This window comes from Rutidosis leptorrhynchoides, unplaced genomic scaffold (genome assembly GCF_046630445.1).
Source record: "Rutidosis leptorrhynchoides isolate AG116_Rl617_1_P2 unplaced genomic scaffold, CSIRO_AGI_Rlap_v1 contig17, whole genome shotgun sequence".
In the NCBI taxonomy this organism is placed as follows: Eukaryota; Viridiplantae; Streptophyta; class Magnoliopsida; order Asterales; family Asteraceae; genus Rutidosis; species Rutidosis leptorrhynchoides.
The window spans coordinates 33976-105094 of NW_027266418.1; the positions used below are offsets into that span (position 1 = coordinate 33976).

At 36.3% G+C, this 71119-nt stretch overlaps 8 protein-coding genes and 3 pseudogenes across 8 annotated transcripts in view; 7 read left to right on the forward strand and 4 right to left on the reverse strand.

Annotated features, from left to right (window-relative positions):
• LOC139881529 (retinoblastoma-related protein-like) overlaps window positions 1-5144 on the forward strand; it is a 5218-nt gene extending 74 nt beyond the window's left edge. The window contains 21 exon segments of the mRNA XM_071865983.1: window positions 83-184; window positions 295-434; window positions 528-617; window positions 735-788; window positions 996-1194; window positions 1447-1513; window positions 1629-1808; window positions 1911-2107; window positions 2207-2389; window positions 2391-2460; window positions 2463-3062; window positions 3279-3413; window positions 3416-3440; window positions 3522-3533; window positions 3535-3592; window positions 3842-4018; window positions 4105-4224; window positions 4315-4459; window positions 4559-4671; window positions 4803-4918; window positions 5018-5144. Of these exon segments, the coding sequence (XP_071722084.1) occupies window positions 83-184; window positions 295-434; window positions 528-617; window positions 735-788; window positions 996-1194; window positions 1447-1513; window positions 1629-1808; window positions 1911-2107; window positions 2207-2389; window positions 2391-2460; window positions 2463-3062; window positions 3279-3413; window positions 3416-3440; window positions 3522-3533; window positions 3535-3592; window positions 3842-4018; window positions 4105-4224; window positions 4315-4459; window positions 4559-4671; window positions 4803-4918; window positions 5018-5144 (2910 nt within the window).
• A 1045-nt stretch (window positions 5145-6189) lies between these two features.
• On the reverse strand, window positions 6190-7578 carry LOC139881530 (uncharacterized). The gene is given in 8 exon segments (XM_071865985.1): window positions 6190-6267; window positions 6269-6478; window positions 6480-6550; window positions 6553-6617; window positions 6712-6887; window positions 7099-7220; window positions 7223-7470; window positions 7472-7578. Coding segments are annotated over 8 exon segments (1077 nt in total).
• A 5233-nt stretch (window positions 7579-12811) lies between these two features.
• Window positions 12812-21418, forward strand: LOC139881531 (DNA-directed RNA polymerase I subunit 2-like). Its single transcript, XM_071865986.1, is given in 30 exon segments — window positions 12812-12971; window positions 12974-13006; window positions 13206-13250; window positions 13253-13287; window positions 13408-13530; window positions 13627-13703; window positions 14163-14226; window positions 14438-14508; window positions 14959-15036; window positions 15127-15172; window positions 15395-15575; window positions 15654-15706; window positions 15820-15893; window positions 15965-16082; window positions 16216-16303; window positions 16417-16532; window positions 16915-17042; window positions 17167-17246; window positions 17938-18123; window positions 18126-18178; window positions 18260-18424; window positions 18509-18673; window positions 19048-19122; window positions 19408-19511; window positions 19594-19669; window positions 19874-20002; window positions 20094-20234; window positions 20337-20549; window positions 20636-20890; window positions 21005-21418. Coding segments are annotated over 30 exon segments (3546 nt in total).
• Window positions 21419-23855: 2437 nt separating this feature from the next.
• LOC139881532 (probable protein arginine N-methyltransferase 3) lies at window positions 23856-26781 on the reverse strand. The gene is made up of 7 exons (XM_071865987.1): window positions 26488-26781; window positions 25493-26017; window positions 25251-25348; window positions 24978-25056; window positions 24628-24888; window positions 24381-24552; window positions 23856-24295 (listed from the first exon to the last, which is right to left on the reverse strand). Exons 1-7 carry the CDS (start codon window positions 26779-26781, stop codon window positions 23856-23858), a joined length of 1869 nt encoding a protein of 622 aa, XP_071722088.1.
• Window positions 26782-27605: 824 nt separating this feature from the next.
• LOC139881533 (protein unc-13 homolog) lies at window positions 27606-33994 on the forward strand. Its single transcript, XM_071865988.1, is given in 22 exon segments — window positions 27606-27653; window positions 28302-28366; window positions 28456-28631; window positions 28732-28796; window positions 29048-29393; window positions 29564-29630; window positions 29776-29929; window positions 30094-30261; window positions 30388-30498; window positions 30725-30760; window positions 30762-30935; window positions 31143-31244; window positions 31355-31651; window positions 31736-31816; window positions 31908-32090; window positions 32194-32349; window positions 32434-32526; window positions 32705-32723; window positions 32726-32775; window positions 32901-33353; window positions 33355-33388; window positions 33468-33994. Coding segments are annotated over 22 exon segments (3405 nt in total).
• A 636-nt stretch (window positions 33995-34630) lies between these two features.
• On the forward strand, window positions 34631-36177 carry LOC139881534 (receptor-like protein 40). Its single transcript, XM_071865989.1, has 3 exons — window positions 34631-34871; window positions 34956-35259; window positions 35301-36177. Exons 1-3 carry the CDS (start codon window positions 34631-34633, stop codon window positions 36175-36177), a joined length of 1422 nt encoding a protein of 473 aa, XP_071722090.1.
• A 321-nt stretch (window positions 36178-36498) lies between these two features.
• LOC139881535 (receptor-like protein 48) lies at window positions 36499-37098 on the forward strand. The gene has a single exon (XM_071865990.1). It carries the CDS (start codon window positions 36499-36501, stop codon window positions 37096-37098), a length of 600 nt encoding a protein of 199 aa, XP_071722091.1.
• Window positions 37099-39082: 1984 nt separating this feature from the next.
• LOC139881536 (F-box protein CPR1-like) lies at window positions 39083-40111 on the reverse strand. Its single transcript, XM_071865991.1, has one exon. The coding sequence runs from the start codon at window positions 40109-40111 to the stop codon at window positions 39083-39085; it is 1029 nt and encodes a 342-aa protein (XP_071722092.1).
• Window positions 40112-41904: 1793 nt separating this feature from the next.
• LOC139881523 (cysteine proteinase inhibitor 6-like) lies at window positions 41905-45590 on the forward strand (annotated as a pseudogene).
• Window positions 45591-46576: 986 nt separating this feature from the next.
• Window positions 46577-48475, reverse strand: LOC139881522 (uncharacterized; annotated as a pseudogene).
• A 22572-nt stretch (window positions 48476-71047) lies between these two features.
• The window catches only part of LOC139881538 (uncharacterized), a 6768-nt pseudogene continuing 6696 nt past the window's right edge, over window positions 71048-71119 (forward strand).

The window sequence follows — 71119 nt, forward strand, 5'->3', positions numbered from 1 at the left end:
ACGCCTCCCCCAAATTTATCTTTAATTTCCTTTTGATGTTAAATTTATGCCTCTTATATTGATAGCCAAGTTTTTATTGCAGAGATTATCAATGGATGACAATAAGATGACACTAGCGATGAAACTACTCAAAGAAACCAAGGACGCTCTGTTGGAAACCCTCACTGGTTTTGGAAATGGAACTGTAGGCTATTTACAGCTTTTACTTTTTTACTTTTATTCTTGTTATCTGAGGCATAGGAAACTTTAAAGTTTCTTTCCATGATGTTCTCTGATTACATTTCCCTGCAACAGTCGGACGAGGCAGAACAGTATTGGTTTGCTGGTATTTTATTCACAATGACCAAGTTAGAGAAGAGTGCAGGCAGCTCATCACAAGGATCTAACAGTCACACCTTGAGTTTGTGCCAAATATTGAGAGTTGCAAACTTGAGGTATGAGCATTCCAAGAAACACAACAAACTCGATACATTTTATTTCTAGTTCCAAGTGAGATTAACATTGTTTTCATTCTGTACCGTTTACAGCATTGGGAACTTTTTTAAGGAGCTGCCACATTTTATGGCAAAGGCCTGTCCATTCTTCAGTGGGTTTTATGGTACCGATTGGCAAAAAAACTAGAGGTATGGCACAAAAGAGATAATGCTCATATTTAGAGGGCTGAGTCCTGGTAGCTGCACTTATCTACATAAGCATGTTTTCTTTTGTATGCATTTCACCGTGATTTGTTGCTTCTTTCAGGTTGATCAACTCTCGGCCAATTATGTGCATATGTGCTGCTTGAGCCAGTGAGTATTGCATCCTTTCCTTTTCTACATGCGTTCTAACTAGTTTTATGGCGTTTCATGTTGCATGGGCTAAAAGTGTCATTCTTTTGCTGTCATAAAAATTAACTACATCTAGTTTTCCAGAGCAGCTTCAGTTTCATGTGGTTAGGAGGGCATACAATAAGCGATTTCCTAATTGTGACATTATATTGTATTTCTTGTTACAAGGACATACAAACGTGGATATAAAGAACTATTCCTGACAAGTGGTTCCAAAGAGGAAAAGGAGTCAGCTTTTGCCAACACCAGCAGTCATGTTTCTGAATACCAACGATTTGGATGGCTATTGTTTTTGGTGCTGCGTGTACACGCATTCAATAGTTTCAGAGATCTTATCTCCAGCACCAATGGTGTTGTTTCTGTACTGGTCAGTTTATCTTTCTCTGGTTGTTGATTCCTGCAGTTTATCCGACTCATTTATTGTTTCTGTGTACTTTTTGGTTAAAAAGCTATATGTAATACAATGTCTGAACAGAAACTGTAATTGAGTATCCTTCTTTATACACTTATACTGTACCAAGCTCTTGTATGTGATATTAAATTTGTCGCCGCCTCTTCAACATCATGTAGTAATGAGATATAGAATTATGATTGCTTATCTACAATGATTTTGTGACAGGCTATTTTGATCATACATGTTCCTACGCACTTCCGAAATTTCAACATCAGCGACTCTCAGCGCTTTGGTAATTACGTGATTTGTCCGTGTTTTATTTTTTTCCTAGTTGAGGGGGTTGTATTTCTCACTCGTTGCTTAGCGGTTTTTGTATTCACACCAGTTACTTTCTTGTTGTGGTCCAGTTAAGAATGGAGAAAAAGGTGTAGACTTGATTGGCTCACTGTGTGGCATCTACAATACTGCAGAAGATGATTTGAGGTTAACACTGGAGAAGGCCAACAGTTTAGTAGTTAATTTTTTAAAGAAAAAGCCAGGCAAAGCATCTGACTGTAAAGTTGAAACCCTTCAGAACATTGACACCGGTTAGTCTGCCAGTTTTCCGTATATTTAGTTTACGTTTCACACCAATTGAATTTTCTTCCTTCCCATTTTTGAGCTCCGGTCCTGAACCCTCTCTTATGCAGATGGTTTGACCTATTTTGAAGAACTGATGGAGGAATCATCTCTAATAACCAGTTTGAGTATCTTAGACAAAATTTATGATGATGCTGTTGGCAACCAGGTAGAACTAGATGAAAGGTTATTTATCAATGAGGGTGATAGCTTACTTGCATCAGGAGCCAGTATGGGTGTGCCCCTATTAATACTGTTGTCAAGGTATGTTTCAGTGTGCTATGCATTTCGAAGAACTAGTAGTTCCTTTGATTGATCAGTTTCCTGATTAGTGAAAACAAGACTTATAGTAACTTATTTTCTGTAGAGAAAGTTTGATTCAATATCTTCACCAACAAAGACGATGAATATTTCGCTCTCTCCCCATCGATCACCTGCATCCCATGCAAATGGCCTGGGTGGTGTTAATTCAAAGATGGCAGCTACACCAGTGAGCATGGCGATGACTACTGCAAAGTGGCTTCGAACTGTCATTGCGCCACTTCCGTCAGAAACCTTCACCAGATTTAGAGTCCTTCTTGGCAGCCTGTGATAAGGATGAGAGCAATGAAGTGAAACGCAGGCACGGATAATTTTAGCGGCTATATTTCCGAATATTTATCTGGGCGAACGGTCTGGGACAGGCTTACAGAATGCAAACCTAATGGACAACATTTGGGCTACACAGCGGAGATCGGAAACACTTAAGTTATATTACAGAGTTTTGGAATCCCTGTGCAAAGCAGAGGCTCAATTATTACAGGGAAATAATTTGACCTCAATATTAACTAATGAGAGGTTCCATAGGTGTATGCTCGCCTGTTCTGCTGAGATAGTTTTGGCAACACATAAGACTGTCACGATGTTGTTTCCTACAGTTTTGGAGAGAACTGGAATCACAGCCTTTGATCTTAGCAAGGTGATTGAGACTTTCATCCGACATGAGGATACTCTTCCTAGAGAATTAAGGCGTCATCTGAATTCTTTAGAGGAGCGACTTTTGGAGAGCATGGTTTGGGAAAAGGGATCCTCAATGTACAATTCTTTGACAGTAGCAAGACAAGCCTTGTCTACAGAGATAAACCGTCTTGGGTTGTTAGCTGAGCCTATGCTATCTTTGGATGCAATCGCTGTCCTTAATGATTCTTCTGCAACATCTTTACAGAAGAATGACACTTTGGCAGGTTAGTGGACATCTTTCCCTAACTTTTATGCCTCAGATGTACCCCATCAGTTGACTTGTTCAGTATGTCAGACCCTGATATTGAAAATGAAAGGTTTATGTTGCATTCAAGTGTAAATGTAGCAAGTGATAGGATTTCCTTTTATCTTTTCTGATAATGATTTGTCGAGAATCCTATGGAATGTAACTGGAAATCTTTATTCTTTTTGATTTCCAGGTCAGAATGCGGAGATCAGATCTCCAAAGAGACCTTGCAACGACTATAGGAGTGTATTGGGTGAACGGAATTCATTTACATCACCAGTGAAAGACCGGTCACTTGCCTTCAATAACCTCAAGTCAAAGCTTCAACCGCCCCTTTGCAATCTGCATTTGCCAGGTACTAATCTAGTGGCTTGATGTGGCAAGTACATTTGTCATTTGTAATCACGGTTTTGAGTTTGATTTGGTTTTTTGGCAGTCCGACAAGGCCAATCAGGTGGCGGAGGGGAAACTTGTGCAGAAACTGCAATTGCTATATTCTTTAGTAAGGTACTAAATGTATTACAATTGAAATTGAGACCTTCCCTCATCTGCTCAGTAACTACTTCAAAAGTGTCATGTTGCCAGATCTATTTGTGTATTAGTGAATCAGCTGATTGTGGCCATCTAATTATAGATCAATCGAGTATTTCTAATAGTGACTTCCCCAGCTGGATTCATTTCCAATTTTATTGTGATTTTCCTTCTCACTTCGCTTGGATAAACTCTAAAATGTTGTGTGATTTTGACTTGTTTCAGATAAACAAGTTAGCTGCCGTCAGAATTAATGGCATGGTTGAAAGACTTCAATTGTCACAGCAGATGAGGGAGAGCATTTATCGTCTTTTCAGAAAATACTTAGTCAGCGGACGTCGCTGTTTCTTTAATCGCAACATTGACCAAATAATTCTGTGTTGTTTCTATGGCGTGGCCAAGGTATATACCCTTCAATGGATTATTGTTCAATGGTTTTGCATTTTTAATCCCTTCCCTCCATGCGCTGAATATAAAGCGGTCTGCAGATATCTCAAGTGACCCTGACTTTCAAAGATATAATTTACAATTACCGTAGGCAACCGCACTGTAAGACGCAAGTTTTCCGCAGTGTGTTTGTGGATAGTTCATCGCCACGGCGGAATGGGGTATGTTTTTCTTTTCTGCTTCTTTTTTCCGTTCAGCTGGTAGTTTTGGCTGGGATGAGTAACCCTTCGAAATGGTCAAATTATTGACAGCAGACAGGGAAGCAGCATGTGGATATCATCACATTCTACAATAAGATTTTTATTCCTTCCGTAAAGCCGTTGCTTGTAGAGATTGGCCCTGTTGCAACAATGGCAACAGCTAATCAGGCACCTGAAGTCAACCATAACACGGATGGTATAATATTTTAGTTTTGCATATTTATCTCGTTCTCTATTTGTAGAGTATTTTCTAAGATGCACTTTCCTCCCCTCTTTGGTTGTCCAGTCCAAACAGCTCAATGTATGGGATCGCCTAAAGTATCCACCTTTCCAAGCCTCCCTGATATGTCTCCAAAAAAAGTATCTGCAACACACAATGTATATGTTTCTCCCTTGCGGACATCCAAGGTAGCTTTCTATGCTTCTGAATCTCCTGTCAAGTCAACATTCCGATTTGACCAGTCTGTAGCAAGTTTTTTGCTTTATGAGTTGTTTGACATCCGGCTATTTTCATCTGGATATGTAATGTAATTTGACAGATGGATGTGTTGATCTCACCTACCTCGAAGAGCTACTATGCATGTGTCGGAGAAAGCACCCGAGCTTATCAAAGCCCTTCTAAAGACCTCTCAGCCATCAATAACCGTTTGAATGGGTATGATTCTGTTAATGTTCAAAGTTTTAGCTTCCTTGTCCACTCCATATTTTACAATAAAATAAACATGGGTCTCCATGTTTTATTTGTTTCCAACAGGGCTCGGAAAGTTAGAGGTAGTCTTAACTTTGATGATGTTGATGTGGGCTTGGTAAGCGATTCAATGATTGGCAACAGCCTCTGCTTACAGAATGGACCTCTAAAATCTGAGCAGCCTGACTCGTGATTGACTCGTTCATTACCTTTTTCTTGTAAATTCTGGTCCCTACCATTTCTAGTTATATGATGAACGGACTGTCGTTTGTCCATTCAGATATAGTTATTTTGATAGTATGACGTTGTAGGATGGGTTACTGTATGAGCGGTGATTATTGTAGAATAGTAGCCGCCACTAGCCATCTTCTGCTTTGTACGCTAGGCTAGTTTCTGACTGAAGTTGATTTGCCTTGACCAATTCAATAAATCTTTTGTTCTTCTTTAGTTGTTAGTCATTGCTGGCAAATAGATGGTAATTAGTCAGAAAGTATGAGACGATTGCTTTCGATTACTGTTAATTTAGTTATCGAACTCGGTAATTCTCTACAATTTTGATTGAAATTCAGACAGATCTCATGTTTGACTGATTCTAATTCAATTTCAGTTCAAAACTAATGCTGATGGGGTTCCATGTGAAACTAGTTTACTAATGCAAACTCTTAAAACATGATCACATGCGTCATCTAACCTTGAGAGGAAGACCAATATGAAATATGGAGTAACTAGTTGACTTGTCGACGAAGGCAATCATCAATCGTCTATTGTTGCTGGTAAACAAACAAGCATTCCAGATGAGCCATTCTTTTCATAGGACATGTATAAATTTAGTTATAAAGAGAGAGAAGATAGGAATTGGATGGAAGCAAATTTACTAACACCCATATAAAAGAAAAAAGAGCATAGGAAAGCAAATTGTCTCTATCCAGAGACTGATTGTTTGAGATTAACTTAACATGTCTGAGAGAGCATGCATGCGAAAGCATCATCCTAACACTACTACCCAAATCCACACATTCCCAATATGAAGTCAACTTTACAGGTCGGAGCTCCTAACCACCTTGAATGTTTTTAACAACACATTCTCACCAGAAACCTCGCCAAGGGATGCTTTGCTTCCACTAGGAGACACGATAACTCACTTTTTTTCTTTTCTTTTTTAAAGTTATTATTATTTTTTATAATTTTTTTTACATAGCACATCTCGACCAAGTCCAAGATGTCATTGACAGAGAAATTCAGGGAGATGCCCACTCAAAGTAATGGCAACATGCACCTCTGGTGACAGTCCAATTACCACAGCCGAAGAAAGCACTTTCCCTGTTTCGGGCCAGGCTTCCGAACCATTCCTTTGCTGCTCTTCACTCCACAGAAACAGCAAGGCAAATACTGGAGAACTGGCAGAGGAGTCGGTGGAGAAAACGGAAACTTCTTCTCAGGGGACTGCCTCCAACCATCCGGAGTCTGCCACGTCAGCGAGTTAGTAATGGCGAACCTGAAGCCTTTACGCATGAGAAGAGCAAGGAGGGCGCGCCGTATTCTTGGCATCGTCAAGACCACAGTGAGCACGACCCTGCCATGCAAGCCCTGACATTTCCCTGCTTCCTTTAGGTTACACCGAGCGCCACCATAAACCTCTTGGAATGGAACTTTTAAGTTAATCCATCTAGAAATCAAGAAAAAAAAATGATTTATGTCATATTATAGTATTGATTTCACAAAACAAGATGGGAAGGACAAAAGAAGAAAAATTCAGTTACCTGTTAAAATAAGGAGGCTTTCGTATCTTTTTGAATCTGCATTCCGATTCCAGCATCACACGACAATCCCAGTTCGACCATGTCACCACAGCAAAGTTGGAGTTCTTTATTCCTTTCTTCTCCAGCCATTTGTCATGCCTTAGGAGTGCCTCACTTAATGTAACACCTCTGTCCACCTATATCATACCGGACCAAGAATCAAATAAATAACCCAGCAATCAAACAAAAACATAGTGAATTGATAAAAGAACAATCTATATTCTCAAACAACCAATGCCAGTAGCAGAATTCATCAATATTCAAGCATCCAAAATTCTTAATACACGAGATCAGTCCGCTATTAGAACATAAAGCTCTTAAAATGCTGAAAGAGAAAGATAAGCTGACCTGAATTTGCTGGATGCCAGTCAGATCCCTACAAAAGTCGCTGAGATGCTGATTGCAAGTGGGACGCACATATGTTTGGAAACATGCCTCCAGTTGGCCAGTCATGCTATTCACTATGACAGAGGAAACTCAATTATCTCCTGCGGATGGGGATTCTTCTCTTTGTCACAAGTAGCCTCAAAGTCTATTACCACAAAATACTGGAAATTTTGAAACGGGAAGTCATAGGGATAAAATTGAGGAAACATGTTGAATGGCCCAAACTGAAATCGATTCTCCATAGGAAAGGGGTAACATTGGCTGTCAAAAGAATTAATTTGGTACTGCTGCAACTTTTGAGAATCAGGATGATAGGTTGACCATGAGCTAAATCACATGGGTATAAGGCTTATTGTGAAGTTGAAGGGGATTTTCAAGATACTCGCTACCTAATGGGTTACTGGTTCCACAACATCCCGCCTGAATTAATATTAACGTCATCTTTGAGTTCCGGACAGCCTTTCACAGGATTCCCAGTCAAGTTGACTGGGAATCCATTGTTCTGGAGGCATTGCAAGGATGCCTCGCAGTTTCTTTGCATAATTTCTGTAAGAAGGAAATGTTGCACTTCAGAAAATAATCAACTTATAAATTTGTTACGCTAGAATCACCATGAACGAACCCATGCAAATCACTGAAAAAGTATGGTATGCCTAGAATATGATAGCGACAATGTTGAGAATACAGCAAGAAAATGGATAGTACATCTATCATGCTTATCTATGATCAAGTAATATATATACTATTATACGTCAAAGATCTGTTGCAGAATAAATAACACATATAAAGTCTCTAGCCAATATCTTTAACTTCTAGCTTAGACTTGGCTACTTGGCCGTTTTCTATTCCCACGTAAGATATCCAGAATTATGGTATGACAACCCCAATAGACTCTTGATTACGATGATGGGCTTCAACCTCAGAGCACAAAGCCAACAACAGATTACAAAAGTAATAAGTTTCAAAAGACCAGACAAATGCACCCAGAGTTCAGAGCAGCTCAATATGGTTAGCGATAAGATTAACAAATCAGCAAATTATGTTTATGGGATCTAAAAACAACAATGCAGCATGTGATGATGAACTTACCTAAATTACTAATCATCCCGAGCATAAAACCACATTAACCTCAAACCGATATCAAAAATTTCCACCTAGTATTTACCCCAGACTACCAAAATACATCCACACACATAAAACAGCATTCAATTACTATATAATCGATCGACCCCGGCTGCATTCAAATCACAACATTATACGAAAATTGCCAATAATTTTCTTTACAGAAGAAAAATAAAACATAACGGCCACTGATGGATCAAAAAGATTGAAGCTTCAAACTAGAACTTTTTTATTTAAATAGATATAAAACAAACCTTTATGTTCAAGGGCCATTGTGATCATGAGTAAAATTAAGATCTACCACCAGCTTGTACATGAGATCTTACCCTTGTAATCCCCAACTGCAATCATAAAAAAAAAAAAAAAAACAAAAAAACAAAACAAAACAAAACAAATTAATCACTCATAGAACTCCAAAACACAAATTGGGCAAATTGAATTATATCAGGTTAAACAGCAAAGTGGTGCATCAATTAGAATGAGAAGGAGCTAGATAGAGAAAGAGAGAGACCTGGTGTTTGTGTGTAATTTAGAGAAGAGAAGACGAAGAGAATGAGCAGTTTATACAGAATTTATATAACTGGTAAACAAAAATAAAAATTAAATCCCTTTTTTTTTCCTTTTTAATAAAAATAATAAAAAATTAAATACTTTTTCCTGTTTTCCTCTCCGCAGTTACTTCACACAAAGGAAAGTAATGGGGAGCAACCCACAGAAAACTATTCTTTGTGTTTTTTTTTTATTAAATTATATATCGGATTTAATGATGATAATAAATTACATGCGAAATTAAAGTATTTTGATATAGAAATCTATATTTAAATGATGAATCTATACAGAAACTAGGTTTGTTTATGGTTCGGTTTTGGTCAAAAAAATTCATTTTGGTTTAATCATTTAACTCCTTTTTTACTATAGTATTTAGGAAAAAAAATCTTTAATATTTCAGGGAAGGAAAATCATATTAAGATCATTATCACAAGGAAAATTCCTCTGCTTTTTTAAATCAAAAATTTATATTTTATTAATAAATTTCGTTAAATAATCATAGCGTCCAACGTTAGTCTGTTAAATGATACAATTTTTCGTTAACTCATTTTACGTGACATTTGAAATGAATCATAAGATCACATGTATATTATGACATGAAATTAATTACCACGTGTGATTGACCATGCCACATCATATCTCATATGCATAAAATATTAACAAGTTTTATGCCACATAGTAAGTTTAATTCCAAAAAATAAAATAATTATTCATTAACTTAACTTAATTATTTCTAGAAATAATTATTTGTAATGACTATTATTATTATTTAAAATAAATATAAAAATGTTAATATTATAAAACAATAATGTTTTAAGTTTATTTTAACAGAACACATTAATTGTGACAAGATTTTATACTTAATGGATATGATGCGGCATTGTGACTTTGTGAGTTACATGTGGCAAAAAATTTCCATGTTATAGCATATGTACCGTGTTTCGGCTTCAGAGGCCAGGTAAAAACGAGTTAATAGAAAATGGTATTATTTGACACTTTTTAACGGTTGGATGGTATGATTGTTTAACGAAATTCATTAAAATACATATAATTTTTTATTTAAGAAATAGGGCTATTTTTCTGTCAAATGATCTAGCGGGGATAAGAAATACAATATTCCCTATTTTAATTTATTTTCCAAAGTAACTCTCACATATTTTATCAGTGTTAGCTAATTTTAAATTCTTATAAATGAGGTAGTGATTGACCTGAGTTAGAAAAAAAAATTGAGATAGTGCTACCGAAGTGTCCATGATTGGTAATTAAGTTTAATAAACTTTGAATTAATATGTCACTATTGTTAAATGAATTTTGTTTGGGATATCTATAAGTCATGCATGCTATTTAAACGAAATTTTGAAGTATACGTGCTTTGTACAAAAAACACTTTCATGAATCATGCTTGACAAATATTATGCATCCTGTCCAACTATTCTCGTTGTTAGATCTTTTATCATATATATGCTTCAATAGCTTATACCCTGTGACTTGATGTGTTTTCGTGCCTACTAAGATTTTGTTTATCATCCGTGAACATCCCTTCATTCATCCGTGAAGTGAGGGATTCGAGTGATAAATATAATTAATAAAAAAAAGTCTACTATCGATGCTAAAAATAATGAAACAGAAATATGTTAAATCTGTATTTTCTTTTAAATAAATTTGGTCTCAACCTTGATATAAAAGCCTCATATCATCATTAATAAATAAATGGCAAAAGTAACTATTTGGTCCCTGTTTCAAACATAGTTGAACTACATCGTCCTTCTAAATATAAAATGAATTAAATGGTCCCTCAAACGTTAATTTTTGAACTATTTGGTCCATCGGCCGTCAGTGCCGTTAAATTTTGCTTACGTGTCAATTTTTGCCAATCAGAAATCGACACGTGTACATGACGTGTTAAAAATGACACGTAGACTTATCGAACCGATTGAACCGATTTAAAACGAATTGATTTGATTTAAAACAGATTGAACCGAATTAAACGAACCGAACCGATTTGAACCGATGAACAGTGTCATCTTCTTCCTCACAACTTTCTCTCTCCTCCAGTTTCTCTCTACTGCTCAAATTCCGTTCTCACTATCCGGCCACCTCCAGCCACGTTCTTGGTACCAAAAGATTGCTCTCTCCGTCACGAACACGATGGTACCAATTAATGACTCTAACTCGCTCTAAATTTTCCGAATTCTCGAGTCAAAGTTTCGGTCAAATTTTTTTAAGTGAAGTGAAGTACATGACTACAACGTGCTAAAAGCTTTTCATGTGATGATGGAACGTTTTCATGATCCCAATCAAATCTGTTTCAGAATTTTGAAGCCTGAAAGTTTGGAAACTCAATTTCAAATTAAAATCGACTCAGACCGAATCGCTACCTTTCTGTGAATGTGGATATGTTGCCATCAACTCCCTTCCCTGTCCGATAGTCAAGGTTTTAAGATAAAAAACAATTTACCAGTAATAATATAATACTGTATGTATTAATTAATTTGTACTACAAACATGACCCGTGTTTCGTTTTCTCGTTTTTCTGTTATAGCATATATATATATATGCTGCTGATGAAGCTTCATTAACTCTTTCGCACATGGATTTCAAATTTCATTATAGCCAAAACACCCTTGAACCGATCGATACATTAATTACAAAGTCAACAAATTAAACTCAGCTTTAGCTAGAACGAGAACGTTTTATAATTAAGTAAGAAACTGAAATTTAAATCCAAGTTAAATACTCTACTTACCATGCATTCCATTTGTTGCGTAATTGAAATACAAATTGAATTGAAAAAAAATTGACCGAAACTTTGATTCGAGAATTCGGAAAATTTAGAGCGAGTTAGAGTCATTAATTGGTACCATCGTGTTCGTGACGGAGAGAGCAATCTTTTGGTACCAAGAACGTGGCCGGAGGTGGCCGGAATAGTGAGACGGAATTTGAGCAGTAGAGAGAGAAACTGGAGGAGAGAGAAAGTTGTGAGGAAGAAGATGACACTGTTCATCGGTTCAAATCGGTTCGATTTGTTTAATTCGGTTCAATCTGTTTTAAATCAAATCAATTCGTTTTAAATCGGTTCGATAAGTCTACGTGTCATTTTTAACACGTCATGTACACGTGTCGCTTTCTGATTGGCTAAAATTGACACGTAAGCAAAATTTAAAGGCACTGACGGCCGAGGGACCAAATAGTTCAAAAGTTAACGTTTGAGGGACCATTTAGTTCATTTTATGTTTGGAGGGACGATGTAGTTCAACTATGTTTGAAACAGGGACCAATAGTTATTTTTACCATAAATAAATTAGATGTGAGTAAAATGTGTGTTTTATCTGAAAGATCGGAAATGTAACGCATAAATTTTATTGTTACGTTTGAAGAATAAACTTTATAATTATGCGTTACATGTCTTTATTGAATATACGTTAAATATGAGTTTCAAACTAGAAAGAAGTGGTATATTATGTGTTTAAAATTAATAATAAAGCATTCGCTATATAACCGATAAGCTTTTATTCAAGTTCAAAAAGAGAAAGAAGAAAAACCTATTTCAATGATGTAAAGACCATGATGAATATATTTTGATTCCCTTTTACTAGGAAGTTAGATATATGTTTCGTACTTTAAAACATAATTTTTGAGAAATTGACATGTAAAATATCTTAACCTAAGTTGAAACATGCTACATTTTTTTTATGTTGAAACATGCTATATGTAGAGTCCCTCTCATTTTTTATTTATTTTTTAATGAAAATATAATCTTATCCAAAAATAAAATAAAATAAAATAAAAATGGGCCTAAGTATTGGGCCTGATGGTCCAATTATCCTTAAACCCTTATAAGTTTAATTGCTAAACCCTACACTTTCTTCTTCCCCCTTTGCTAAATTTTTGGAGCGAAAGGCTGACAGATTAACAGAGGTGTCGTAATTTCGGCCGGAAAAATTTGGCACTGAATCGATATTTTGAGGAAGAAGAAGAAGAAGAACAGTTTAAAGGTCTAGCTATGGAGGATACTAAGCCGACCGAATTGTCGAAATTACCCAGACACAAGAGGCTGCCGGATTTCACTGAGTTGCAGGAGCTCGTGAAGCCGCTTATCGAGTCCTTTGATTACATGTATGAACGCGGACTCGATGAGATGTTTCGTCACGTAAAGCCAGTTGAAGTTTTGATTCTTTCTCCAATACGAAGCTGAGAAATATCCTTTTTTCATTATCTCATATTAACTTAGAATTGTTAATCTAACTCACTTTATGCATGAATTTCCAGCTGGGTTTTATTGTTGATAGTGTCAAATGCTATTTTTTTTTTTTTTATTCCTGCTGTCTTACTGAGTTGGTACTTTGAGTGAATAATGGATGATGAAAGCCATGTTAAGCCTTGACTTGGTCTCTCACTATTTTTTGACAAGCCGTTGATACACAAGCCCATGAAGGAGAGTAGTGCAAGAGAATGGTCCACACTTTGTTTCCATATGAAGTAAGTGTTTCTCGTGCATTTGCTTTCTTTCGTTTTATGTTGCTGCTTTTGTTTTTCTCCTATTGTTTGTTTCGAGTGCCTTGTCATTTATGTTGATTCTTCATTTTTGGTATGAGTCAGTGTCGACAGGCGAAGATTTCATACACAGGAAAGTTCACGGCTGGACTTTCCATTCAATATGACGGAGGTAACCCTATTAGAGAGGAAGTTAGTCTTGGTCCGTTCCCTGTTATGTAAAGGTTGGTTCTAGTTCTTTTCTCTACTAAGCTGGTAAGTTGGTGAAAATTTTGTCATACAGTAACAGTCTTGACCATTGATGAGTTTATTGTATTCATACAGTCAAAACTTTGTCACTTGCGTGATGCCAGTCATAAAAAATTGATTTCGTGCAAAGAAGAGGCATCAGAAATGGGTGGGTAAGTAGCCCTGTATCCCAGCAATTATAGAAGCTGTAATTTCATATTCTGAGTATCACTCTAGGTCTCTATTGGTGTGACAACGATAAATTGATGCTTGTGAGGGGTTAGTTTGGTTTACTATTTCTGAATGAATAGGTTTGCAGTTCATTGTTTACCCCTCTCCTTTTCCCTTTCTTGTGTATGTACAAACCATATCATTTTGTATTTCCTATTATATAGGCACAGATATGAGATTATTTTTTCTTTTTAAAAAAAATTTATGTAGCCCCACAGATTTAAAAGAAAAAACAATGTAAATAGATATTTAAACTGTATTACTGTACTGGGTACTGCATTGTGGTATTAGCAGTTTGTATGAATGCATTCAGTTATTTGTATTGAATATATTTCTAATGTTTCACTGATACCTTCTTGACGACTATTTTTTTTTTCTTCTTTTTCCTTCATGTTTTGAAGTTACTTCGTCTTGAATGGACTTGAGAGAGTTGTTCGGCTCTTGATATTGCCAAAGTCAAATTACGTGAGTAAAATATTTATGTTTTACACCTATATGTAGTACGAGTTTACGGATGAAAGTATAACTGGTGCGCTGGCTTGGACCACCTCTGGAAAACTCTTAAATTCACTTAATACATTCTTGCAAAGCATACTGAGATAATTCTATCTAATTTTCAAATCTTCTTTCCTTTTGTATTTTCTCTCATCAATGTTTTTTTTCTTTTATTTTCCAGCCCATGAGTATGGTGCGAAATTCATTTCGTGAACGGCGGGAAGGATATACTGATAAAGCTGTTGTCATAAGGTTCTATATTTACGAACAGCCATGATCTTGTTATGAACGTGTGCTCTTTTTTTATTTATTTATTGATGCGATGGAGGAGTGTGATGCTGAATTGTTGATTGGAGAAAGGTTTTGTTCATAAATTCTATCCATCTGCATCTGAGTTAGAATAAATGAAGAAACCAATGAAATATTGAAAAGAAGTGAAATTAATAAGAATAGGATGAGAAAAATCACATTGAGATTGTTATTGAATTTTAACCCAATTTTTGGAATTCAATGTATTATGTTAAGAACTCTCTACTCTATTTCGCCGAGAGTTTACTGGATACTGAATTAGCTGTCAAATTTGATTTTCTAAACTTCTAAGAATGTCGATGGATCTCATAGTTTGTGATTCTTTTGCATGAATTGCATACTTGTCATTAGTGTTCTTGCTCATGATTGCTTTAAGCTTACCATCTCATTCAGGTGTGTAAGAGGAGATCAATCTTCAGTATCAGTGAAACTGTATTACCTTCGAAATGGAAGTGCAAGACTTGGATTTTGGTGAGCCATTCTGGTGACTGGTATTTTGGGATATATGCTGTCCAATTGTGTTATTACTGAAATCTCGGATTTTTTGTTCTCTCATTGCAGGATGCAAGGCAGAGAATACTTGCTTCCTGTGGGCATTGTTCTAAAGGTATTTCTTATTGAACCTTTCTAAAATTCGACTTCAAGTGTCATAGAAGAATGTGTTTGCTCTTACACTATTAATGCCTGAGCTTCATGGAAAAATTTGGAGTATGTAAGTTAGCCTTTTTGGTTGTAATCTCTTGGAATTGTATGCTCCAGATTTTACTTTGCTGCTTTTTGTTTAATACACGGATTAGATGGTTACCTTCTTATTTCATTCTTGCACCAGGCCCTTGTTGACTCTACTGACCGTGAAATATATGCAAATTTGACCTGCTGCTATAGTGAGAAATATAAGAAGGGAAAGGGAGTTGTTGGTACTCATCTAATTGGTGAAAGGGCCAAGATTATTCTTGATGAAGTTAGAGATTTGGGCCTCTTCACTCATCTTCAATGCCTACAGCATATTGGTACTTCCAGTGATTTTCAATTTAATTGTTTGAGTTGATTTTTTTCTATCCTTACTTATTCCTTTTTTCATGATTTAGGGGAGCACTTCCAACCTGTTATGGAGGGATTTGAAAAGGATAGCTATATTGTTGTAAGTGATATTAGCAATGTGATACTGCTAGTCTTCTTTCCGATAAATTGCTCGGCAAACTGATGTTTCTTAGACGTTTGTGTTTCTTACGAACTTCTTTTTTCTGGTGACAGGTTGCAGAAGCTGTTCTTCAGAACTTCATATTTGTTCACCTAGATAGCAGCTATGACAAATTCAATCTGCTAATGTTAGTCCCCCACTCTGATTTTTTCCCACTCCTTCATGCATTCAGATATGTTTTTGATCCCTCTGCTTCAGCTTTATGGTGCAGAGACTTTTTTCTCTTGTGGATCAGACTTCTGTTCCAGACAACCCGGATGCCTTACAAAACCAAGAAGTTTTGTTGCCTGGCCACTTGATTACCATCTATCTCAAGGCAAGAAATTGAAAATTGAATTTTACCTCGTCAATTTTTATTTTTCTCATCGATAGCAAGAGTTTTGAATTTCATGATATATTATGAATTATTCTCTGTGTGATTGATAATATCTTTGTATTGTGATTTCTAGGAAAAGCTGGAAGATTGGCTGCGCAAGGCCAAAAAGCTTCTCGAAGAAGAGTTAGAGAAGCCAGATTCAAAATTTGATATCAGTGATGGTACATCTTGAAACTACTTTTCCTAAGCTTACTCTTTTAGTGTTGATGACTATATGCATTTGATATCTTGATCAGTGCTCACTTTTCTATTGTTGTTGCCTGTAATAATGCAGTGAAAGCTCTAAGGAAGATCGTGGAGAAAAATCCACTTTCTCAAATCAGTCTAGCTATAGAAAATTTGTTAAAGACTGGAAGAATGGTTACACAATCAGGTCTTGATATGCAGCAGGTACCGATTTACCATACCCTATTTTCGTTCAAGATCGTTTACACAGAATAGTCATTATTTGTTGACTTCCTGCCAATCTCCTCGTCTGTATTCAAAAAACTATTAATGCAACATATTTTTTGGTAACTAGTTCTCCAACTTCTAATATGGGACATGGCTAATACAGTTGTTAGTTTTTCTAGAAAGTTGAGTACTATAAGCACTATACAATACACCCTAATTCTAGTTTTTTATTTTTATTTTTTTAAGTTATTTATATTTTAACTTCAAATTTAAAAAGAGACAGCTTGATTATATTACTCTCTGAGTACTTCTCATCATCTGTTCTTAACCGCACAGTTTTGTTCTAATGATATTTGATGCATTTTTATTGTTTCCTTAGAGAGCTGGTTACACAGTTCAGGCAGAGAGGCTTAATTTTCTCCGTTTCCTTTCATTTTTCCGATCGGTTCATCGAGGAGCGTCATTTGCTGGACTTCGTACAACTAGTGTTCGGAAGTTGCTACCTGAGTAAGCATCTATCTATCAACTTAACGTGGCAATTAAAGTTTTGACTTGTTCTTGATTCTTCCTGAGGAGATCTCATTTTCTTAATACTGAATTGTAAGTCTTTCACACGATAAATGTTTTACAGATCTTGGGGGTTCCTTTGTCCTGTGCACACTCCTGATGGGGAGCCCTGTGGATTGCTGAACCATATGACTTGTACTTGTCGTAAGTTTATTTTCTTACTGGAATATTCTTCTCTTACCATGTATTGGGTTACTTATTGAATGTAAAAGTCCCAATAAAGTAAAATCCTTCCTTTATAATTTAACGTTCATTGCATTTTCCTTCTCTATTTTTGTTGTTAAAATGTGTCTGCATGTTTGTATTCTGCAGAGTCGAACCTTATCTTCGACTCTTAAGAAACATGGCTTCTCGAGCACAAATATGAGAGAGGTCTTAATATATAAAAATTTTACAAAAATAGAATTTCCAAAATAACATGTCTTTGCTACTATAAATGAAAATTTCCAAGTTTTTAGTTAGGATTTCAAGTGTGAGGCTGAGGATACGTGCCATGGCTCCAGTGGGGCGAGTGCCTTTCTAAGACGATTATGTTCCTTTCATCCTTAGATTTTGTATTTTTGGAACATTGACAGTCAAGGTACATCGTTGCTATTGGGTACATATAATGATAACCGAGCAGAGTGCCGTCTTAGTTCTCGCATGCATTTGTGTACTGTCTTCGGGCTTCAAAAGTATCACGCTTCACACTGCATAATGTTTCTATGTTAACTTTGATGATAAGGGTTAGTGGGTTACCGATGTGCATTCGACTTTCATCTAGAAATGTCTCTTATTCAGTAGCATGGTTCTTTTAGATTTGCCATCTGATTTATTTCCCTCTTCTTTCTTAAAGGAGTAACATCATTCTATGAATCCGGCGGAAAAATTCGAGACTTCCTTACAATTAGAACATCTATTTTAAATGTTCTGATTGCACTTGGCATGACATCTTCATTGCCAAAGCTTGTTCTTGCTGGTCCTCCTGCAGTTATTTCTGTCCTTCTAGATGGCCGTGTTGTTGGTGCTGTCCATGCCAGTGAAGTGAGAAAATTGTTGCTCATTTGCGGAGATTGAAAGTGTCTGCGGCTTCATTGGTCAGTTTTTGTTGGGGTTTCAGAGGTTTTAGTTTTATTGAGTTGTTTTATAAATCTCACTGTGGAATTGATTTATAGCAGATTCCCGATGATCTGGAAGTGGGATATGTACCTCTGAGCATGGGTGGGGCATATCCCGGTTTGTACTTGTCCACTGCCCCTTCAAGATTTATTCGGCCAGTTAAAAATATTTCTCTTCCCCTTGAAGAAAGTCAAAATATTGAACTAATCGGTCCCTTTGAACAGGTGTGAGCAAGATTTAGTATACTTTATATTTTAATAGGTTCGAGTATTCAGAGGTAAAAATATTCAGCTGATTTGTCATGTCAGGTTTTCATGGAAATAAAATGTCCCGACGGTGGAGCTGGAGGAAGAAATAATGATTTCCCTGCAAGTCATGAAGAAATTCATCCTACTGGAATGCTGAGCGTTGTTGCTAATCTTACACCTTGGTCTGATCATAATCAGAGTCCTCGAAATATGTACCAGTGCCAGGTATTACTTGCATGTGCCATTTTGATTATTTAATTCATGGTGACAGAATGTAATAAGGGGTACTTGACCTAGAATGTAAGTTTATTTATTTGGTAACGTTTTTGAGATTCAAAAAACAAGTTCTATTAAATTTCACAGATGCTGGGTATAGAGGCACATCTTGTTTATGTTGTGGGGAGTAGAAGTTTTTTGTGTAACTTTTTGAACAAGGAACTTAGAATTACTAAAACTATAAGCTTTGACCTTATTTTACGCTTTTTTGCGTTATGCTTCTTCAATTTGGGGTATGCTGCCTGCCATTCAGTTTACTCGTTCATTATAACACAATGATCTGACTTGGTGATTTGTGTTTACACTTCGTTTATAAATTGTAGATGGGAAAGCAAACAATGGCCTTCGCTTCTCAAGCTATTCATTGCCGTGCTGATCAAAAGCTATATCATCTTCAGGTGTGTTCACATTACTGTCCCCTTTCCTTTTTTTTCTTTATTCTCTCTTTGATGACTATGAAAAAAAGTTAAGATGGGCATGAACAAAACAGGGGAAAAGAAAAATATCATGGTTTTTCTTTCTATGTTTACTTCTATGTTTCTTCTTTTTAAAGCAAGGATCTTAATTATCTGTTCTTTAAATGTGGAAAAACTTATTGTTGTGTCATTTCTTTTTCCAATTGAAATCATTTGATGTGCTTTCTCCTGCAATGACTTACAATATACAATGTGGTTCATTCACAGACTCCTCAAAAGCCTATTGTACATACAAGCGCCTGGGACAAGTACTGCATTGATGAATTTCCAACAGGCACTAATGCAATTGTTGCGGTGCTGGCATATACAGGGTAATATTCTTTTCTAATAAAGGGCCAGTATGAAGATTGTGTTTGCTTCAGCTTTCTAATTCACGTTACTTCTCATCACCAGATATGACATGGAGGATGCTATGATTCTAAACAAGTCGTCGGCGGAGCGTGGGATGTTTCACGGACAAATATATCAGGTATAGTATTTGTGGATATATAATGATCAAGTTTTCAATAAAAATACCTGAATTTGTAGTCTAAATGAATATTTTCTAGGTGTTTGGCTTTTGCTGTTTATCTTCCCCTTTTGAATTTATCTATTGACCCATATAATAATCCCTTGATGTGACTTTTATTTGACATTTTTCTTCCATTCGACTATATGGTTCTTTTCTGAACAGACGGAAACTATTGACTTGGCTGATGAGAAGAGGTCAGATCGAGGGTCAAGAATGTTTAAGAGAAAAAACACTGAGGACAAGTCGCTGAGTTCTTTCATTGATGCAGATGGACTTCCATATGTTGGTCAGGTTAGGCTCTTTATTTGTTATTTTACATTTCAACGTTTCCTAATTTGTTCATCTAACTAACAAATTTCGTATGAACTATGTATATATATAGATGTTACGACCAAACGACCCTTATTGTAGTGTCTACAATGAGGTGACGAACAGTGCCTTCATAAGCAAGAAAAAAGGTACAGAGCAGGTTTATGTTGATTACGTTGCTGTTGACATGAAAAGCAAGAAACATCCTCAGAAGGTGAGGCCGATATTTTATCCTATGGTTCCATGGATTTTTCATTTGACAGAAGCAAAATGCTTTTGGAAACTAATGTTCTTAAATGTTGATTTGATTGAATAGGTGAATATTCGTTTTCGACATCCTAGAAACCCTATCATCGGTGATAAATTTAGTAGCAGGCATGGGCAGAAAGGTGTCTGCTCCCAGTTGTGGCCAGACATTGATATGCCTTTCTCTGGGGTTACGGGCATGCGACCAGATTTGATTATCAATCCTCATGCATTTCCTTCTCGAATGACTATTGGAATGCTCTTAGAATCCGTCGCTGCCAAGGTATTACTCAGTATCCAAGACTTGGTATGTTACTGTTGGATTATTTTGCTGAGTACTTATAAATATGACTGGGTCGTGTCCTCCAGGGTGGTAGCTTGGAAGGAAAGTTTGTGAATGCAACGCCCTTCTCTAGTTCAGTCAAGTTCAGTAACGGAAAAACAGGGTCAGAATCTAAATCACGCGTTGACGAACTTGGAGAGATTTTGAGGAAGAAAGGATTTAATTATCATGGTGTTGAGGTACTATACAGTGGAGTGTATGGGACGGAACTTACATGTGAAATTTTTATTGGGCCTGTATATTACCAGCGACTCCGGCACATGGTTTCAGATAAATTTCAGGTAAGAACTGGTTTATCTAGAGTCAGTCCATGTATTTTAGCCAAAACCCAAAATTAGTCCCTTCCTTCCATGAAATACTTATTTATTTATTTTTCGGGTTGAATTGGATTTCAGGTTCGATCAACCGGTAGGGTGGACCAGCTTACCCGACAACCGATAAAGGGAAGAAAGTTTGGTGGAGGTATTCGATTCGGTGAAATGGAAAGAGATTCCATGCTTGCCCATGGAGCAGCATATTTGTTACATGACAGACTTCACACATGTTCCGATCATCACATTGCTGACGTGTGTTCACTCTGTGGAAGTGTTCTGAGCACGTCATTTGTACAGCCACCAAAAAGGGCTGTTCGAGAGATTGGTGGGTTACCTCCAGCGAGAGCTCCCAAAAAGGTCAGTTGCCATTCTTGTGGGACAAGTAAAGGGATGGAAACTGTTGCTATGCCTTATGTTTTCAGATATTTGGCCGCCGAACTGGCAGCCATGAACATAAAAATGACATCGAAGCTTAATAACAATGTTGATTCCTAGTCATTACTGAAATATCCTTCAGTGTGGCGGAGCTAGTATAGGATCAGCGAGGTCGTTTGACTGACCTCGCAAGTTTCAGATTTCTAAAAATCAATGTTTGTGTTGTTATTTATAATCAATTTATCGCCATAGATATTTTACTCATGATTATAATTTTGTTTATGTATGAATGAATACCAAGTTATTTATCCGATTAATATCTTCCATTCACTTGACCGTATCGTATCTTACATGCATCACGTAGCAAGGCAAGTGATCTCAAATACTAATTGAAGATAGATACATGTGAGAAAACCTGTTGAGCATGATAATCGGAAGATTATAATTCTAACAGAGTTTATTATCGGGGGGCACGTGCTTCAGGGACTACAAAAGATAAAGGAGCTGTTATTGTGGATTTAATTGACGTATCCTAGAGTTTAGGGTCCAAAGTGTTAAAATTTAAAGTAGGGCAGAATTTCCACGCGATCGCTAAAACAAAAAAATTTGTGTCACGCGAGGCCGCGCGAGACTCTCCAGTTTTGCTCTACTATATTTTTTAACAGTTTGATCCCTATATTCTAATATCGATCATTTCAATCCTGAATTAAACCCTTACTCATCTAGACTCTACAGCTGTCATTATGGATTTAATTGAACGATTCTAGAGTTTAGGTGCAAACTGTAAAAGTTTTAAGTAAGGCAGAATTTCAACCCGATCGGAGAGAAAATAGTGATTTTATGCGATCGGGCAAAAAAATGATTTGGAGAGGCGAGAGCGCGAGACCCAAATTCTGCTCTACCATTATGTAGTAGTTTGTAACAGCTTGATTTTCATCCCTATTTTCTAAAGCCGATCAATGCAATAATGACTTCAACCTTTACTCGTCCAGAGCTGTTATCATAGATTTAATTGAACGATTCTAGAGTTTAGGGTCCAAACTGTTAAATTTTAAAGCAGGTCAGAATTTCCAATTCCACCCGATCGCGAAAAAGAAAATGATTTAACGTGACGCACCGATCAACGCAATCCAGCCCCCCTTAACTCATATAGAGCTGTTATTGTGGATTGATTAAATGATTCTAGAGTTTAGGGGTCAAACAGTTAATATATAAAGTAGGGCAGAATTTCTATCCGATCGGAAGAAAAATTATATTACGTGACGCACGAGGCTCAAATTCTGCTCTAGCGTCTGTCTAGCCTCTACTATAGATCTGAACATTTTGAATTGATCCCTATGTTCTAAAATCGATCGATATAATCCCTTCGATCCCAAAGAAAGATGATACAGTCAAAACTCTATAAATTAATAACGTCGGGACCGTGAAATTTTATTAATTTAGCGAGATATTAATTTATCACATAAATTAATAATTATTAATTTATAGAATATACATCTAATTCATTTGGAAGGTTTGAAATTTGGAACCCAAATCCAAAAAAGATTAAGGTTTTAATCTTGCCATATTGGCATGGAAAATAGATGTCAACTCAAGTAGTATTGTAAATTGCATTAAGAATTGTAAACTTCGATTGGGAGATGGTGAATCCTCCAAAAATCAAGAACAAATGGATAATGACGGCTTACAACAGTTATAGAATTTAATCAATCGATTGAACTATCGTAACACAATGAATGTTGAAGACGTTTTGAACCATTCGGGAGAAAATGATACGAGCTTCGAGTTGTCTACGGATGAACAAATAATTGAGAGTGTTATGGAAACCAACAAAGAAGATGATATGAAAGATGGTAGTGGAATTAGAACAAGTTTCTCGCAAAGATGCTCTTCAAGCAACAATCACCTTATATCACTTCCTCTCGTACTCTACACCGAATTTTCTTAATGCACTAAGAAAGATTAATGATGAGATTCAAGGTGACATTAATTTTAAAAAGAAACAAATAACAATAGGTTCATACTTTTAGAAATATTTTTAGTTTAATTATGAATTATGTACAAATAATTTTGATGGATATAATGAATTGTTAATTTATATATCAAATGGGACCTTTATGAATTTAAGTTTTTATATTATATTTAGAAAATTATTAATTTACCACGGTCTCGAGTAAATACCGAAAAAAATTATTATTTTAACGAGGTTATTAATTTATGGTTATACTGTATTTTGTTGTATAATTTTGGATGTCTGAAAACAACTCGAAAGGAGACCAGTATTAATATTCTCATCTCTCAGACAACACGAAATTGCACATAAACCATATGGATTCAGATAATAACATGGCATTGGATGTTTAAGATGAATAACAGAACAAGGTTACAAAATATTCATTGGACGGCCAAATTAAAAGGAATGATACATATAAATAATTTGTCTCCTTTCATGTAAAAATATATTATATTTTGTCTGAGGTACAGAACCGGGCTGGCAGGCAAAAGTTGTCAGCTGAAAGTTGGAGACTCGGCCACAAAATTGGGTTTGAAGGTTTATCTAACCTAAATTGAAGATTTGAACTGGCCAGCTATGTTTCCGACCATCGGCGCCCACTGCAGTGGTTTCCATGGAGATATCGATGCTACGATGTTGGACAGCTCGGGCAATACTGATTCGCAAATGGATTTTAGCAGCTGGACAATTGTCTGTCCCTGCGGACGTAGATATGTTATTATCTGCCTTTCTGGTTCCCATTACAATTGGTTCCTTGAATGTCAGGATTGTCTGATACCAATGTGTTTCAGGTGTGTATGGGGAAGTAGACAAATTAGCTTGCGTTTCTCCGCAAAACCTGCTGGTAAATCCAGTGTCAAACCACAACACCAACCCATAACAACTCGATGATTCTGTGGACTTGCTTGATGATGACTTTGGTTCCAACTCAATGCTTGAAGTGAAGTCCACTTCATCATGCTTCATGGTCAGCAAGTCAAAGTCTGATAGGGGGAACATATTTCAATTACCAGTCCATTATTGAAAATAAATGAAAAAGACGAAACAACATTCGGTGATGAGAACAACAAACCTGAAGAACCACCGCATCAGTCACCAAGTCACCATCTTTTACATAGTCGACAATAGGGATTTGAGAGGCATCCTGATGCTGTTCTTTTCCAATGCATGACATGTTGAAACCGTACACATTTTCCCAAAATGGGAGACTTGTAACTCCATTCCCCAAATCCTGCCACAACTTTTGAAGGAGGAGTATGAGTTCCAATTTATGATTAGGACATGCAACAATAGACAGACAATTCAAAGAACTTACTATAGATGCAGTGTCAGGTAAGATAGCACCTCCTGGCTTCAACCATTGATCACGTGCGAAAAGCACCGAGCTGAGCATTGATTCATAAAGCAGGCAATAGCCCATCCACTCACTCAATAAAACGTCGACGCTATGAGGTTGAATTTCTACGGATTTATGAAGCTCTTCAACCATGCTTTGAACCACCTCCACGACACCAGTCTGTTGACAAATGCCTTTCTTTCCGGTCTTGTTAGCGAGAAGGTGGTTGTCTTTGGCAATCTGCAGTTAACGAAGACCGAGGGATAAAAATTAACAAAAACCAGGTCATCTATGAGTGATTTGATAGAGACTCGGTAACCGGTAAATACCTGAGTTGCTACTGCAGCCATCTTCTCGCTTGCTTCAACTGCAATTACTCTTGAAGCCCCAGCCTGTGCTGCAAAAAGACTAGCCAAAGAAACAAAAAAGCTATGTTAGCACATATTTAGGATAAAACAAAATGCTGCTCTCATCGTTACATAGCTAAAAGAGAAGAAATCTGAATTTATATCATGCAAGCCAAAAGAACAGATGTGTAAGACTTTGCAAAGCGGAAAGAGATATAATAAGATCAAATTTACAATAGAAACTAAGAGCCTCACCTTAATATGCCAGTTCCACATCCTACATCCATTACAAATGCATTCTTAAAAAGAGAAGGATTTCTCAAGATAGCCTGACTGTAGGCATCCATTCTTACCTGCATAAAAACAAAACGCAAAGAGTCTAAACAGCTGAACTCCCATGAAACAGAACACTCAGGCATCCCAAGTCAGGCAGGCCATTTTTTGATGAAAACAATCAACTCCAAATACATTTTCAACCAGAAACCAAGAGATGTTACCTTATCACTTAACATATCTCTATGGATGCCAAAAGAACTGTATGACCCAAAATAGTCTTCATTGACAATATTGATACTCTTCGCAGCACGATTTGCACGAGATATTATTAAGTGTTTATTTGCTGGCTCTCCATTACAAGATCTAGCCAACCCTGATGAACTTTCCACATTCAAATAGCCATTGGACGAAGAAGCAACATCATTTTCCTCATTTTCTTTATAGGCATCAGCATCTTTTGCAACTTTTCCCCCATGAATTTCATCGTCAATGCTCATATCTTCCATACTAATTAAATCCTTCATAATTTCCTCTTTGTTAACTGATACAGTAAAGTCATCCTCGCCATCTTCATCATCAGAAAAACTGTATAGCAGTGAATCATCTTGTATGAAAGGTTTTAGGAATTTTTCATCCTCCAAAACAAGCTTTAAACTTTCATAATTAACCGTCCCATGCAAGTGTTTTTGCAGATCTTGACTGGTGTGACACATTACCCCACAACTCCAACACTTGTTTTCTGACACCTAGTGAACAAGAGGAAAAGATGGAAGGGTGGTTAAATTCTGCCCTGGTGAGGTCAGATTCAAACTCTGAAAGACAAAAAAAACTTTGCAGTTCACACAGAATACAAATGCACCCCATTGGCCATCACATGACATTATATCATGATCACATCTTCTAAGTTGAGGAAACCCAAAATGTTTGGATAATCACATTGGCAATTAGGATAGGAGGAAGATGAAAATAAAATTAATCAAACCAACTTTTTGCAACCAGAGAGCTCAATAAAGTCATTACCAGCTATTTCAATAAAACCAAAGGAGAATCACAGATGAAAGTACAAATTTTCATCCATTCCCGCCAAAATCAATATATACTAAACTAACTAACCAGTCTCATCATTTAACAAGATTCCATATTTCCTTTACGAATTGAATCAATAAACAAACACGGATTAAAAAAAACAGCAAATATACTAATTTGTAGACCTCACCTGAGCTCGAATATAGTTTATGAGCTTAAATGCACCATAAAAGTCCAAATTCAATGACTTTTTCAAGTGATGGAAGTCGAATTGATGAGTTAAACAGCAGTGGTCGAACAGAGAATCGCATGAACCGAATTTGGAGTCACAGAAGAGACATAGAAAATCAAGCCCCTCCCCTCCATTTTCGTTATCTTCTCTCCAATCGTCCCAGTTGGGATTATCTTCTTCCTCAGAGTCAGTTTCTGTCTCGGTTTCCGATCTGTGTCTCTCTTCTACCTCTTTCAAATTGTTCATCGCCATTAGAGAGAGATGCAGGAAGACTGATGCTTAGACTGTAGAGTGTGTTGAAACCCTAGCAGACCTTTGAGAAAGAGTTGAGAAGAATTATTAATCAGGGTTTATGGTTTAACGCGAGGGATTTTTTTTTATTTTTTATTATTATTAGTTTTTCCATGTGGTATTATCAAAAACAAAATAAATTATCAAAATAATATTTTCTCCTCACAAAAAGATACTAAGATAAATATAAATTTTATTTTAAATTAAATATAAATTTTATAAAATTAAAAAAATATTAATTATTTTTTTTTATTATATTTTTATAATTTTTATCATCTTCACCCTCATATCTCCATATATTTTCCCTCAACTTCATCTATATATCCATCATAAAAATTTTAATTATTTTAAAAATAAATTAAAAAATATATTTTATTGATTTATGTAAAATTCGAATAATAATAATTTTTTAATAAAAAAATTAAAGTACAGTAATCAATAATACATCAGCTGAGGTGACGCTTATTTATTTATTCTGAGAAAAAGTGAGAATAGTACCACACAGGTACTTAAACTTTATAACTTTTAGCACATGTGCACCTAAACTTAACATTTATCTTCAGACATCCATATCTTCATGATCTTCAGATCAACGAAACATCTATAATTAATCATGTTAGGGCAATCAAAATTTCTTCATTTGGATGTTAACTGAACTCTGATGCATTATTGATTTCCCTCTTCAGTTGACATCTTCAAAATTCTGAGCATTCAACCAAGGATCATGAGCTAAACTAATTGTCATTTAAGGACCATGTTGGGTACACTAAAGGCCATTTAACTCCATGGTACCGGCCAGATCTGTAACTGATAAAGTTGAGGACCTAATTCTAGTAAACCGATTGCTCAACAACTTGCATCTTTCCGAGTTGTAGGCTTGTTGAGAGCTATTACCGAGTTGATGATGCGTTTATTTGAAGGACTTATTAGTCAGGTTTCTAAACATTAAGGACCTGAAATGTAATCTGGCTGGCTAATAATACAAAGTGCCAGTATTATAGATCCAAATCTGCAAGTGAACTCGAGCTTCCCCACCTCAAAAAAAGAAAAAAATATCATTCACCGTCACCGGAACTCGAGCTTACTTTCAATTTTCAGTCATCGGCACTCATCGTACACAAATTGGCATTGATTTTCAATCCTCGACTCAGTCATACTCTCTCTCACTCAACAACATTTTGACTTTCAAAGTCTCAAACTTTACATTTGACTGACTTGAGCTCCATTCCTCGATCAATGCTGTACGCAAAGTATGAATTTTTAGTTATCGGGTTGCTTCTCATGTCTCATTCTTCACACAAACAGATTCGACTTTTAGGGTGTTCTGCTGCTTAAATTTGACTCTGTGTAACTAGCCGATCTGTTTTTATTTAATTTTATTTAGTTTACAGCGAATTTTAATATAAATGAAGCGTTTTTAATGAATCATTAGTTGATTTTTAAAGCTACTATAGTAATTCAATGATTTACCATGATCGCAGGAGCTGGAAATCTTGCATTTAAGTGGAGCTGGTGAATTTCTTTTCATTAATTTCGCCATGGAAGAGTATGTATCTCTAATCTCTCACTCTTTGGTGTGTTTTCCATTCAATAATGATTGATCAGCGTTAACATGCTGATATTGTGTGTATTTAGTGAAAATGTGGCTGAGCTACTTCAAAGGTACCGGCGAGACAGGCGGATACTACTTGATTTTATCCTTTCTGGTACCTTGATAAAGAAAGTCATAATGCCCCCTGGCGCAGTTACTCTAGATGACGTTGATCTAGACCAAGTTAGTGTGGATTACACACTCAATTGCGCCAAAAATGGTGGGGAATCAATTCTCTCTATATGTGGCTTTGTTGAGTTTGTAGATAGATTTTGTTTTGAATTTTCTGTTTCTGAATAGTGGGCTTTAATTGATTATAGGTGCAATGCTCAAACTTTCAGAAGCAATTAGAGATTACCATGATCATACTGACTTACCCCATATGGTAATGATTTACTTATGTATGCTTGAACATTATGAGCTTACCTTTTCTGTTTATCATAACAAATGTGTGCGTTTTGTTACGTGATTATTTATAGCGTTTTCCTGTGCTAGCAATTATTGCTGTGAAGCCTGTGATGCAATTAGTTTAATGGTCACCGAATTTTTTTGGATCATTTACTATTCGTGTGTGCTTTGCCTTTACCTGTCATTTTCAAAAGTTCAACCCTCCTTTTCTTTTCTTTTGAGTTTCAGAATAATACAGGTTCGACCGATGAATTTTTCTTGGTAACAAATCCTGAATATTCGGGTTCACCTCCGAAAAGGGCTCCACCACCTGTTCCATTTTCATCACCATCTTCTGTCATTGCTCCACCCCCAGTAATCCCACCATCTCCTGAATTTGAGCCATCCCATGTCGTGGAAAGTGTTTCAAGATCAGAGTCTTTTAACTCTGAACAAGTTCAAGAGCTGACCGTTGACGACATTGAAGATTTTGAGGATGATGATGATCTCGAGGAAGTTAGTAGTATTAGGACCTCAAGACGCAGCTTAAATAGCGCTACTGATTTTGTGCCAAAATTGCCACCTTTTTCAACAGGTGATAACTCTTACAAATATTGCATGAAATATTTGCATTATGACAATATCTATTTCATAGCAGTAGATGGTGAAAGAGAAAATTGAATGGTTCATTTTATTTTGCCCTAATTACTCCATTAGAATTGGGACTGAGAAGAAGAGATTGTGTTTTCATTTACTATTTTTCAGGCATCTCAGATGATGATCTCCGTGAAACGGCATATGAAATATTATTGGCATGCGCTGGGGCCTCAGGGTGAGCTTCTTAAAAAAGTTTGTGATCAAGAAAGTAATAGCTTTCTCATTCTTCATTTGCTTAATTGCATAACTGACTTTTTTGTTCGTTTTTTCCTATTGCATTTGGCCATCACCATGATTTTTGTACTGTTCTATCATCTCAGGGGCCTCATTGTACCTTCAAAGGAGAAAAAGAAAGACAAAAGGTCAAGGTTAATGAGGAAGCTTGGACGTAGCAAAGGTGATAATGCTTTGAGAGAATCTCAGCAATCTTCTGGATTGGTAGGATTGCTGGAGAATATTCGAGCCCAAATGGAGGTTGGTTGAAAGCTATCTTTGATAGCCATCGTGGCTCCCCTTTGTTAAACTTCCCTGGAATATATATATTTTTGTTCAGTATTTTGAGCCTTATTGGTTCTAATATCTAAGTTGTTCTGTGGGAGTGATTGTAGTTTCCGTTCTAATATGCAATGTAATTTCAGATCTCAGAGGCTATGGACATTAGGACAAGACAGGGACTGCTTAATGCACTTGTAGGAAAAGTTGGAAAAAGAATGGATGCTCTCTTGGTTCCTTTGGAATTATTGTGTTGTGTTTCGCGCACAGAATTTTCAGACAAAAAAGCATTTATACGCTGGCAAAAGAGGCAGGTCAGTTCTGTACTTTATTCATTCTTCTCTGTTCTAATGTTCGTTGTGTACACTTCAGGTCCATGTTTATTTTTAGACATTACAGGTTCTCATATACGTGGATTAACTATGAATTATTTTCTGTAGTTAAAAATATTGGAGGAGGGACTTATTAATCACCCTGCTGTTGGATTTGGTGAATCTGGACGCAAGGCAAGCGAGTTAAGGATACTTTTAGCAAAGATCGAGGAAGCTGAGGTAATTTCATTCATACTCTCCCCACATTCTATTTCTATCATGATATCTTCTGACCACATTCATATAAGAAATCTTGCTTTTTTTCTTGTATCTCTTAAATTATTCTTTTAGTTAGTTTTATGTGCCATTTATATTTTGTGGTGGTTTGTGTCATTTTTGTTTTCGCTATTTTACTATCAATTGAGATTGACAATTCTTTCTGTTTCCTTGGGATATTTGAGTTTAGTTTCAACCATCTTCCTCTGGTGAAGTTCAAAGGACCAGATTGCTTGCGATCTCTTCGTGAAATTGCCATTCCACTTGTTGAAAGGCCTGCACGGGGTGACTTAACTGGTGAAGTATGCCACTGGGCTGATGGTTATCACCTGAATGTTAGACTATATGAGAAGCTACTCCACAGTGTCTTTGACGTTTTAGATGAAGGGAAGCTCACAGAGGTTGGTAATTTTTCTTCTTGAAGGTTTGTTTGAGATGACACTCATAATACATAGAATTCGTGAGTTAATGTTTCTGTGGGACAAAGAGATGAGGCATGTAATATCCAGTTGTTTAGCGGATTTCAAATGCTCTTAGCATTTCTTTGATTTTTCATTTTGTGTATATTTAAACCATAATTCACCAACTTCAGCATCATTTTCTTTTAGGAAGTGGAAGAAATTCTCGAGCTCCTAAAATCTACTTGGCGTGTTTTGGGAATTACAGAGACCATACATTACACTTGCTTCGCATGGGTATTATTTCGTCAGGTATTCCTCTCGATCTCATGGTAGTTTCCTCCTGCTTTTTGATGTTTATCTGCTTGCCAACTTACTTGTTAGTTTTCACATCTTTTAACATTTGGCTTTTATCTCTGCAGTATGTTGTCACAAATGAACGAGGAATTTTGCAACATGCCATCGTGCAATTGAAGAAAATACCTATGAAAGAACAGCGGGGCCCACAGGAGAGAATCCATTTGAAAAGTTTGCTCCGGAATGTTGAAGGAGAAAGTGGAGTGTCTTTCTTACAGTCATTCTTATCACCTATTCAGAAGTGGGCTGATAAACGTCTGGGAGACTATCATCTACACTTTGCTGAGGCGCCAGCCATTATGGAAGATATAGTTGCCGTCGCCATGTTTACGCGGAGGCTTTTATTGGAAGAACCTGAAGTGGTATGCAAAATACTCAATATGATTTCCCATGGAGTTTGATTTGTGTATTTTCAACAGTGATATATTTATGCTACTGTATACCAGGCACTCCAATCTATGTCTTTATCAGATAGGGATCAGATTGAGTTGTATATCTCATCATCTATTAAGCATGCATTTGGAAGGGTAAATTCTTTCCCTACTTCTCCCTGTAATAAGTAAACTGGATATTATTTTATAATGATTTTGTTTTTTGAAAAACCTTTTATGTCGACAGATGTCATTGGTTATTGAAAAGTCTGATGCAGCAAATGACCATCCTCTGACATTGCTTGCCGAAGAAACTAAGAAACTTCTGAAGAAAGATTCGACTATATACATGCCAATTTTATCCCAGAGGCATCCATATGCAACTGTTGTTTCGGCATCACTTATCCACAGGCTTTATGGAATCAAGTTGGTAGGCTGACGTTGGATTTTGTTGATTTATCCAGCTTCATTTATATTGTACACAAAGTTGTTTCGGAGCACGATGTTTGAAATAAAGTGTCTTTGTTGTTCAGAAACCTTTCCTTGATGGTGCTGAACACCTCACCGAAGATGTTGTATCTGTATTTCCAGCAGCTGATAGTCTTGAGTATTATATTATAGATCTTATAACAGCCTCTTGTGAAGAGGAGAATGCTGAAGTGTACTGCAAGAAACTTGCTCCATACCAGGTAAGATTCGATTGATAGCCTGACCATTTTTTACCTATTGATTTGCGCCATTAATCATTTCTATCGTCCCTTTTCTTGTTCTAGATTGAATCTATTTCTGGAACATTGGTGTTGCGATGGGTCAATGCACAGCTTGGAAGAATTTTAAGTTGGGTGGAAAGAGCTATACAACAAGAGGTATAACTTAAACTCTAACATGCTGCTTGGTTTGTACTTTTTTCTACCTTTTCTTATCAGTTAAAACTTAAAAAGAAAAAGGATTTACAGGAAAAGAAAAGTTCAAAACTTCTGATACAACTCTAGATGTCTTCTTCTGCTGCTATTATGTCTGTTAACCTTGATTCTCATTTGACAGCGATGGGACCCAATTTCACCCAGCAGCGCCATGGAAGCTCTATTGTGGAGGTATATAGGATTGTGGAAGAGGTATGAATGACCTGGATACTTGTTCATTTTGAATTTCTTTTATACATCATTTTATCTCCCACAACTTTGTTTGTCTTGCAAGAAAGAGCTGATGTTTTTCCTGTTATGAATGATTTGTGGTGCAGACAGTTGATCAATTTTTTGACCTCAAAGTTCCAATGAGATCTTCAGAAACGAATGCTCTATTTCGTGCCATTGACAATGCTTTTCAAGTTTACTCAAACCATGTAGTTGAGAAGTTGGCGAGCAAAGAGGAATTGATTCCACCTGTGCCCGTTCTGACTCGATACAAGAGGGAAGCTGGAATTAAAGCTTTTGTAAAGAAGGAACTATTTGATCCTAAGATGCCTGTTGAAGAGAGGAAGTCAGTCGAGATAAACGTGCAGACAACATCAGTTCTTTGTGTTCAGTTGAATACTTTACATTATGGAATCAGTCAACTAAATAAGTTGGAAGACAGCATATGGGAGCGCTGGACAAAGAAAAAGCCTCGTGAAAAACTCATCGGAAAACCCATGTATGAGAAATCCAGAAATTCTTCTCAGAAAGGCTCATTTGATGGAAGCAGAAAAGATATAAAATGCTGCTATGGATCGCATTTGTGAGTTTACTGGTAAGCAGGAACCATCCATCCATGCTCCTTTCCTGTTTTTTGTTTCCCACAGAGAGATGACATTTTCTTCTTCTTGTAGGAACCAAAATTATTTTCTGCGACTTGAGGGAACCTTTCATCGAAAACTTGTATAAACCCAGCGTTTCTCAATCAAGATTGGAAGCAATAATCGATCCACTCGATTTGGAATTAAATCAACTATGTGATGTAATTGTGGAGCAGCTTAGAGATCGCATAGTGACTAGTCTTCTTCAAGCATCATTGGATGGCTTCATTCGTGTGACATTAGATGGAGGTCCATTACGAGTCTTCTTTCCAAGCGACGCCAAATTACTTGAAGAAGACTTGGAAGTGTTGAAGGAGTTTTTCATCTCCGGTGGGGATGGGCTGCCTCGAGGAGTGGTCGAAAATCTCGTCGCTCGCGCTCGTGTTGTCGTAAAGCTGCATGGCTATGAGAGTCGAGAATTGATCGATGACTTGAGATCAGGCCGAAGCAAGCTAGGTGGTGACACTCAGATGCTGATAAGAATATTATGCCATAGGAGTGATTCTGAGGCCTCTCAGTTCCTGAAGAAACAGTACAAGATACCAAAGTCTTATGCTTAGTTATACCAACTTATTTAAGTGGTAACATTGTAACTTCATTTTTTTTACTTTACATGTGGAATGTATTGAATGTGTAACTATAATTTATTTTCATCTGTGTTTGTTTACCTTTGCGAAATTCTTTTTCGTGGTATATAAGTTTCGTTGTCTACTTATTATTGTATTCAAGGCTGGTTCATTAAGTTTTGTAATATTCATATTACATACTTCCTCAATAAAATATTTCCTTTGTTGCTTAAGTTTACAACTCGGGAAGTACTCTTAAACAAGCCAACAACTCGGGAAGCAACAAGCCTACAACTCGGGAATATTCAAAAAGAGTCGACTCAGTCGAATCACTGAGTTGACTCGCCCAAGTTAGCAAACATTAATCATTCCAGAGTTCTTCAATCAAGCAATCATTTCCAAACGGAACGACTATATCAGTATATATCTATCCCTGATGAAGAGGGCCCCAATATGAATTCTTAATTATATTTGGGTCTGAATCAGTCAAAATCAAAATTCAAAGGAAGACTTGGAGATCAACTCCAAAAGTCAATGGTCAACTCCTTATGTCGGTTTCAGACTTTGCTACTGGCAAATTTGTAACCCAAGGAAGAGGATGACTTGCAAAACAACTCCAAAAGTAGAAAAATGATAATGCTGCTTAGTTGCTGCATTACTATGATTCTCTCAGTTTCTGTTCATAGCCAATGCTTACAAGATCAAAGCTCTTCATTGCTTAAGTTTAAGCAAAATGTTGTGTTCGTCTCTTATAATTCATTCCAACTATACACGTGGAATTCAAGCAAGGATTGTTGCTCTTGGCGTGGTGTGACCTGTAACATCCATGGTCATGTCATTGGCCTTGTCCTCAGCAATGAAGGAATTGTCGGTACGATAAATGATTCAGTTCAATCTTCATTATCTGCAAATTTGGCATGATAAACAAGTTTTTTGAATTTGTTTTTGTTGACAGGAGAGATTCCAATGGATATTTCAAACTTGATACACTTGGAAATTCTTGATTTATCTTCACCAACTGATTCTAACAATCAGCAAGTGTTGAAGTTGCGAGAATTAAGGATGCTTGTTCAGAATCTATCAAACCTTACAGAGCTCTATCTTGATAACGTGTGGATTACGTCATCAGAAAATGGTAACGAATTGTCGCGTGCTTTATCGTCACCCTCACTACAGAATTTGAGAGTCTTACACATGTCAGGATGTCAACTCTCAGGTCCGATTGAATCATCAGCAGTACATAATCTAAGGAAGCTAAGGTACCTAGACTTGTCCTTCAATCATTTTCTACCTTGAATAGATTAACTGATTTGTTCTTGACCGGTAATAAGTTAAATGGCTCGATTTCGTCTACTTTCTGGAATCAGCTTTCGAATCTTACATTTCTTGACCTAAGCGATAATTTACTGAGTGGAGAAATTCCTAAGTCTCTGTTTGAAATATCCGATTCACTAGTTTACATAGGTCTTTCGCATAACCGATTCTCTAGTCTACCGACTGAGTTCCCGATGCCCTCGTCTTCTGCTTCCCAACTGCACACATTAGACATTGCATGTAACGAAATCAGCGGAGCACTTCCTAGCTGGATTTGGGAAATGACAAATCTTATCACTTTAAATGTCTCCTTTAACCAGGTCAGTGGTTTACTAAATGATCATGATGATGAGTTCATTCCATACTTGAATGGTTCGCAACCGTTTAAATTAGACCTTTCTTGTAATAGAATCAATGGGAAACTTCCTAGCTGGATTTGGGAAATAAGTTATCTCGGATGGTTAAATGTTTCACATAATTTTTTAGTAGAAATTGGTAAACCATCAACAAAGGGACTCACTTCTGAGATGATTGTTGTTGATCTTCATGCAAATCAAATTCAAGGCCAAATTCAATTCCCTCCACCATCTGCACATTATATCAATTACTCGGGAAATAATTTCAGCTCTGCCATTCCAATTGATCTTTCGTATCATATCAATTCGACCCGGTTCTTGTTTCTTTCGGGCAATAACCTCCAAGGAAGCATTCCTGACTCGATATGCCATGGATTCCTAAGAGTTCTTGATCTGTCTAACAATTCCTTCACTGGCAAAGTTCCTAAATGTTTGTTCAAGAGCAGCCCGAGTCTTAGTGCTTTGAAACTGAGTACAAACAAACTCAATCGCTCAATATCCGATTAGTTTGGAAGGAATTGCAAATTACAATATTTGGATCTCGGTGGTAATTCACTACAAGGGAAGATCCTGAGGTCATTGGCCAATTGCAAGATGCTTCAATTTCTAAACCTCGATAAAAATCAGCTCAGAGATGTTTTCCCGGTACACTTGCTGAACATAACCAATTTGGAGGTCCTAGGTTTGCAGTCCAACAAACTTTATGGGTCCATAATTTGTCAAAAACATAATACTTCTTCTTGGCCAAACCTTCATATTATTAACATAGCCTCCAACAACTTTGACGGTCAACTACGGGAAAGTTGCATGAAAACTTGGATTGGAATGATGATTCGCCATGACAGAGACCGTGATATTCCTCTTGGTTTCGATGATTTCACATTCCGGGATTCGACTTTAAATATTCCTTACGGATTCAAAGTCCGGCCATCGTATTTCTATGAAACATATGTCGCCACCACCAAAGGCTTAGAGATGAAACTTGTGAAGATCTTTACTGACTATACGTATATCGATTTCTCATCCAACAAATTTGAAGGAGAAATACCCAATATAATAGGAGAACTGAAAGAAGTTCGAATTCTGAATTTGTCACACAATGCTCTAAGTGGTACAATACCAGCATCTCTCGGAAGATTAGAGAACCTTGAGTCTTTAGACTTATCTAGAAACATTCTGAGTGGTAGGATTCCATCAGAGCTTGCAAGCCTTACATTCCTTGAATATGGAGATTTCTCATACAATCTGCTTGTTGGAAAAATCCCAACTAGCACTCAGCTCCAATCATTTACAAGTTCTTATTTTGAGGGTAATCTGAAATTGTGTGGACCTCCTTTGAAGACGAAATGTTCACAACCAATGGAAGAAGGAGATTATGATGACTCAAAACCTAGGAGTGGTTTTGAATGGAGTTGGTTTAAGTGTTGAATTGGGTTTCACTTTCGGTTTAGGTGTTGTGATTCTACCTCTAACATTTTGGAGGAGATGGAGGATATGGTTTTATCGACATGTTGGCCAGCTCTTTTCAAGCTTCTTCCACGGCTCGATCCGAGGAACTACAAATCTCGTCAAAGAAAAGTTGCAAACCTTCAGAATGTGAGGAGACAGTGATGATGATAATATATAGAAGAGGATTATAATCTTCTATGTTTTCCTGTTGTCTTTAGATTCCTTTCCAAAATAAAACGTTGTGGGCGATACTGTCAACAAAATAAAATGTTAGGGGAAAATTATGTAAATTACAAAAACTATAGGGACCAAAACTTAATCTTCATCGTTCATCCTTCATAGTCCATACGGGCTATCCGACTCGTTTTTCTCCAAAGTTCGACCCGGTTCACTTGTTATACGGGTCCGTCCGAAATGTTTGCTTGCTTACAACGTCCTCTTCGATGATTTTGTTGAAAAAAATATGGGTTTTCATGATTTTAGCCATCATCCCCGTTATTCCAATATGCGGATGTTGACGTCCGTCATTCAAACATACCCACCTAAATAAAATTTTACTATCCCGTGTTACAATACATGAACTTTCATTCCTTTTAAATTCCTACGGTTATACATTGCACATCCCCTCGTCCGTTTCTAAGTAGAAACTTTATTTTTACTACCTCATACTTCTATTTCCCATTTGTCAAGAACTAACGGCTGACTGGAATCAAACCGTAGTGGAAGTTCATTTTCCATAATAAGGTTTGGGGTTCAGGTGTATGCTTTTTAAATTTAAGGGGCCATAAGAAAATATAAAATTAGTCATTATCCCAAATCCCTAACTTGTTCTGCTTCTAACAAGCATCATTTTATTTTTAGAGACCGGGGTAACTTTGTCAAATAAGTAGCCATTTATGCAGATTCCTGTCTATACTAGTAGTTTAAATATTCGGCTTTTGTTTAATCTGATAATTAATTGTGATTATTTAAATGCTATCTGGCTATGTCAATTCGTGATGACTCTTCCTTGAATTCGTGTAGCAAGAACATAGATATAGAGTTGGGATTTATAACATTGAATCGTTAACATATTTATGCCCTCGGTTAACTTTAGCTGGCGGTAGAAGTAAAAATGTCAAACATTTCTGTGATGATCATGAAAACATAATCACAACAGTTAAATACTACCTACATTCGGAAATACATCCCTCTTGCCGTAAATACTAATACTGCTCCAGAACCAATCCAAACTAGAATCTTTGATAACAGTTCTCAAAAAGATAACTTTGATGTGCAACCAGAACCAAACCAAACTAGAAGCTAATCAATGACGATAGAGGATACAAAGATCATAAAGATGTGGCATGCCCTTTCAGAGGGAAAAATCACATTCTTCCAACCTAAAGGTAAAACGTCAAAACATTACCCAAATTAAAAAACAAGTACACCAAGCTAATTAATAATTCTGGAGTTCTATCCCAAAACAAATTCATCATAGCTTTTTTGATTCTCCACACTGAATCCATCAAATTGCAAAACAAACATAAAAGGGCATTAATCACAACAAAGTAAAGCCATTTTTCCAGACCTCTTTTTCCAAGGCATCTCGTCATTCAATTTTAGAACAAAGCTTCAAACTTTGTCAACAGATCATCAACGCCAAGCCTGAAAAAGAGAAATTTTTTACATCAAGAGGATTGCTAGTAATAACCAAAGTACCAATACTATTTCAATTATATTGGTCGATGCCTAAAAACAACATATGAAGTTCTAAGCCAAATATTCCTACTGCTATTCTGTTTTGGGAAATAGTATAGGTCACGGAAATTCTAATCATTTGAAAACAGCCAATTCTATTCATACCATGATTAAAACATAAAGAAGTGCACAAAATAAGCCATAAAACAAGAACTAAACAGAGTAAAAAAAATAATTCACTCACTGCTTGGTGCTGCTTCCTTCTCGTCCTTCTCGCACAGCCTCAAGTGAAAACAAGGCTCCCAACCATCACTTGTGCAAAGAAATTTTCTGGCATAATCCTTTTCAATTTTGTGACAACATTCACCTCTTTCTTCTTCAAGTCGTACCAAGCAAGCCTTTTGGTTGGTGCATATGCATCATTAATCATCAGCAGCATATTATCTTCTCGAATCCTGGAATATGCCACGGGAAATATGCAACTATGATCTTCATCTTGCCTAACAGTAAACAACTTCGTCCAAGACTTCTTTACACCATATTCTTTCATTATCCATACATGATCACCTACCCAGTAAGTTTCCTTATCCCACGAAACAACACAGAGGTATCCTCCTAACACAGTCATGTGTAGTTGGATGTCGCTTGAAACCAGAGAATCAGGTAATGGCACCTCATTGTAGTTCTCCGTGGAAAAATCGAACCCCACGATCATGTTAATCCTTTTCCCAGTAATTGGGACCACAAGGTAGTGAATGATGTTCCCTAGAACACGAGCATCTAACCCTCCTTCTCCTTCAAAATAGCTCGACTCCGTGAAGTAACAAATGGAGTAAGGGAAATCTTTGCTGAACTGTTTCCAAGCATTTTCTCGTAAACTATACAGCATCATTTCGCAACCCAGATTTTCCCCTAATGTTGTGATCCTGACTACTTTGTAGTCATCGTCTGACGAATCATAAACAAAACTCTGAAAGTAGAATTTATTTTCAATCAACCTTTCATGTCCCAAATCATGGAAAAACCAATGCTTTCTCGTAGAGACGTTGAGCACTGCAAAGAGTTGTTGGCTGCGAGTCAAGATGCAGAGGCAAAGAAGACCATTGCAAAACCCTATTGGATAGACGATACGAGGATTATCCTCCAATGGGTTTAGGAAATTCAGAATCACAGAGTTCTCGAGTGAATCGTCGTCGAATTCGATCGAAATGATACTGTCTTCGTCGCCTTCTTTAGTGATGACGAGGTTGAGATTTGTGTTGTTCTCGAGAGATTTTGCAAATTGGAGCTTGACGAAATCAATGTCACTCATCGATTATCGAGCAGAACAACTTGGACACACATCTGGATCGGATCAAGGATTTGATCGGCGACCGGGAGAGAATCTCCGTTACAATTTCCGGCGGAAGATGTTTCCCCATTTTAGTCTTAGCGACGCAACTCAAGAACTTTGGTAATTGTCAGTGTGAGTGTGTGACTGATGACAGTCGATTTGAATGGAAAATCACATTTCATTTTTGGGCCATATGAAATAATTGGGCCCCAAAAATCAAAGCACAACATAAAAGTGATATATAATACATTGTTAGGATCGTCCATTTCTAGCTCCAAAATTTAGAATCGGTGCTTCTACATTTCGAAATAGTCTAGCATTCAAGCTTCTATCTCTCGGAGCGGGTGAGTAGATGCTCATAGAATTTGTTTTCGGTACTTAGGATGGGTAGAATCTTCTCACCTGCCGTTCTCCACTTTTGGTCCCTAATAAAATAAATTAGTATAATTTGGTTCTTATGTTAGCTTATTCGGTTCCTAAAACCTTTGAGAAATTACTGAATTCTAGTTGTTGTTGGGCCCACACGTTATGGGCCAAAACCCAGACAGCTTCTAGGCCCATCCCAATATTATCGATATCAATGGGGAGAAAACTTACCTACCTTACCCTTACATACCTTTCTCCTCTAAAATTAATTATTATACGTCTTTTTTTTTTTTAACATAACTTTAACAGTGTTAATAGAGTTAACTATGTTATCTCCAATTCTAACAGTGTTAAAATTGTGACTTTTTGAGTTCTACTCCTTTTCTACTCTCTTCCGCTCTTCAATTCTCTTCATCTTCTACTCTCTCATTCTCTTCTACTTTCATCATCTTCTACTCTTTCTCCCTGCTTTGCTTTTTTTAACATTTGCAAAAGGCAGGCAAAAAACCTGGGAAATGGTAGAAAGAAAGCAGACAATATCTCAAAATTCAACACTCAATACTTTCTCAAATACAATTCCAATTGTCACAGTAAGAGATTGTACATATGACAGAATCTAGTTCTGGGTTTGGCTAAATTCAAGCTGAAACCTTAATTCCCGAGGTCTAGATCCGAGTCCGAAGCAAATCGAGATGTAATAACGAAACTAACATCATAAACACAGAAAAAGGTATAGAGAATTACAAGGTTGTGGACAGAGATGGAGAAGAGATTAGACATCTTGATGGTCAAATAAGCTCCATCGGTAGGTCTGATTCTGATGGCCCAGTTATTTGATCCTTCGGCAATCGCTAATGACTTAGGCAAGGTGATGATGATCAGTAGGAGAGAGAGGGATATGATCGGTGGGAGAGAGTAGAAGTCGATTGAGTGGGAGAGGGAGAGGGAGAGGGAGAGGGAGAGGGGAGAAAGTTTTAACACCGTTAGAGTTGGAAAGTGGAGATAACATAGTTTTGTTTGGAAGTGATAACAGAGTTAACACTGTTAGCTTTGTGTTAGAAAAAGACACGTGTAATAATTTTAGAGAAGAAAAGTATATAAGGTATGTAAGGGTAAGGTAGTTAAGTTTTCTCCTATCAATGGTACGATTTTTCATTTTTTTTGTTTTATATTCAAGACAGGCGTAAGCTTAATCGCGAAGGAAAATGAAGTTTATTTTCAACGATATAAACAGAAATCTAAACACTAATATACCACGTGGCAGAATCTAGCCCGTCTAAAATACCAGATCGTAAGAAAACGCGCTAGAAAAAGAAAATTCCGAAAAGTCTATATAAAGAAAGAGCTCGTGAAATTGGCTACTTGCAAAAAAGCAAAACTCAAATTATACTCGGAGGAAAAAAAAGATGGCTCTTCTTGGTGGAGTTCATGATACGCCAGCAGCCAAAACAACGGCGAGATCGACACTCTCGCTCGGTTTGCTGTTGATGAACACAATAAGAAAGAGGTAAACCTAATACATTATGTGTTGTAATTTTAGGATTCGGATGGATGGATAAGATATGTTTAGTCGTAGAAAATGGTTGATTAGAGAATCGCATCCGTAAATTTGAAAGTAGATACTTACTAATCAAATTGTGTCCAAATCTTATTGGATTAGTGGTTTCAATGTTATATCTCTGACACGCTTGTTATGTATGATGATCAAATATGAAGAACAAGATACTGGAGTTCTCTAGAGTGGTGAAGGCACAACAACAGGTAGTTGCTGGTACTATGCATCATCTAACCGTGGAGGCGATTGATGGAGATAAGAAGAAGCATTATGAAGCAAAGGTTTGGGTGAAGCCGTGGATGAACTTCCAGGAATTGCAGGAATTCAATTATGTTGGCGATGCCTAATTCTGATGACATGGTAAAGTCTGCTTTTCCATATCTCACATCCAACAAATTTAAAAACTTGAAGCATGTATCTTAGTTTTTTTGGATTTTGTACACAGTTATGCTCACTTGAATTGATTTTCTGTGTATATAAATGAGCAAGTAGCTGAATTGAGCATGGTATTAGTATATTAATGGATATAATAAGTATGGTGTTCGATTGACTTGAGATTGCATTAGGATTAATTTCTGGTATGGTCTATGTTTTAAATGGCACCTCCCATGATGGCAAGCACTGCCAAAGCCTGATCTTTGAATTTCTGTCATTAATTTGTATATGCATATTCATGCCACTGGACCACTCCTCATGAAGTGTATTGAATCGAAGTCATAAGCCATACCATGTCAAGTCACAGCTACGTAATCATCTAATTTATGTGGTGTTGAATTGCAATTTGTCTGAATACACATATAAGTTGAAGTGTATTGAATCAAGATGAAGCCATACTCTATGGTGGCAAAACAGGGGTTTCACTTTCAAAAATTCTGTTAAATGGGATACCATGTTTCTTCTTCTGTGCAATAGTCAAAGTCCCGTAGATGTTGCTTATTGTAGCTTTTCAAATTTCACATATTGTTTTGTCCAGGATGTGCATTTCGTAGTTCACTTGCTAATTTTCGAATTGTTAAACAGACTGTGCTACGCAACCAGATAATAAGGAGATTCCAGAGGCAGACCACTCCAGACTTAATTACAGTTTATTAATGTAATGTGCAACTGTACTTCTAAGATATTTAAATTTGGCCTTGACTTGATATGTGGACGGTGGACCTAAGAATAATGTGTTGTATACTTGCTTTTTTTATGTGAATTTAAAGATGTGAATTTAAAGTTTCGTGTGCTTATTTTATTCAATAATAGCGACTTAAATTTATTCTTCCAGCAAGTCGATCGAGGCAATTCAAAAGGAAATTATTTTTTAGAGCAAGAAAGCGATACCGCCTCGGTGCAACTAACATCAGATTCAGCTGGTTAACAAGTGTTTTTGAAGAGTTAAAATTTTAAAGTAGTCGGAAGCGAATTCTTATGTTCACACGAACGAGGGGGAATATAGTGCAAGAGCATGGTAAAAAATATAAAGAGTGAAGAAAATATTGAAAAAATATCGAGTCTAACGTAGAAATTTTTTAAAACCTAGAGAACAATATGAGGCTGATTCGAAGTCATATTTTCAGAACCTTTAATGTGGATCAATTTGGACTTTTTTAAAATAACGAACGCACCAAACGCATCGGTACGTCGCACTAATCTATGCACTCTAACCAATAAAATCTGCACGTTTCATTTAGTTGGTTTATAGGAACGTCTACGTTTACGTACTGGAACATACATTTGACTACCATGAATAGGAACACGTATTTTATTTGACTATCATGAAGACATGAATATCATTTTATTTGGTTCATCAGGATCAGATGATGGACAACATATCTCCAATCCAAAATTCCCACTTGTTAGTCGTTATATGTTGTTAGGTTCGAACTCGAATGTCCATACATAATTAACTGATTAACTCTGTTGGTTGGGTTCGATGGAGTTAATTTTTGTCAAACGAAGAGAATGTGGAGTGACGTGATGGGAAGCTTAATCCCTACGCAAGGAAGTATATATATTTATTGATTCGGGACTCGGCTAAGTTTCCATTGACCAAAAACTAAACACGCGTATGCCACGTGTCAAAATATAATGAATCTCTCACACGAACTCCAGATGATAGCAACCGTCCAGCTCTTCTAAAAAGGAAAAAATCAAAATCTCCTTATAAAAGGAAACGAAGAGCTCTCCTTTGTAAATGACTTCACTTTGGTTTCGTCACTCTCTACTTATTCTCATTGTGTCCTCTGCTTGTTGTTTTACTTTTGTATTTGGTGGAGATTTAGCTTTTTGCGAGGAAGAAATGGCTACTACTCTTGGTGGGATTACTGAATCTCAAGGTGGAGCTGCCGCAAACAACGCCGAGATCGAATCACTCGCTCGATTTGCTGTTGATGAACATAACAAGAAAGAGGTATCTGCAAATCGATCATTTATTTTTTTAAGCTTAAAGTGAATCGATGGTTAATCACTGGTCTTTAAGCTCCTCCGATCAGTGAATTATAGAAAATATTAAGAAAATTAATCAACAATTGGATGTCCATTGTATACGTTGCAGAAGGATCACCACTCAGGCTAAACTACTTATCATCGATTTTGCTTTGATCTGCTTGTATCAGCTGCTTATTACTATAGTCTATAGCGCTGTTACACTTGTAATGCTATTATAACAAACTCATTGTTTTGTTTTCTTCTGAAGAACAAAATCCTGGAGTTCGCAAGGGTGGTGAAGGCACAAGAGCAGGTTGTTGCTGGCACTCTTCATCATCTCACTGTCGAGGCCATTGACGCTGGTAAGAAAAAGCTTTACGAAGCAAAGATTTGGGTGAAGCCATGGATGAACTTCAAGGAAGTGCAAGAGTTCAAACATGTTGAGGATGTTCCTACAATTACATCTTGTGATCTTGGTGTGAAAGAAGGTTCATATCTAAACTTGTTAACTGTCCCTACCTTTTTTTACCCTTGTTGTTTCAAATCATACAAATATATCTAGTCTGATTATGGTAATTGTTTAAGGTGGGCATGGCCCGGGATGGCAATCAGTGCCACCACATGATCCAGAAGTCCAGAATGCAGCTCAACATGCTGTCAAGACCCTCCAACAGCGCTCCAACTCTTTGTTCCCATACGAACTTCATGAAGTCGTTGATGCAAAGGCTGAGGTAATGTGATCTTCCTCACATTTGCCCCCCTAAATTTTGTACCACACAGAATATGCGCTTTACGGCTTTGCCACTGGCTGAAATTAGGGATCCTCGATAATACTGGATATGAACATCGATTCTATTTTGTCAAGTGCACTTTACACATTCACTGATATTTCATATATATCGGTTGTGGTATGAAGGGATATATGTCTATACATAGCGATTCTATTTTTCCATAAAGTTTGATGGTGGTTTTCCGGTTCTTTGATTGATATATGCTCAAATTTGCTAATTTCAGGTGATTGATGATTCTGCAAAATTCAACATGCTTCTTAAACTGAAGAGAGGAGATAAAGAAGAGAAGTACAAAGTTGAGGTGCACAAAAACAATGAAGTGCTTTCCACCTGAATCAGATGCAGGCTGATCACTTCTTAGACTGTTATATCATGTAATGTAATAGCCTCTTATATGTAAAGCTGACCTTGTAATCTGTTGAACCAAAATACTTTTTATCTGAATAAAATGAGGCCCCTGTGTTTACTTTTATCTGGATTTATTCTGTTCTTTATATTGGCTCCAGTATTCCCCTATAGCAAATTAGATTTCCCCGCTGATGTAGATTACATGGTACAATTATTATGGCGTACAAGCTATAAATGTCTTTTGGCAACTCTTCTACTACTGAGAATTCCTTGAGTTTTAACTTTGGCGACGACACTAGACAGTGGTATAACAATCATTCCTTGGATGAAAAGAAGCCTCATTGGAGAAATCAAAGGGCAAAACATAAGAATTATAACGGAGGACGGTGAATATTAGAACTTAGAAGGTTCATTGGGAAGTATGGGAGATAATTGGATCTCTTCAAGTTAGTCTCGGCCAGCATATTGTGGATTATATTACGAAATACTATCTCCGTCCCAAAATAAATACAAACATGTAATTTACATTGAAAAATTTGCATCTATTTTAAAACGGAAGTGCAAAAGAACAAACCAGGGCTGATCGGTGGTCAGAAGTAAGCTCTTTTCTAAGTCATTCAGCCATGACAGTTTTAAGTGTAGAGACCAGTACTTAATAAAAAAAACAAAGAGAGAAATTAACATGGGCAGGGAAAATTTTTCAACAGAAAATTACTTCTACTGGGTTGTACTTGTCATGATCTTCCTACATCAAGCAGTCAGGATTTGTACAACTTACCACTTCTAATGACGCTGTTAGCAAAAGACCATAATTAATCTACGACAATAGAACAACATATGCGGTAAAAAACCGAAAAGAAAGATAAAACTAATAAGACCTTTCCTCGGAAGGAACTAAAACTGAAGGCATTGTCCTAAGCTGGTATTTGGCAGCCCATCGATGAGGCCGCATATAAAGACTTCCTCAAAAGGTCAACCCTCCTCGTCATAATCTTCCTCATCCTCGTCTATCCTCTTGCTTAGATTTGCAAGCAGAAGAGGATCGATTTGCATTTTGTCCATCTCAGAAAGAGACCAACTGATATTCTTCATGTTTCATATCTGTGGCGGGGTTAGATGACATGGTATTTGCAGTGGCTGCTATTGGGGTAGATGACGTGGCACTTGCAGAGGCTGCTGCCCCTACAACAGCAGGCTTTGTGTCGACGCTGTCTTCAACTTCAGCATTGAGATCGAAATTTCGAACACCTGGATTTAAATCATCACTGGCTGTGACAGTCTCTTTCGCCACCACTTTTGGCTCGGAGCCGTTCTCTGTTTCTGTTCCGGGTTGTATTGCAGTCATGCTGGTATCCTGGGGGGTCATGTCAGGATCCGGTTCAACCTCACGGTGAGGCAATTCTCTTTCGACATTCTTAGACCCTCTTCCACGGCCTCTTCCTCGACCACGGCCTCTCCCTCTCCCACTGCAAGCAGTTTGGGTTGTCTCCAGCTGTCAAAGAATAAATGAATAGTTCATAATCAAATTTGGATTTTAGACAACAAATGAGAACTTTCATCAGACAGAAAAAAATGAGAATATTTATATTTTTCTGAGGACCAATATCAGAAATAGACGAATCTTACCATCCTGCTCCTTTTAGCATCTTCATCGCTGTCGTTACATTCTTCGCCCACAGCTTTCCTGGAAACAAGGTTAAACAATTAGTTGATTTGATTGATCAAATGAGAAAATGCAAGCAGAAAAGGGATACATATATATATATATAATCCTCACCGTCTCTTTGGCATAGCACGGTCATCTCCTCCAGCATCAGAATGGCCATGGCTATAGTCCGGAACCTTGTTTACAATCTCCCTCAGAAAATCAAACACATTGTAGCTCTGCACACAATATTTTCTGCAGTCCAATTAACAGGATCCACAAGAGAGCTCATAAGGTCGACTTATTTTATCAACGGGGAAAGTTGAGTGAATAGCAATAATCTGTTTACTTACAGATGCAGTGAACTCATGGTCTTTGCTCCTCTCTGAAGGGTTATCTCATATGTGTGATCACAGAGATCTTGCAAGAATAATTCCAATGCTTTAGCTGCAATAATGTCCAAAAGATGTCAGCAATAAAAGTAGATTATTGTTGAAATTATCCTAAGATAAACAAGATGACAGCAGGTACTCACAAACTAAAACGGGTACAGCCAATGCTATCTTCCAACATCCTCATCCGTTTGCATTATTTTCTTAATTCGTGCCTGCAATATTCCATTTCATAAGATAACATCGACAACTGAAACTCATAAATATATGAGAACGAGAACACGCAAATTAAAATAAAATCTAGCCTATAGAATAGTTTTCCTCATCTAATACACAGCTTATAACAACTACAGGCCATAGACGGGACCCACCATTGCTAAGTCCTTTCACTAACTTGATATTGGACACCTAGGAGTAAGGAGGGATAGGTTCATAAAGTTCAATTCCGCTATACGAATACCATCACAAGTAAAATCAGCATTCAGTGACATTTATCCAAAATCAAACAGAAAATACCATCTCTATTCAATTTTCTGAGCTACAATTTCCCCAAAATAAAAACAAACCCCCGTCTAGTTAAAGACTTCAAATTGAGTTTTTTTGACAAAACCCTGAAATCACAGGTCACGATTTCTATAAATCCTAAAGGCCGGCAACGAACCAAACACTGATTCCCGATAAAAAACTAAAATTGGGCACAGACAATTAAATAATCAGCAAATGGAAAACAAATAAAAAACCTTATCTTAGCTCATTCAGTAATCGAGTAAAAAATAAAACCAGGAGAGAAAGAAAACTTACAGCTGGAAAACGAGTATCTAGCTTTTTCCTCATGATTTATCGACTTATAGAGCAATAAATTAATTAAAAATCACAAAGATAGAATTTTTCTAGGGTTAAGGAATGCCCTAAACACGATCGAAAGAACCCAAAGGAGAAAGGAAAAAAACAACAACAACAACAAGAAGATATAACTTAATTCAGATCTGAAACTGACACAATCTACTCTGTTCTTCGTTCGATCGATCCTTGAAGAAGGAAGGAAGAGGGCCAAAAATGAAAACTTTTTCGACGATATATCCGTCCGTACATATTCAGCGAAAAAATTACTCCACTATATAAAATGACATGACTGTCACAACCAAAAGAAAACGTCCATTTACATTGGGACACGTTATAAGATAGCGAAAAAATTACTCCACTATATCATACTTTGCTTTCGTCATCGTCAGCACAAATGTACATTTTAGTCCCTCTTTTTCATAAAAATGCTATTATTTCGTCAAAATTAATACTTACTTGCTCGAAAGCTTCACATGTTAATGTAACGCATGTTTTAAACTTTTTATTATACGAAAATCCGTACGTTTTTTAAAAAAATGTTCGTATTTTTAAAAATTAATTATTTAAATATATATTATATAAAAATTATATAATAATTATTGTATTAAATATTATTAAATTTATTTCAAATATAAAATATAATTATTTTAATTCTATATAATTATAATTATTTAAATTTTATTTTAAAATCTATAATTTTAGAATTGAAAATTTATTTTGTTCTCAAAAATAATAAACATAAAAAAAAGAAAAGTTACAAGATTCAATTTTATAATAAAATTTATAATTATATCTAATCAATTTAATTATTTTATTATTTTGGAAAATTAGATACGCTCATTTTAATTAAGAATAGGAAAAAAAATATAAACGGATTTTTATTAGAAATAATATTTTAATGAAAAAATAGAAACAAATAATATATATTATACCTTGATTATGAATAATCTTTTTAATAATATACACGTTTGAATAGAAAAAAAAGATATATCAATTTTAATTAAGAATGAATATAATGAATTTTAATTATGAAAAATTATTTAATTGTTTGAAAACTAAGATACGCCCGTTTTAATTAAAAATTGAAAAAAAAATTATAACAAATTTTTATTAGGAATAATAGTTTACGAAAAAATTAGAAAAAATAATATATATTATAATTTGATTAGGAATAATTTTCTTAATAATATGTCTGTTTGAATAGAAAAAAAATATATGTTATTACAGGATGATGACTTTTTGATTAGAATAGGAAAAAAAATAATATCATTGACTTAAAATTAGATAATAGATATGAAATTGATTAGATAAAATTATTTTATTAGGAAAAGATAATTGGTAGAATTTTACTATTATTAAAAAATTATGTGTCAAATTACTATTCGTTAATAAAACGTCATGTGTCGGATGTTGATTTGACAATAAAATTTATAATTTTATTCAATTATAATTTTATTCAATTATAATTTTATTAGGAATAATTTTTTAAATAATACATAGGAAATTGATAGGAATAAAATTATTATATTAGAAAAAAATAATTGGTAGAATTTTATTAGGAATCATTATATTTTTATTGTTTTTGATTTCCTAATTAGAATAGGAAAAAAAATAATCTCATTGACTTAAAATTGTAACTGCAAACCTAATTAAACTCAAAGTTTTAAAATTCATGTGTTAAATTATTATTCGTTAATAAAACGTCATGTCCGAATGTTGATTTGACAATAAAATTTGCAATTTAATTTACAATTGGAACAAATTTAAAATGGAAAAGTCTCGTTATTGTATATAAGATAACATAAAGATTATATCTTGATTCTAATTAAACTAAAAGTTCTTAAAATACATGTGTCAAATTACTATTCGTTAATAAAACGCCATATGTCGGATGTTGATTTGACAATACAATTTGCAATGGGAATAAATTGAAAAGTTCTCTCTATTGTCTATAAGATTTATATCATAATATTAAAATATATATAATATAGAATTAAAAAGAAAAAATTATAATATTATTAGGTTTTAATTAAAAATATATTATAACCATTCGGATTGCCGTGTTAGTTCAGTGTCTCGTCCCTTAACCAGTAGGTCGGGCTCTGCGAATAGAAAAACTATGTGACCAGTTTCCTACCATTTCGTACTCACGGCTGTCGGCTAGGAGGATACCCAGAGAGACATAAAAAATTAAATTATAATTCTTTAAAAATTATTTTGATCTATAAATTTTATATCTATTTTTTAACATAAGAAATAGTTTAAAAAAATTAATAGACACATTGAAATCTGATTCTATAAATATAACCGCTGTTCATATTACGATTTCCGTAGAGATGTTCATCGAATAGAAAGCACCACAAGGCCATTGGTTAGAAGTGCCTTGGTCAAGCTGAAATCTCGACCAGGGAGTTGACCAATTCTTCGGGGACATTTGCAAAATTATTCCTCACATACTCCATATAATTTGGTTTTTGTTGCGATAGAACTTTTTTGGCTTTGGCAAGTGGTATATGTCTACTGTTCAAAGAACACAAGAAATCGAAATCCTAATGGCACAAGGAAGATATGTCGATTCCCAAAATTAGGATTATTTGTTTAGAAAACACAAAAACATTTTGTATTTAGTTTGTTAGATGATGCATTTCATTAGTCGTTGTCGAGTAGTATTATATAGTGGCTTGTTTAGGAGTGCTGCAGTTCCTATTTGGTAGAGTTCTATTTGATACATTTCTGCTTATTGGAGTATCCTCCTTTCGGTGTCTTCTGTTTCAGGCCTGCCACAACATCCTAGCATTGGACTCTTCGCCATTATAGTGAACTCCTGCTATTGTTTGCTTCGATCAATCCTGAGTTCTTCAGTCATGTGACTGTGCTTCCTGATCGGATTCGGCTGCATTTCTCTGCTCTACATCGATGCTTCTCCAGTCAGTCAATCCCGTCCATTGCTACTCTGGCTCTGTATTCCTCGGCAAGCTACGCCTCTACGGCTCTACTCTTTGTTCCTGTGCTAGCTTGAGGGGTATTAGGAATATTCAGTCTAGTCTTTTTAGGATTATAATCGACTGTATCCTACTCCTCATTATATTATAGTATCTATTGTACTCCCTATCATTTGTCTATAAATAGACAACTTTATATACACTTTTAACCACACAATTAAGAAGAAAATCAGAGTTTATACTCTAATAAACCGATCGGTTGGGTTATCGTAAAACTTGAACGGTGATGAAGCGATTGGATTTCAATAAACTCGATCAGGGAGGATTAGAATCACGCCGTTTGTGAAACCAAAAAGAAAAAACACAGAGATAGATAACTATATGGAGAAGTAACAGAAGTTAGTAATTTAATGAGAGTAATCTACACCTTTGATTGAATAAAAGATTGACGGCTCAGATTAAGTATTGTAAGTCTTTTAGACTTACACATGGTCTACATGGATCATTCATCTCTATCCATTTTTAGCTTGACTGAGGCCGGTTTGATCCAATGTATTCTTAGTCTCACTCTTCAGTGGGAAAAAGAAATCCGAGGCAATCGTCACAACATCTATGCAATCTTTTTCTACTAAAATAATTTGATACACAATCTATTATCTCCGTTTTTAGTTTTGACTAAGACTGGTTTGATCCAACCTATTCTTAGTCTCACTCGTAATTGGAAAAAAAAAATCCGATGCCAATCGACACAACATATATCTAATCTTTTTCTACTAAAATGATTTGATAAATGATATATTATCTCCGTTTTTAGTTGACTAAGACCGGTTTGATCCAATGTATTCTTAGTCTCACTCGTAATTAAGCGGGGGAAAAATGCATTTCAAATAATATATGTTTCCGTATAAAAGATGCATGAATGCATCTACTGATCAATACCCCCCAATATATAAGGGGACTCTGGCCCTCTAAATTTTAACAATATTCACAAACACAAAAAATTATCTCCATCTTTTGTTTTCCCTACCTTTTTTTATTCTTCTTGTGTTGCGTAGCCATGTCAGGATTTAGCAAATTTAAGTCCTCTTCTCGATCCTCAAATGTTTCCAGAACCTCGAATGAAAATCATTCAAGATTAATGTATTGCAATGCTGGGAATGAGGTTCCTTATAATTATGCTGTTTTTCCTTGCAGCTATTGCCAAGAAGTGTTCCCCACATACCAAGCCCGAAGAGACCACAAAAAACTAATTCACAAAAACAATCGTCAATTAGCAATCAGGTCATCGTCTAGATTTGACACTCGTGGGTACTCCTCCTCATCCTTCCACCCTTATCTGCAAGGATCTTACAAGGATAGATCCATAACTAACTACAATCATCCATTACAAGGTGCGTCTAATCACCAGTCTCAATATGTCCCAATGAATTATAATGAATACCCACAATGTTGGTGAATCACAAACAACCATTGGTGATCCACCAACAAGTGCTAGTTCACCAACAGTCGATGATCGCTCATCCATATGTTGGTGTCGTGGTAGGAGCTGGTCCACAAGATCAGGCTCTTAGGATTCAACATGGTTCTTCATCATCCATATTATGGACCAACAATAACAGTACTAGTATTAATCTCAATACTAGTACTGCCCAATCCAATTTTTGCTGAACCAGTACAACCAACAAGTGTCGATCCAAACACACCAAAGTCATTGCCGAGCTGCCACATCCACCAACCAATAGCTTCCTATCCAGAAGAACAACAGATTCCATTCGGATTTGGAGGAGGTCCCTCGGAGCCTCGTAGGGTTACACTTGATCTTTTAGGATCTTCATCCTCAATGAACAGCAATGTTGGCGACCCTGAATTTAACATGGCAGGGAACAATTTAATCCCACCTTGGCTATCCGGGTATGTCGACAATCATCTCCATTGCAACGCTGAACAAGCAAGGAATCCACCAAACGGAATTGATTTGGACCTGAAACTTTAAGCTCACTTTTAGTTTTATTCCTAGGATTTCAATTATCTTGTCGTTATATGTGTAGGTCTATATCAATCAGGTTAGCATCTTTTTGTTTAGGCCGATGATCAGGTCTTTTATTTTATGTTCTTTTTTCCAGTATTAGGTTTTTTGTTCGATTTGGCGATCATTATCCTCATCCTAAAAGTTGTACTCTTTGTTATCTCAATTTTATTGCAATGAAGTTTATTTTCTAGGAAAACTATTTTTCTTCTCAAGAGTTTTCAAGGTGTTAGGAATTATTCCATCCATCTCTTAAAACATGTTTTTAAGCTATTGACACGAAAACTATGGTGAAAGGGAAAACTTGACACATTTTAATCTAAATTAGGTATGAAAATAATCTATTTTAATACAAAATGAAAAGTCTAAAAAAACATGTATTGTGAGATAGAGGGAGTAAGATACATATATACTACCTCCGTTGAATAGATGACACTTTGAGACTTTTCACGCATATCAATATCATCAGTTCTAATATATAAATCATTTTACTTTATTTCTATTTTCCTATTAAATTATTAATTGTGTGTGGAAAAAGAATGAGTAGAGGAATAAAAAGATAAAAAATGTATTGATATTCTAAAAACGTCATCTATTTATATACGAAGAGAGTATGTGGTATGAAATTCTGAATCACCTTCTTCGTTTTTTTTCCCTTTAATTTGCTGTATAATTTAGGTATTCGTATTCAAATATAGTTGATTTACTTTTCAGGAATGAAAAATACATTGTTCATATGTGAAACATATATAGACATGCTAAACAAATAAATGGTAAAAATCCTCATTTGTTATTTGTTGGTATGGCTTGTGTGTAGTGAATTACTTAAATCAATAAAAAATTTAATATTCATGTTTTCCTTTTTTTCTTTCCTTTTCTTTTTATAGTTTTAGAATTTGATCATATCATGAAAAATGTATCTTGTCATTATAAAAAAAGAATGTATCTTGTTATGCCAGTTGATGATTAGCAAATACAGCTTGGCAAAGACAGAAAAAGTAGTTCTTAGTAAGGTAATTAACTAAAATTTGGCAACTAACAAATGTAATTAGTAAGGATAACATACAAATTCAAATAAAAATTTCATTCCAAAAGAGAGTTACGATTAGATTAAACAATCTAATTAAATATCTAGCCGATTCAAATTAACTAAAATTGAGATTTAGCCGATTCAGTATATGGGAATATCATGTCTAGCAACTTCAAGGTCAAACTAGAATTTGGAAGAATATATCTAAGTGAGGTGGTAAGTACACACAATTTGAATCCTACGACTCGATATTCTTTTTATATTAAAATGATATGTATCAAATGATCATATTCTTTTTGGTTCTATATCCCATACATATAATATTCATGTGAATCTCATGATTTAATGGTAGAATTCGGAATTTTAAAGATACAAAACGGTTCATCGACAAATTATTTTTAAACAAAATTGAACTAGATTACATTATTTTTATTAAAATTGAATGGCCTCAAAACAATTACTCAAAGAAATAGATCTAAAAAATATTAATGTTTTAATGTTAAAAATGCCTTTATATAAGTATATAGTTTGAGCATCCATAATGGAGACAAGGCCAATGCCAATTCAACTTTAACACATCATCGCCACATAAAAAAATAAGAGTTGATATTCGTCATTTTAATATATGGTATTTTTCTTAGACCAACCTTTATAATATAAAATATAAACAAAATACTAAAAATAAAAATAAGAAATACACCAAAATATAAAGAAAGCAATAAAGAATGTGTGGGATTCACCGGTTGGTCAAACCCTCTTACTTGACCCTCCCAAATTGACCGGTCACTTTTTCAATTCATTATAATAGAAAGGGTCGGAGCTAAGTCGTACCACGTCAAACTCAACTCTCCTATTAGAGGTGCTCTTACGAATTTTTTATAGAGAACCAGACCTTATTAATTAATTTATATACATAAATTTATAGAAAATCTCATTCGTTGAACATTAAGATTATATGCATATAATCAACACTATATCCGATTAATAGGCAAATAATCTAGTGAGTTAAAATTGACAAAAAGAAAAAAATCAAGATTTCAAATTTAATTTTTTCAAAGTGAATAAAATGAATTACGTAGTACAGTACTTCATAATTTTATTTTTTCATTTAAAGAAAATCTCATACACAAACACGACTCAGTAAAGTAAAAATCTTGGAAATGAACAAATTAACTTTTGTAAATAATTATTCTTTGAAACGAAAATCTGATTGGATGAACATACAGATGTACGCTAGTCACGAACAAAATACTGTAGGTTAAGAAATGGGGGTGGTGGGACCCAACTCAACAGCCAATAAATTTAAAAACACTCTCACTCCCCCCACTCCAGTATATAGCAGCCCAAGTCCCGTATCATATATATTTAGAGAGGAGGCAATCGAACGAGAATATCGCTCTCTTTCGCGTAACGAGCTGTTACTTCTCGCACAAGTATCGACGACTTACGGAAGAAGAGAAAGCCGACATTTATATCTGGTCAATAATCTTTATTCTCTATTCTAATTAATTTCTTCTTTATCGCCTCCTAGGGTTTTATTGGGTTTTGTTTATGATATATCGCTGTTTTTTAGTTCAGGTCGATATATATTCTGTGAGCGTGACTAATTTCTAGTACAGTCGAAAACAAAACAAAACGAAAATTGAATTGCCGATTGATTTTCTTCTTCTCTGTTTCGGGTTTAGCTAAGTCGTCTGTAAGCAGAAGCAGTTCAAGGGTGTTGCTTCGATTAACTGGTGAGTTCAATTGATGGCTGAAGATTTTAATTTTGTTTATCGTTCAATTTTACCTTTGAGGGTTTTCGTGTTTTGTGGTTCTATCTCTCTGCCTGCAAATTTGATTTATAATTCGAATCGAGACAGAAAAATCTGTGTTGGTTAATTTATCTGATGGTAATAATTTCTTGTTTTTCTTTTTGAGAAAAGAATGAGTAACGAGCATTATAAAGGCGTGATTAACAATGAAGCTGGAGTCAAAGAAAGGGATTTGCAACCGGCGTTTCGGCAGAATATGAGACGGATCATGTGAGTCTTATGTGTTATGATGAGGCATTCGATTTTGGTATCTAGGATGATTAGATAGAGTAATACAGTATATATGAACATGCATGCACATTTCACCTTGTACTTGGAATAAAACAGTTTTAATTGACTAAATTACAACTGAGAAAGACTTAAGTTTTACTTGGAATTGTCTTTATAATTTGATCAAGTTTTACTTGGAATTGTCTTTATAATTTGATCTTTTGAAGTAGCTAGAGGCTAGTGAATAGTGATACAGCCGGTTCTGCGAAATGATTTCAGAAAACACTGTACCAGAAAAATCTCGTTTTCCCCAGTTATTGAGCTGTTTAGTTTGAGCAGCTCAATTGTACCCAATTTATAATTAGTATTCCCTCTTGATATGTTTTCTTTGCCTCTGGTTTATTAGATGATATGATTTTAATTTGGCAAGTTCTCTGTTTTGAACGGTCTTTAATTTATCTATCGTGAATATCATCACCATTTACAGAGTGGAATTCTTGATAAAAACGAGGTATGAGAACGTAGAGAAAGACAAAGTACCAGTAGAAAAACTTCAGAGTATCGCTACAACGTTTGAAGACAAAGTTTATCAAATTTCCAAAAATGGGGTATGTGATATTATTTATTCTTTTCTGGCTACTTTGATATAAAGTAAATTTGTTTGCTTCAGCTGATTCTTGATTGTTGCATATTTTATTTGATTTTCAGAATGAGTATATTCAGAGGATAAAGATGAAGCTAGCACAAGGAAGGCAGAAAACAAATCCCAAATAATGTGTCTAGTATGTCGCAGCCAAAACACTTCAGGCTCCAACACAACTACTCCGGCATCAGGTAGTAATGTACATTATAATTTTGAGTTTTTGACAATGGTGGAAGTAAAATATAATTTAGGAGCCTATTTGCATTCATTCTCGTGAATAGTATTACATGGCAATAATAATTTGCAAGAAGATACAAGAGTGCAATCAGCTATTCAATCTCGGGAACACCAATTGTCGCAAATTCAAAACGGTACAGGCGCAGCTGCAAGAACACAAGGTTCGGAAATGGTTTCATCTACGAGACCTTCATCAGCTAGTAGCTCATCTCGAGTTTCTCACACTGAGATTATTAACTTGGACCCTGAAACACCAAAGGAGTTGGCTGGGAATATTGTAAAAGGGCCTCATTCTGCCAATTATCAGACACAGGTATGTATCCTTACCTTAAATCTAGAAACTTTCACATTGGTCCCTGCATTTGTGATTTTAATATTAATTTTCCACATTTGCACAGGTTACAAGGCAGACAACACCAAAGAGAGGCTATCGTGCAGGAGCAGCAGCAATCTCCATACATACAGCAAGGCACAATGCAGAAGCAGCCACAAGTTAACGTTTTGAATCAGTCGAAGAAAGATGATGTCCAATGTTCATCCATGCCAGTTCAAATACAACATGGACGAACTAAGATTCTACAGCATCAGAAGAAAAATCCAAGAGAATCTCACCCTGGCTGAAAAGTTCTACGCAGGTGGAAACAGCTCAAATCTCCGATGTTTCAGTGAATCAATTGTCGGGACATGAGAAGTTCATAGAACCGCAAGTAGTTTCCTGCAAAAAACCAGAAACTATCAACACACAGAAATTCAGTTATCAGGAAAGGGAAAGCAGCCTAGTTCCAACTTAGAGCAGAAAAAGCAAAATTTAGAATACCAGAACGATGGAGCTCTGAACACAAACCAGCAGCCAGTGATTCCTAAACTAAAACAGCTGCCTGAGGTTGAAATTCAGGGAAAGTCTCTGCATATTTCTTCACCGCATCTGCCAAGGTTGATAGATCATCATCCACAAAATATAAAGCAGAGAGTTTCTACAAGTGGTACTATTCTTCGTTTGGTTAAAGTTGATTTTTATTTTAATGGAACATTTCACTGTGATGGGGATTGACACAGTGTGTAAATCTGCATGCTTGGTTAATAGGAACAAGTACTCCTGCAACTGACACAAGGCTTGCAACGCTAACTGCCTGGAAAGATAGGCTTTTCGAAAAGGTATTTTTTTGTCATATTAAACCAAATACTGGAAAGAACACATTTCATATAATAGCTTCATCTTGCAGGCTCAACATTTGAAAAAGGGAGTACTGGGTAGAATTTATGGAACTCCGAGCTAAACTAGAGGATGAAGTGAAGGCGCTTGCGCAGGTCCATTTGAACACTCTATCGTCTCTTCTTTAAGTTTACTGAATACTGATACTGAAATTTGGATGGATTTGGTTTAGGAATCGCGTTTCACGCCTACACTGTGTTTTATAATGCCTCTCTACTTTCTCTCCAGAAAAGATCAGATCATCAAATCATGAGCGTAGAGAAGACTAAAGAATTGAATAAAGTACTGGAGGCTATGTCTGACTTACGTCGGAGTAAAGATGAAATTATGCCCGGTTATGAAGAAAAGTTGGAATTGCTTGAGAAAAGAGCAATTTGTATGCGTTATTCAATGAGGAGCAATAAAAGAATTTTCTTCACAAAAAGTTAGAGTGAGGCCAATGCCCGAAGGTCATCGACAGAGTGAGAAAGCCACCACTTGAGTTGCAAGTGAAGCTTGAAACTGAGACTGAGACGACACTGCAAACAAACAACGAACCAAACAAATTGAATGTCAGAAAGAGTTTAGATATTAAATCAGAACAAAGCAAGGCCGTACATCTCACAACTTGTGAGAAACCAAAGGTTTTCTTCAGCTGCATCCACTAGCCAAAATATGTCCATGACAAATGTGAATACAAAAATTCCTATCCGATCTTCTGATTTGCCCTTGAATGTTCCTTCTACTCCACAAACTCATTCTGAGAATCCTGTTTCTGATGTTCCGGTTCTCTCAAAGGATGATAGTACTGGAAGTTGCGAAATAAACGAAGAAGAAAAATCGTCCACACCGCTTGTCAGTACTCCTGGAACGATGCCATCTTCTGCGTGCAAAGCACCAGAGAAGTCAAATTTCTATATGTCGCCCATAAATCGTCTAGTTCAAGCGGTTAGTAAAAGCTGGTTCATTTTCCCTTCTGGTTTCCTTAACATGAAAAAGAAACCTTAATTTCTTATGTCAACTTCAATTTTCAGGTGAAGAAATGCTTCGTCGAAAGCATTACAAGCGTCTGCGTGTGAATTTCAATCATTATTTCTAGATATTGATAGAATACCGCCACAAGTACAACCAATTAGTGAATCAGAGTTAATTGGTGAAGGTATGATGGACATGGAAATGTTCAGTTGGAAAGCGATTAATTCTATCAATTGTAACATTTCTATCGCAAGGCCTAATATGAAGCGTTGCTTAAGTCCATTATTGTTCAATGCTATTCCAGAGTCACGTGGACTGGGTCCAACTCTCATGTCTCAACTTAAAAGACCAAGGATTACGGTATGTTGGCTGCTTTTCAATGTTCTATCAAAGTTTATTTAATCTGATATATCTAAATCATTTCATGATTTGTACGTGAGTGAGTCCACATATTACTTAATACAAAGCCAAACAAAGTGGCATGCTTCATAATCCTGGTTGAAACAAAACAAAGTTACACTTGTCTCTGTTCCCCAACATGTCGTCCTTTTAGTTTGCAATTTTTTTTATTGTTACAAGTTTGTCGCCACCTCCCTTCAATGGATATTGACTAATTTAAGTTTCGTACTTCCTCATGATGTAGGACCAACATTCCCTGTTGGAAGAGATCTGCGAAATAAATAGCCGACTCATAGATACTGTGGTACATATTAGCGATGATACCTTCAATCAACGTGAACCTCTTTATGCAACTGAACTTGTAGAAGGCACAGTTGTTTCATGTAGCTATCGTGGTGTGACGCTCAGTCCAAAAATGAAGGCCAAGCAGGTTTGACTCATTTCGTGTCTCTTTTATGGGCTCGGTCTAGGATTGTATAATATTTAGTCCCAATATCTTAGGATTAATTGAAACTGAACCTTTTTCTTTTTCTGCTAAAGAACCCAGAATTAGAACTAAATACTATATTATCCCCTTTGGTCTCTATAATTTTTACATTATACACATTCCAGTTTAATTCTCCTTTCATTAAGTTGGCTTTTCATGATCATACAGCCACCAGTAGAGCCCTTATGCCTGCTTGTTCCAGCAGATTATCCGTATTGCTCTCCTATTCTCCAAGACAAATCAGCATTCGGTTTCATGTAAGAAAACGAGTCTCTTTATTGCCATCTTCTTTCTCATGTAGCATTAATTTCCATTACATTTCTTTGCATGTCATTCAACATTCTTTAGTTTCAGACTAACCTGTCCTTGCATAATGCGTAAAATTTTTATTCTGAAAAATGCTGTATTAAAATTGTGAGCAGTGGAGGGCAAGATGGAGTCTCGGGAAATGTAAAATCGAAGTTCAAGAGGGCTCTTCGAACAATGGACCAGCCAATGTCAGTTAGAGAAATGGCAACAGCTTGGGACATGTGTGCTCGGACAGCCATGACCGAATACGCCGAGCAGCAATATGGATATGGAACCTTCACCTCCAAATATGGATATTGGGAGGAGGGACTGCCTTGGTCTGGTTAGGATGGTTTAGTTAGGATTAAGAGGCATTCATGATAGTGGTGAAAAAGTGTTGTTTACTGAATTTGAAAAAAAGAAAAGAAATCTAGTTCCTGTTCTCCTTTTAGACAAATTTAAGGTGGATAGTTCTTTGTGTTTGTATAGTTTTGAAAAGGGAATGATAAGAAAGTTAGAGCCAAATTCGATTACAATGCCTTTGGATTCAAAAGTTTTGGTTTGCCAATTCTTCTTTCAACAATTTAATCTAGAAAACTGTTCCTTAAACCAGGGGGCGAAACTTCATCTTATTAAAGTTTCGGATGAAAATTTCATTTTTCAAAATAGACCAGGGACCCAAAAGTAAGTATAGAAATCCCAAACCAGAGAGATATGTGCTTCCAAGTTGTAGTCTTGAAGAGCTTCCGAGTTGTACGCTAGTTTAAGTGTTTTCTGAGTTGTACGCTTGTTTAAGAATGCTTCAGAGTTATAACTTCTAGGCTGTTAGGAGGTTCACGTCTTATATGGCCCACTTAGTCAAAGCCCATGCTTTGAGCAACTCAATGCCCACTGTCTGATACATAACAGTTTTGAGAGGCCTTCACCAAAATTCTATTCTACTTAAGATCTTTTTCAATTTGTAGAACGAATTCAAAAACATGATTATTCTTACAAGCTTATCATTCCCATGTCTATGGCGTTTTCCACCTCCAAATTCATTCGGCTCGTCATCTCCATTTCCAACACAGCTTCGGTTAAACGGTGTATCATGCGCCTCTTCTTCTTCTTCTTCTTCTTCTTCTTCTTCAGCTCAAATTTCATTATCTCCCATTGACAAAACATTATCCCAAATCCAAAGTTCAGGTGTCATCGCTTGCCTTCGAGCAAAAAGGTAATCTCTTCTCCTCTAGTAAAGATTAATTGCAGAATTCTTTGGTATAGGTTTTTTTTTTCTGTGTTTAAAGATGATCAATTTATAAATTGTGAACTTATTGAGCCATATAAAAACATCTCATGAGTGACTTATTGTGATTATTCATTCATTAATGTAGTGCTGAGCAGGCGATTGAAGCTGCTTCGGCTGCTCTTAGGGGAGGAATTTCGGTTGTGGAGTGTCCTTTTCATTGTTGTATTATTTTTCTAATGCATAATTTGAGCCTCCAAATGGTATATTTTCTTGTTTTACTTCTCTACACAATAGATTATAATGTATACTTTTTTCTTCAATATGCAGCTGGAGATTGTGGTGTCTACCCAGGTGTGTTCGAGGTTGTTTAAATGTAAAACTTTGGATCCATTTGTTTTAACATAATGTTTTGAACTTAAATTCTTTAAGTAATTCTTTCCTAGTTTGTAACAGGCTTTACGAGCACTGGTGAAGGGCCACCCGGATGCCGTTCTCGGGGTAATAGTCTTCCTGCAAAGGCAATAGCCAATTACTTGCGTTTGTGCATGCATTCATATGATTGAAACACATGAACATTGCTGAAACTTAGGCACTTAGAAAGCTTTGTTTGGTCATGAATACCAATGTGGGATTATTAGAAGTTCTTAAAAATGTTGGTGATAGATGGTGGAATAATTTGTGATCTGTTTTTAAAATGTCCCCTTGCTTTTCAGGTTGGGACTGTATTGAATGCCAAGGATGCAAAAACTGCTATAAAAGCTGGAGCCAGATTCCTTATGAGTCCTGCCATGGTCAAGGTATTCATTTTTCATTATAGGATGGAGTTTGCATTGTTCCACTGTGAAAAGCAGCCACGAAAATTTCGCTTCCTTTGACTGCTTTTAGTTATTATTATGTGCTACTCTAAAGTCTAACATTTCTTAATATGTATTTGATATGCTCACCGGTTATCAGGAGATTATGGATGATCTTGTTGATTGTGAAGAAGTCTTATACATACCTGGTGCAATGACCCCGACGGAAGTAAGGATTTCATTTTTAGTTTTTTTTCACTCTCTGAGGTCCTCGATTTAATGTTTGGATAATTTGTGGCTTTGCAGATACTGTGTGCTCATGAACTCGGTGCCAAAATTATCAAGGTGAGTCTTCTTGTCACGGTTTCCTTTCCAATCTCTTTATGTCGTTCGCTAATATCACTCGTTGATTCATAATACTCTTTTGTTTGGTTGAGTAGGTGTATCCTGTCTCTGCATTAGGTGGTATTCGTTATACATCAGCACTTAAGAAGCCTTTCTCTCACATTCCATTGGTCGCTTCTCAAGGCATAACTTTAGGTTGGAAACTTGAACTTCATCTTTTCCTACTTCCAGAAGAGCTATTGTTTAAGTTGGACATTTTGTTGATAAAGAGAAATGAAGTTTATGTGCTCTGTGAACTTTGAATACAAATTGCAAAATCATGAACATAGCTTATAATGTTCGAAATTCATTTTATTTTTTCTTACTGAGACAGATTCTGTGAGTGAATATATTGCTCAAGGAGCATCGGCTGTTGTCTTATCGGATGCTATATTTAGCAAGGAGGCTATGCTTCATAACAATATGGAAACAATACATCAACTTGCTAAAATTGCCACTCAACGAGGCAGCGAAGCTGTAGAGCAGTTGAGGTTGTCTACTCTTCGTTCGTCGTGACATTCTGTCTTAGTCCTGATATTTTAGCAAAAGTCAGTTATTGGTCCTTATATTTTAAAACGTTGGAAATTGGTCCCTATATAACGACCAATTTCTTACTTTTTAAAACATAAGGACTAGTAACAGTTCCATTTGCCTCATCTGCGTTGCCTTTGTTCTAGACCATTGCCATTGCGCCACACATTCGCAATACAGGCAGTCAAATAATAAGACATGTTCCGTCTTCATGAAGGTAACTCCAAGTCGCAAATGCATCTGAACTGCATCAGTAAAGGCTTGCAGCATAAGTCAGCTGCACACTGTTGCAAAATGGACCTCGAAAATAGGATCAGTTTGAGAAAGTTTATCGATTGTAACCCGCCGGTAGCTGCAATATTGTGCACTCCCGCAATTTTACTCACTACTGCATGTTGATGTTGTAATAACAGTCTAACACTATATAGTTTGTTCCACATGGTTACTCATTACTAAAACTTTGTTATAATAATATAGATTATGTTGTTGTGACTCAATGCTACTATTTCCGTCTCTAAATACATGCCTCGCTTCTTAACATTGGAACTGTTACATGTATTTAGAGACGGAGGGAATACTATATGTTAGCTTCATTACTTATGCCGAATTTCCTGAGTCGTCCTTCCTTTTAGAAATATATCTCTTTCTTGTAGCATGCTTTTGCAAGCAGAGTAGTTTTTTTCTTTTGTAGAAGTGGAGTAAGAAATAACTTTTCCGAAAAATACTACCTCCGTCCCAAAATAGATGCAAATTTTTACATGCAATTTATATTGAGTTGCATTTATTTTGGGACGGAAGGAGTATTAAATGGACAGGGTGGCAAATTTGATGCAGAATGGATCGAGATGTCTGCGGATCGGATATAAATTCTAATTAATTTCAACCCGCTCTAATTATATACATTTATAAAGTTATTAACTCTAAAAAATGTAAATTAATTATTTCAATTATTTAAACCATGAATGTGTATAATAATATTAATATTATGATTTTGCATTGGGCGGATTTTTTTTGCCTTTTACGCGGATAGATTTCAGACTACCAATATAAATATCATTGGGTCAAATCGAATTGGATAAAAAACATTTCGAATTTTCACCTACCAATGCCACTTTTTTTTTTATATCGCAAGTTATAAGTTATAAATGTCAGTGGATCAGATCGAATTGGATAATAATATTTCAAAATTTCTCCTACCAACTTCGATTTTTTTTTCTTTTGTACATAAAAGTTTACAAATACCAGTGGATCAGATCGAATTTCATAGTAAGCATTTTGAAATTTCACCTACCAATGTGGCTTTTTTTTAATCAGACGTTTTAGAAAGATCCGATATGTTGTCATTCCTATACGATTTTGACCTATAATAAAAAAAATATGAGAATTCATTGACTTCCATATAATAAAAAAGATACATTACAAACCACATAAAAAAAATCAAAGAAACAGGAAAAATGATCTTAAAAAAAAAGAGTAATAAGAAATTTGGACAATATACGATAATTTTATTTAATTTCACCTTTTTTTTTTTCCATTGTCTAGCACTCTAGTTAGCAAGCCTTCAATAAAATAAAAGAAAAAGTACGAAAATTAATCGACTTTGTTTCATTTCATTTGGGCAACGGCTAACCGGGTGAAAGCCCATGTCATACAATTCGAACAAGTATATTTTTATATATCAAATCAGCGGCAAAACGAATTCCGCCAAAATTAACGAAAGAATTTATTTAAAAATAAGAAAACATGGAAAGTGTAGTAGTAATTGAATTAGACGGAGCAAATTTATAGTACCTTTTTTTGACAAGAATTTTTAATTACCCAGAAATTAAAACCCCATACAATATTATGCAATATTCGTAGAGAGAGAGAGAGAGAGAGAGAGAGAGAGAGAAACAGACTTGCAGAGTGTGTGCGCGCACCGGAGAGATCAGGAAGAAGAAGCCCCTTCGTATTCTGCTTCATTTCCAAGGTTAGATCTATCTATCTAGTTTTCAGTTTACTTTTAACGTTGATTTCTGAGTTTGATTGCCTTGTTTTTTTTTATCTCAGTTGCTGCTTCTGCTTGGAAAGACTGGTGTGTTGATCGGAAATCGAGTTTCAGATTCCGGTCAGTTTTTTTCTCGCTAGCTAGCTGCATGCCATGCCAGCTAATTTTTTGTTTTAAATTTCGTTCATTTCTATGATCAATCTCCTCTGACTGATTATTTTGTGTTGTTGATTATTTGTTTGCTTGTTTGTCAATCCGGTATGCGTCTTTGACAGTTTGTGGAACTGTCTACGATTTGATAATCTGAATCTCTTTGATTTGATTAACGATATGTCTTAGATATCTGATGGTTTGTATTGAGTCTATGATGGAATAGGAATAAAATTTCGACATGTTATGTGTAGGATACTTCTTTCTGTTTTGAATAGTTTCATCATAATTAGCACTAGATTCTTTGTTGGATTTGTGCAATGACAATTATATGTAGTATCTCTGGTACAGTCCAGTCCATGTGAGGAAGGAGCTTAGATGATCCGATATTATATGACTTGCAGGAGATCTTCTTGTAAAACCTAATGGGCTTGATTTCTGTGATTTGTCCAGTTTGCTTATTGGTGGTTTTGGAGTATATAAACAATTTAATTTTTGCTAAACTAAGTTTCATTGGAATGCTTACTTCAGATTTTTTAAAATGTTCATGTCATACCCAAACTGCTTGGTTTATACATGCTTTGAATGCCCTGAAAAAGTGATTCTGCAAACGTATCTTGTGCCAGATACTTCCTCTTGTGTCTTTCTTTTCTTTACTTGTAGATTCTGGAACTGAATGCCTAATCTATAGATGCCTTGAATGATGTCTCGTGATATTTTTTTACCTTATATGCCAGTGATCTACAAAATGTCCAACTGGATTTGTGTTTTCTAGGAAGTTCCTAATTAACCATTTTCCTTATTTGCACTTGGTCTAGTTATCTGTTTACCTGCGTTAGCTTTTGGTGTCTCTTGTCTTTTTTTTTTCCTTCTCATTGAATTTACATTCATTAACCTTGACATTTTATTCATTCCATTTATTTTCTTATCATCAAATTTTAGCATGGATATTTTATTTACTAAAAAAGATCCACATTGTGGTTTGAGTATTTACTGTGTTGGCACTATGTTCATTGTCATGGAGAACCAAAATGGCGGGTGTGAGAAACAAGGAAGTATTGATTTTTTACCATGTATGGTAATCAAATACTATCATTTTCAAAACCAGGCAAGAGTAATTTTTGAATTTGCAAAAAAATTTATAGGCTTAAACCTGAAGTGTTATTCTAAAAAAAAAGGGTTAAACCTGAAGTTAAAATGCTTTGAGGATTGGTAACAACTATAGAGCAAATAGTTTCTGTACTTGAAGCAGCTAGTCACCAATTCGAAAATTTGGAGAAAATTTTGCTTTCTCTCAACTACTGTGGTCTCCCTTTTTATGAATCTGGTGCACTTTGTGGTTATTATTTTCTTCCGTGATTATTAAACTAATTGATTATGGTTATTTCCGTGGTTGACTAGAGTTATTTTACTTGTATGGTTATTTTGACTCTCTCTCACACAATTCTGTTTCATCTCCTTTATCTCTTGGACAGGAACCCGTCTGTTGATTCGAGTTTACCAAGATGCTTAATCCTGTGTCAAAGTCCAAGTCAAAGGGCAAAGGGAAAGCCTCAGTGAAGGAGCAAAAGTATTCAATTAAGAATTCTGGGTCAATCGACCCCATGACTGGAATTCCTAATCCAGCTACTGCTTACAATCCAATCTCGGGGACATTCCATTTTGTAGATGCTGCATCCTCTGACGTCTTTTCCAGCAGTCACTTTTCTAAACTGGATTCCAGTGAGTCAGACAGTACTGTAAGAAAAGGAAAGACAGCAGCAAAACGAGTGGGCGGTGATAAGGGAGAAAAGATTCGTCTTAACAATGAGAAAAAACACCAAAGGCAGCGAGAGAGAAAATCCAAAGAGTTACATGACCAATGTGCCAGCTTTCTCATGTTGAGGAAATTTGAAACCTTCTGTCAGCAGCTCGTATCAATGGGCTTCTCTTACGAGCAAGCAAACTTAGCCCTTAAGTTGAATGAAGGGAAAATGGAGGAATCAGTCTCTTGGCTTTTTGAAGGAAACGGTGACCAGGAAAATCCCCCGGATGCTGATATCTTGAAAATCGATATTAGAGATGAGCTTGCTAGAATCTCGGAAATTGGAGAGAAGTATCACTGCACAGAGGAGGAGGTTAAGAGAGTCGTTATTGTCTATGAAGGTGAGCTTGAAAAAGTAGAAGAGATTTTAAGGGCTCAAGCTGAAGAGACCTTCAGGACACAACAGAAGCAGAAAATGCCTGATCCAGTTGCAGAAGCACCTCTGGTTTTCGACGAGAATAACTTGAAGGATTTTCCCCGTATCAACCACAAAATTTCAATTCATCCAGCCACTACAGGATATTTCACTCATCTGACTAAAAAACAGCAAAAAGAAGCCACAAAATCGAGTAGGGCATCAGCTGCGGCACGACCTCCTCCGGTTGCCTTGCCTGAAAAGATTTTGGAACCTGTTCGATCTAGTCCTTCCGTTCAACCTAACCCTTTAGTACCATCAGATGTGCCTGTGGCACCACCACAAGTAGCTGCTCCACCAGCGGACGCTCCTGCACGACCTCCTCCAGTTGCCTTGTGTGAAAAGATTTTGAAACCTGTTCGATCTAGTCCTTATGTTCAACCTAATCCTTTAGTTCCATCAGCTGTGTCTGTGGCACCACCACAAGTAGCTGCTCCACCAGCGGACGCTCCTGCACGACCTCCTCCAGTTGCCTTGTGTGAAAAGATTTTGAAACCTGTTCGATCTAGTCCTTATGTTCAACCTAATCCTTTAGTTCCATCAGCTGTGCCTGTGGCACCACCACAAGTAGCTGCTCCACCAGCGGAAGCTCCTGTAAATGTGCCATTCCGACCAGGTATTGCCTGATCTCAAAATAAATGACTTCCCCTTTTAACCTTTTCCTCAAAACTTTTTCTACGAAAGGTCATTAAAAGTATCCTATTATTGAAAATGCATTTCTACCAGGTAATGAAGGGAAGGGTATCACACCATCGACTACCGGAGACTTGTTGCCAAAAGACAGTCCAACCATTGAAAACCTATCAGGTGTTGAAAGGAAGACCATATATGTAGGCGCGATTGGAGAGCCGATAGGAAATCTACCTGGTAATGGAAGGAGGAAGATTAATCTGGGCGCAAAAGGAGATCCAATTGTTTCGACCCAACGCTCCAAACCTCCCCAGCCAAAGCAAAAGTTAGGATCTGGTAAGAGTATCACCCCGGCTATTGAGAACCCTGGCTCAGAATTATTACCAAATCAGGGGAATTATCAGAGGACGAATCGTCTCGGTTCAGTTTATCAGAGCTCAGAACAATTCCACCACCAAGCTTCTGGGCCGACTTCATCCTTGCATAACCCCATCAATTCCTCGTCGGCTACAAATTCCTTGTCAGCGAGAGAGATGGATCCTCTGAGATCTACAGTTACATCTCTGTTGGCTTCATACTATTCATCGCTGCTGGAAAATGCATCAAGTGGAATTGATTCTGAAATCGGCTCAAGCTTGCCGAATTTACCACCAATTCAGCCTTCTTCTGGCCTATACACTGATGGAGGCTCGTCTGACTATTCTCAGCCGATGACATGTAAAAGTGATTACACGAAAGTAGACTGGAAGCCATTTCCAGACCTGGCAGCAGAATTTGCAAGGCAACAAATGCAGCCACTGCCTAATGTTTCTTCGGTACCAAGCAAGACCACAGCAGGAATCCGTTTGCCTCATCAGCAGATGCGGATTTCTTCTGGACCAACCAGCAACACCTCGGGAATTCTTCTGCCCCGGAGGAGCAAGAATAGCACAGGGGTGTTTATTCCAAGGATAAGCAGCAGTGGCAAGAAGATTTCTTCCTGGACAAGCAGCGGAAGTGGTAAGAGGAACCTGGCAGACATACATCGGAGTTTCACTCCGTTCGAGCTGAGCAGTAACAAGGAGAGCAAGCTACCGACAGCTTCAGTCATGGGAAGCGGCTGGAAGTCCTTTTAAGGAGCAGGTGAAAATTTTTGCATTTTAAAACCCTATAGAAACTAACTCAGTTAAATGGTCAGACAGTTGATGATAGGACGATGAGTTACATCGTTTTCGGATATTTTATACTCCCATTTTAAACAAAGTGAAAGAAAACTGTGACATTTTCAGTGGATATTTTCTTTGCTGCTCAAGTTTCTTGCTTTTGTCTTAATTTGTTCTGTTGAGGCTGAAGTCTGAGTCATTATATACTTAGTAGTTCCCAAACTATGCTTTTGCATAGTTGATTAATCTCTCTTCAGTCAAAATCAAAAACAAATGGCTGGAGAGACAATATTTGAGAGGCTTGCTAATTTCTTATGCAGCTTGAAATGATTTTCAATTTTATTGTTGGCTTGGCTGGCAATCTTCATCTTGCTGAATGCTGACTACGACTGATTGGAAGAAGATCATTAAAGCCCAAATAAAAGCCCACAATGTAATAAATGGGCCTTCGGAACACGAAGCCCATAAAGTAACAGATGAGTCACCTTTCTGATGTGGTCAACGGCGAACATATTACAGCTGTTATACGAAATCGAAGCGGTATTGTATGTGTGAGAAACATTTTTGTTGGTCTCTCGATCATTTATCATACTGGTAAGAAAATATGAATGTGGCTGCTATTTATAGTTTTTCCAGTATGTTTTGTCACCTTGTATGTAACTATGTATACATGTCATTTCTCTCTAATTATGATTTATCAATCTATCGTTGATTTGCAATCGAGTCGGTGGAGCAAGAAATCGACGACAGAAACAATATGAATGTGACGATAAAGACAAAAAAAAAAAACTAAGTTTACGGTTCAACACATCGGACCCATTAGTATAACTATATTATGCCAACAAATCCAAACTCGGTCTACTTTCAAACCGCTCTGATTCTGAAACCATTCCTTATCCGGCCGAAATAGTGATAAGTGATAACAAAAAAACAAAAAACAAAAAAAAAAAAAATTAATCAAGAAAATGGAAGGCGGTATTAATGAGCGGTCTCTTTATGGGGTCACAAAAGTGTGGCTTCCAAGTGTTCACACTTCATAGTCCACTAAATATTTCCTGAATGACTGATAAAGACAAACAATGGAGCCTGACAGTCTTCTTAAATTCTGTGTTCAAATGGTTTCAACGCGCTGTCTTCTTCATAGTCTTTCTCTCATATTTTCTCTCTGTCTCTCTCTCCTTCAAGTTTCAATCTTTTTGGTTAACAGTTGGGACTCCATTTGATTTTCTTTTCAGTTTGGATGTGGCTGCATACAATGAGGTTTCTTCTTCTGCAAACTATCTTTCTTTGCCTATTATCTGTTTGTGTAAATGTCAGTAGTGTCTCT

What these genes read in the sequence shown, in the direction of transcription:
- LOC139881535 (XM_071865990.1), top strand. Translation starts at nt 36,499, where the DNA reads ATGATTCGCCATGACAGAGACCGTGATATTCCTCTTGGTTTCGATGAT.
- LOC139881532 (XM_071865987.1), bottom strand. Translation starts at nt 26,781, where the DNA reads ATGGCGATGAACAATTTGAAAGAGGTAGAAGAGAGACACAGATCGGAA. An exon ending in TAAACTATATTCGAGCTCAG is followed by an intron (nt 26,018 to 26,487) that starts GTGAGGTCTACA and finishes CTTGTTCACTAG; the next exon opens with GTGTCAGAAAACAAGTGTTG. An exon ending in TGCGGTGGTTCTTCAGGTTT is followed by an intron (nt 24,296 to 24,380) that starts GTTGTTCTCATC and finishes TCCCCCTATCAG; the next exon opens with ACTTTGACTTGCTGACCATG.
- LOC139881536 (XM_071865991.1), bottom strand. Translation starts at nt 40,111, where the DNA reads ATGAGTGACATTGATTTCGTCAAGCTCCAATTTGCAAAATCTCTCGAG.
- LOC139881534 (XM_071865989.1), top strand. Translation starts at nt 34,631, where the DNA reads ATGATAATGCTGCTTAGTTGCTGCATTACTATGATTCTCTCAGTTTCT. An exon ending in CAGCAATGAAGGAATTGTCG is followed by an intron (nt 34,872 to 34,955) that starts GTACGATAAATG and finishes TTTTGTTGACAG; the next exon opens with GAGAGATTCCAATGGATATT. An exon ending in CATAATCTAAGGAAGCTAAG is followed by an intron (nt 35,260 to 35,300) that starts GTACCTAGACTT and finishes TACCTTGAATAG; the next exon opens with ATTAACTGATTTGTTCTTGA.